Below are 72,089 nucleotides of genomic sequence, written 5' to 3'. Positions count from 1 at the left end.
TAAAGAGACTCTGTGAAAGCTCAGTGAGCTGAAATGACCAAGATTTGCAAGCTCTAATTGCAATCATTGCACTGCAGGTTGATGATTATTTTAGCCTTGATCGTGTGAAACATGCAGAAACACTGGATGTATTGAGACCCAATATTGAGAATAGAAAATCACATCTGCTTCAAGAATTATACTAATGAAATAATATCCCACTAGGATGGGAAGCAATGCAAAACCCTGCAAACATATGGAAAATGAAGTTTCTGAAAGGCTAACAAAATCTGCATGATGATATTTCTTCTATTCTGTCTTATTTCAGACATCAGGGGAGCAGTGAACCATCTTCTGTGCTTGAGACTTCCTCTACGTGATCCATGGCAGAACCAGAAATATGTCAGTTGAAAGGGGAGGAAATGTTTTATAGGAAATCAGAACTACGAATCTTCCCACCGGGCTTCCCAGCATGCACTGCTGACTCCCTTGCTTGCAATGGAAGCAATAACCTTCTTTGCATCTTTATAAAGTATTGATCCTTTAAACTTTGCATCAGTCTATATGTCTTGGGAGCAGTGCAACATATAACTTTTCAATATTCTTAGGTGTAGATTCTAGCAACACTTATACACTGTGATGATGGGGTCTCAACAAATACCCAAGTTAGCTACTAGCTGGTCCTACATGGGTGCACAAGAGAAGGGCATGCAAGAAGGCACAAGGAGCCTTCCATGTTTCCCTGTGGTCAACCACTATCATAGTTCTCATGTAATTCTGGGGAATGGGCTTGGGGTTTTCTATAGGACACCTACAGGAAAACTGAAAAGCCATTTAACAACAAACCATGTACACTGTGACAAAGTTCCTCCTCTGCCTTGGTGGGTCCTGCGCTTATTGGCGGATTTTCTCAGAGGCCTCAGAGGTTCACAGCAGCCCTCAGTTTGGCCACTTTTGTGGCTCAAATCTGCTGTTCACTCAGTTAGCCTCATCACTGGCTAGCGTGGGGAAAGGAAGAAGAACAATCCCCGCAGTCTCTGCTGATCCACCTAGTGAATCGGGGAACAGGCCAGAGACCTTCCCCTCTGGTGGAACCCACAGTCTAGTTCAACTCCTCCAGTATCAAGTAGGGAGTCGGAGGGATGGGGGGAACCTGGGCCCGCCCCCTACTCCAGGTTCCAGCCCAGGACTCTGTGGATTGCAGCTGTCTACAGTGGCTCCTGTAACAGCTGTGTGACAGCTACAACTCCCTGGGTTACTTCCCCATGGCCTCCTCCCAACACCTTCTTTATTCTCACCACAAGACCTTCCTCCCAATGTCTGATAACACTCGTACTTCTCAGTCTTCCAGTCATACGTCTTCTCACTCTCAGCTTCTGGCGCCTCTTGCTCCCAGCTCCTTGCACGCATCACAAACTGAAGTGAGCTCCTTTTTAAACCCAGGTGCCCTGATTAGCCTGCCTTAATTGATTCTAGCAGCTTCTTGATTGGCTGCAGGTGTTCTAATCAGCCTGTCTGCCTTAATTCTTTCCAGAAAGTTCGTGATTGTTCTGGAGCCTTCCCTGTTACCTTGCCCCAGGGAAAAGGGACCTACTTAACCTGGGGCTAATATATCTGCCTTCGATCACTCTCCTGTAGCCATCTGGACCGACCCTGTCACAACACTCATTAAGTTTCACTCATCTGGAGGGATAATCATTTAAGATTAATTTTAGGCAGTTTTTAAAGAATTTAGCCTAGTGGTTTCACAATATGTTCCAATGAGATATTTAAAATTTCAGTAATAACTTTTAGAAATCTCACTCTTTTAAACTCTGGCAACTTGAGAAGCCTGGATCACATCTATGTTGAACTCCATTTAAGATTTTCCCCTCTCAAGCCATTATAGCATTTACATGTCCCCTATACTGGCCAGATCTATGCCAGGCGTGGATTACTCTAGGTGGGATCTTCAACTTCCCGGTTAATGTAGCTTTCTAGCTACTTTGTGCTGCTGGAGTAGAGAAAACAGGTCACTGGCCATAAAAAACTATTATAGTATAGATTCATGTATTGCAAGCTGAGTTTCTCGTGATAAAATAGTTGGCGTTTTCAAGGAATTTGTCATTTTGATGTCTGACCAACACAAACAGGAATTTTGGTTCTGTGTCAGCTTCAGCAACAGATGGAGCCTTTTCCAGATGTGCTTTGGATGAGGCAGACGGTTTTGCTAGATTTACGCTTTTTATTCTTTCAGTCTTGCAAGAATAGCTTGTTAAATGATGTCACCAAGAAATTCAATCCCAAATTTAAACAAAATCTGGATTTTGATCTGCATGAGAATACCTCTTTCTCTGTCAGCTAGGTAAAAGTGTAATCCATTCCTTCTGATCTGGGGATTGCGTTAATTTTCCAGATTTTTACAGTATTTAATATGTTAAAGCTAGTCAGAGTTTGTGGGCATAACTCTACTCTTTCAAGAGTTTGCTTTTTCATATTTCTACTGGAATTGAGTTAGTATTATGTTATCAGGTTCTTTAATCCAGACATAAATATCCTACAAACATGCTTAATTCTTGTATACCCACACTGCTGCAATTTTATGTCTAGAAACCAGACATTGCCCAAAGTACCTCTGGTTCCTCCATACGTACAGGTACCCAAATGTGCATGCTTTTCTACTCTAGCTTTGTATGTATTCCCATAGTGTTGCTGCCCTACCAGTCTTTTTGTTACCCATCCTCTGATTTGTATAGAGTTATTCTATAGAATATCTAGGATATTGCAAGCTTTTTTTAAAGGCATGGAACAAACTCAGGGTGTGATCCTGTCATTTTTATAAGTCAATGAAAATTTTACCATTGATTTCAGTGGCATCAGGATTAGAACCTGAGGGGTTCAAGTCTTGTTCCTAGACATTAAGATGTAAATCAGAATTGTATAGTAATTTCAATGAGATTCCTAGTGTAGCTTTCTTTATATGACTATAAATTGAGACTGCTTTTAAAATGCAGATAAACTGTCATGCAAATAAAGAGGACGAATAATGAATTCTTTTGAAATAATGTCTGGTCAAAGGGTAAAATTTCATTTTGTCTCTCTTAGCCTTAGTGTAGCTCTTCTAATTGGAGGTATAGAACTTTGTGGGTCATATTCTGCTCTCAAAGTTGCACCAAAGCAAAATTTGGCCATTTAAGTATAAATCATGAGTAGCAAAATCATAAAATATTAACTGAATTGTTTAAAATAGACTTTCCAGCCCTCCTTCAAGTGATAAAAGAAACGCATGAGGTCAGCAGGCTTTCTCACTAGAAAATTGCTTTCAAAACATTCTTAAATGGTCTCTGGGCTTCTATCCAAAAAACCTTTAAAAACACCTTCTATTTGTCCTCCCCTAGTAATCAATCAGGCCTGTGAGTTGTCATCATGTCTAAACATTTGCAACTTATCTCACATTTTGCACTGAGCAATAAGTCTTCACAAAAGACTTCAAGGGCTCTATATCTTGAACAAGCATATTTGTAAGCTACAAGGCTTGATTTGATTACAGTTGGTGACAAATAAAAGAAGGTAAGATTTTAATGTGCACTGGGGCAAGCAGGGGTTCAAATTCTGATAACTGAATAGTAATTTGGTTCATTTATCAGGGGTTATAATGGCACCAGATCTCTTAAAAATCTTTTAAGGATGGTTTTATTGAGCTGAAAAGCCAGAATGTCTAATGTGAGTTTGACTGTGAGCTTCCTTTTGGGCAACAAGCTACACAAGCTGTAAGTTGCCCAAAAAAGCAGTGTTCGTAACTACCCACATCTAATTCATACTGCTGTATGCTGCCCTAAGGTGACAATTATTTCTGAATTCCACAACAAATGGAGGCCTGATAGATGGCTAAAGTAGAATAGTTGTTTTTTTTTTCCTTGTTACAGCCTGTAGAAGGCCTCATGGCTAGTAACAATATGTGACCTCCAATCTTATTTCGTATTCCTAGACTGCATTTTCATTAACCCGCTTTTTATTTTGCATCTTATAAAATGACACAGCACCCACTTTGTTTCCAGAATAATTGTGAGTAACTATCAGGGATTGAAGTGGTGGGATAGATTATTCTGCCATTCTGCAAAAAGGAGAAATTTTAAGTTTCTGGACAACTTGGGGTGGAGGGAGAGAATGGATTTTACTTAAATTTCAATACATTTTCTGAAAAAAAATTGAAAAATTACAGGATACTTAGGAATTCTTCTATAGCAGGTGTGGCCAAACTTACTGGCCCTCCGAGCTGCGTACACTTCAGAAGTTTGAGAGCCAGGGCTCACCTGATGGGGCGCGGGGCTTCAGCCCCGCTCCTCCTGAAGCCTTGAGTCCTGGCAGGTACACCCCACAGGACTGAAATGCTGAGACCTCCCTCCCTGCTGGGAAGAAGACCCTAGCCTGCCACCCTGCTGCAAGCCAGAGGTCCTGAGCTCCCCTCCCCAATCTGGTAGGTGGAGAATGGGGTTGTGTGGGGGGCTCCACGAGCTGCACTTTAACAGTAAAAAAGCCTCATACAGCTCACAAGCCACAGTTTGGCCACCCCTGTTCTATTGCATCCATTGACAGAAGTACCCAAGGGTTCAGGAACAATTTGTACAGTGGGGGTGCTGAGAGCCATTGAACCAAACTGTAAACCTTGTATATAATAGAAACCAGTTCAAGCCAGGGGGTATGGCAGCACCCATAGCACCCCTACTTCCAGCACCTATGGTAGTATCCAAACAAATCCAACAGATCAATCTATTTCATTCTTGGGGATTAGTGCATATTGGGCTCTTGTAAAATTCTTTTCCAAAGCTAAACAAAAATAAAAATAGACTACATGAATATCAAATGTAATGAATTAATGATATGCTTGTATATAGCAATGCTGTTAAGAAAAAGCCCACTGGACTGAAAAGGGTTAAGGAAGGAGATCTGCAAAAAAGGCCTATTAGAGAGATACAGTGGGTGAGGTAATATCTTTTATTGGACCAGCTTCTGCTGGTGAATAAGCCATAAATCCAGTGTCTTTAGCTTATTACAACAATCTGTAACCCCTAAGCCCCCTTTTTGTCCTGTGAGTACAGGGGTGTTAACAGGCCACTTCACCTTGAATGATCCGTTAGAATATATGCTAACTACTTATGCTAAATTATCTGTTCCATCTTGTATTTCTGGTGACACCCTGAGCATAGGCGCTGACTCTGTGGGTTCTCTGGGGCTGGAGCACGTAAGGAAAAAAATTGCAGAGCACCCACCGGCAGCTCCCTGCCCCGCCCCAGCTCACCTCCACTCCGCCTCCTCTCATGAATGTGCCATGTCCCTGGTTCAGTGCTTCTTGCCATGAAACAGCTGGTTTGCAGCAGCAAGCACTGTGGGGGGGTAGGGAGAAGAGGGGGAATGCGGCACACTTGGGGAAGAGGCGGGGATTTGGGGAAGGAGTCCAATAGGTAGGGAGGGGACAGAGTTGGGGCAGGAACTTTGGGGAAGGGGTTGGAGTGGAGGTGGAGCAGGAGGGGGTGGGGTGGAGTGGAGTTGGGGCACGGCCCGGCGGGGTCGAGCACCCACCTGCGCCAGGAAAGGGCACCTATGACCCTGAGTACCTTTTCCAGAGCTGAACAAAAGCTCTGTGTAGCTCAAAAGCTTGTCTCTCTCACCAACAGAAGCTGGTCCAATAAAAGGTATCTCAGCCACCTTGTCTCTCTAATATCTTGTGACTGACATGGCTGCAACAACACTGCATACAAAAACCCTCCTGCAATCTGGGTAGTCAGCAAACAGGAGGTTTGTCAATTTACAGTTGTATATTTTATTGTCTCTGAAAGTGTAAAAGTCTAGTTTTCTTACCAGTTTTCAATATGTCACTGCAGTGTATAGCTTGACATAATATGATCCTTTATAACAGTCAGTTAGAGCAGTGGTTCTCAAAGCAGGTCCGCTGCTTGTTCAGGGAAAGCCACTGGTGGGCTGGACCGGTTTGTTTACCTGCTGCATCTGCAGGTTCAGCCAATCATGGCTCCCACTGGCTGCAGTTCGCAGCTCCCACTGGCCGCAGTTCGCAGCTCCAGGCCAATGGGGGCTGCGGGAAGGGCGACCAGCACATCCCTCAGCCCGTGCCACTTTCTGCAGCCTCCCTTGGCCTGGAATGGCGAACCACGGCCAGTGGGAGCTGCAATCGGCCAAGAGAACCACTGTGTTAGAGGACATGAATTTTCATTAACTCTCATGAGTAGAAGCAGGCCAAGGCAAGACAGGTTTTAAATACCTAATTTTGCCTAAGTAGTTTCATTATTATTTATCAAGCATTGGCAAAGTGCTCTGCAAGGCACAATATGAAAACACTTTCTGATCCAAAATTCTTATAATTTAAAAGGTGAGCGGAAGAAAATAGGGAAGCTCAGAAAAAGGATTAAATTCGAGTTTTTATATAGCTATAGATACAGATAGAGATAGAATACTCAAAATGAAGCATATATATGCTTTTTGATAAGTGGATACTGCAGAAGTGATTGACTGTGGAAACACAATGGCAGAAACCTATGAAATCTTTCCTGGTAACGGGGTAACCCTCTGGAAATGGGTCAGTTTTATCCTTATGCAGATCTTTGTGAAGTATCTAAACATACTGTTGGACCACATCTTTAGTGAGTCTAAATCAGCATAGCATTGAGTGATTACATCAGCAGAGGATCTGGCCCACTAACAACAACAACAAAACTTAAAAAATGAAAAAGTTAAAAATAAGCCAAAGGAGTAAATTTTAATGGTTAGAATAGAAAACTGGGAATCAGCACTGTTGCTCTGTGAAAGTTGCAGGGTTCAATTTACAATTATATTTGAGAATTGAACCCTGGAGTCCAGTTCTCAAAGGGTGGGCTAGAAACCATCCCTTTAATGTTAATTTGGAAGCATGAGTGCTGAGGGTTCTCTAGCTACCTCCCCTTTGGTGTTCTGGGGAGGTACCTTTGCATAATCAGCTACATTGGATGAGAAAGGGACTATCTCCAGTTTAATTTTTGCTTTACAATTTGCCTTTAATCAAACAGTATTTGTAAGGTTCCAACTACTATGAAGAATAAAGAATGCTAATTAGCAGGCTGTTTTAAAACATGGTTTAAGCATGGTTCCTGCTAACTAGATCAGGGAGAATACTACAAAGAAATGTCTAAGTGGTCACTTGAATTTTAAAACATTTATTTTAGCCATGCTTGAGCCCTTTTTGTGTTTGTGCTTTGTGAACATTCATATATTGTAGTTTATGCTCACAAATGTCCATGCACAGCCCCTTTCAAACTGGCCAATACAAATAATCATCCAACACATTTTAAGATCACCTGAATGCCTATTTGCATCCGAAGGGCTTGCATGCTCATCCAGAGCTAGTTGGTGACTTGAACTATAACTACACACCTGCACGCGGATGTAAAGGGGAGCAAGACGCTGTTACAGACATACCTGAGCTATCCACATTTGGCGACTGGAGGCACGTAAAAGAGGTGAATGGCAGAGAATGGCAGAGAATAGGTGGAGACTTGGATCTGCTTGCCAATGTGCTAGCCAGTGCAAATGGTCTGCAGCAAATGATTTCCTTCTCCCCAGCCCTCAGAGCAAGAAGGAAATTATGCCTCATAGAAGTGCCCCTGAGGTACCTTGCCTCCTGGGGCACACTCTTGGGATACTACAATGTAAAGCTTCTCAGGTAGAGGCACAATTTAGCCCCAGAAAACTATGCAGTTTATCTGACCAATTACAATTAACCCACACAAGTCAAATAGCAAATATTCAGGGAGAACACAGTTAGTCACAACAATCCACAAGTTAATCCACGAGTTAAGGACTTCTCAAAAAATGTATTAAATAATTTCATGTGGTGCATACATATGAGGAAATTGCAGTCTCCTCATGGAAATGAATCTTTGTCATTGTAGGTTTTTAAGAACAGATTAGACAAACGTCTGTCAGGGTAGTCTAGTAATACTTAGTCCTGCCTCAGTCCAGGGGTCTGGACTAGGTGGGTTATCAAGGTCCCTTCCAGTCCTACATTTCTATAATGGGGACAGAAAAGGAGGTTGAATTTGTCTGATACATTACTGATTACTTTAAAAAAAACATTATAATTAGCTTAAATTACTAAACAGTAATTTTGAACCAGAAAACCAGAATTTTTCCTTTTGAAAATATCAAAATGAAACATTGACAATTTAATAATTTTATTTTTCAAACTGTTTTCGAACTGAAAAATTTGTCAAAACCAATCCTTTCCTATGAACAATTTCAGTTTTGACATATCAGCGTTTTCCAACAAAACCGTTTAGTCAGAAAATCCCCAGCCAGATAGATACAGCAGATAAATAGATAGATAGACTACAAAAGTGTATAATTACTACTCCACAGACTTCCTTGTATTGAGTTCCATTGATTAACCTTATCTAGAGCTATTTTGCTTCAAATCAACACCAGCACGTCAATGTCCCATTCAGCCTCTGCTGAAGGGAGCTCTGGAATTCCCAATTTGACCTTAAGCACCATCCCCCCTAGTTACCAGTGGATTGTACTTCACTGAATGGTTTTTATTCCTGAAGGCAGTTGAACAACTAAGCAATACCCTAGGCTGTATACCAGCCGGCATTCATTGTCTATCAAAGGAATTCATGGTAACGTTTTACAGGAAGTGGGCATTATTTACTGCTAAATTACAATGGAATTCCTGTGGTATCACATATTATATTCACATTAAAATCAAATGAGCTCATCATGATTAATGTTACTACAATGAATGCTGAAGGAATTAAAAACAATTATCCACTCATTGTAAAGGGTTGCTGATAATTAGGGCTATTACACAAAAAGGTACATTTTAAGCAATCACTGTCGTTAATTCATCCAGCATTATATTATGCTGTGCTGATAACAATGAGTTCTTCTGGCCCTCCTGTGTCTGTCACTTGTGTCCATCAATAATCTATTGTACTGTATCTTCACTAGTTGAACATCAAGTCATGAACACTTCAATAAAATGCTACCTGTTGGGAACCTTTATTATCTTTCTGTTAAATGTTCTTTTCAAACCATTAGTAAAATATAATTATACTGATTCTTTTTCAAGGTAGGACCATGATACAAAACTAATATTGATAGTTTGTTGCTGCTTCTATCTATCTATCTAGGTTTCTTTAAACTGTGCAGATGATGTACTTATATAAGGGCCCAATCCAACTCCCAGTGATTTAAATAAGAGCTAAATTAGAGTTTAACCAAATAATCCTACATTACATCGCCCTGTTTTCTTCCCTCTATTCCATCTCAATCAATGCCCCCACCTCCTGGATGAGATTGGCCAGGCTTCTGCACCAGTCCCAAGCGGCTCAGCTCCAGGGAGACAGGTGGGGCCCCACAGGTGGTGAGAAGCAGAGACTGCCCCAAGCTGGAGGTGCACTGGGGTGGGGCCAGGGGGTGGAGAGGAGCCCTCAGCCAGCCGGCGGTAGGGTGACCAGATGTCCTTATTTTATAGGGACAGTCCCGATTTTGGGGGCTTTTTCTTATATAGGAACCTATTGCCCCTTACCCCCGTCCTGATTTTTTACACTTGCTATCTGGTCACTCTAGCCAGTGGGCAGGCTGACAGAAGCCAGTGGTGGGGGGGGGGGCAGCCAAAGGGGTCTTGGGGTGCAGTACAAGTGGAGCAGGCCGGGCCCCTTCTGGGCATGGGCCCTGCTCCATGGAGCCATCGGCGCCATTGTAAATCTGACACCACTGTCCAGTAATGGATGCCAAAGTGGCTTCTTCTCTCACCTCAGAGCTTCCCAAACTAAGTGTTTTGTCCGCATGCCTTAGATGACCTCATGCTGTTCTTTCCTTTCTATGGACTTCCCATCCCCCTCCTGAGTGATATGTAAATAGAGTTTCCATTGGTTTTGGTCACTCCTAATTTCATGGGAGACATAATTCTAGCACATACCCATAACTCTTTGTACACACTCAGTGATATATTTCTTGCCACCTTTGGGGTATATCTCCTGATGACAACATGGTAGGTGTGGTGAGCATGTCAGGCCTGACAAGAGTTGTTGACATACAGCAGTGAACCACTAATGGACTACCGTGTCACAATGTGTGCTTAATTTTAAGCACATGAATAGTTCTAGTGAAATCAATGAGTCTATTGCTATGCTTAAAGTTAGATGCATGCTTAAGTTTCTTGCTGAATTGGGGCTTCAGGAGTTGCTCAGACAAAACTTCTAATAAATTCAAATACTTTTTTCCCCCTAAGGACTGCAGGCTTTGCCCTTTAGGTAGAACACCTTTGTTATATAGTAGTAGTATAAATCACTTTTACAAATGCCCCTTCACTTGCATAACTGTCATACATTTCTCTCTTCCTTTGTGTTTGACAGTTTTAATATGCATAAAACATCTAAAAAACATGTTTTCAACAAAAGTATTCACTTGTAAATGATAAGATGAAAGACTGGAGGCTAATAGTACTGAATTATAGGGTGGTGTTTAAAAGCTAAAGAAAGATAAAGTTTCAAGGTCTGCAGAGTGCAGTATCCATTAAAATGTCTCTTTGCAAGAAAGTAACAGAATGTGGAATGCAGCCATTCCATTTTGCTCTTGTCCAGAATAGTGTTGACAAAAGCAACACCTTGTTGACATTGACCATGCTGCACCTAGTTATGCTCACTAGTTCTTATATAGTGCGGCTTGATATTATTCTCTGTAAGTAACATGACCTCCACTGCATCAATTCACAGGCATTAATGTCTTTTTAGAAATGACTACTCTATTCCTAAGAGTATTGCTTTGTGATGAAATGCTATATTTATTCTCATTTCAAATGATGTATCTGTTGTCCCTCAGCAAAGAAAAAAGATTAACAGTTTATTTCTCAGCGCTTGAAGTCATCCGATGATTATAAAACAAAATGCTGAAAAATCCCATGTAAATATTGTGGCGAAGTCCTCAGCTGGTGTAAATCAGCAGGACTCCATCCACTGGTGGATATGTGCCAATTTGTACCAGGTGAGGATCTGGCACTATGCTTTCTTTGTCTATGCAGTCTGTTTGGAATTCAATCAGAGCCAACATACTGAAATTTCTGTTTTGCTTATAATTTCACATTTAAAAATAGATTTGCAACTTAAAATTCATTGGTCAAATCTTGCTTTCCTTATTCAGTCAAAACTCCCACTGAAGTCACTAACAGTAGTGCATGAGTGATGACTGAGATAATAAGCTCAGGGATTGTTAGAAAGGATAGTCCATTTCATGGTGTCTTCAAAGCCTTTAAAAGGTCTTCAAAGTCTTTAAAAACAAAGAGTCTTAAGAATTACTCTCATCTGTGAAACTGCATACCCCATACATCTTTAAAAAACACCACAAGAGGACCAGAGCACCTGGCAACCTTGCATTCATGGCTAGCAATATCCGACTACCCAAGCTGTCTATTTCTAATTTTGCTAAATGTTTAGGGCATGTCTACACTTGGAGCTAGGGGTGCAATTCCCACCTGGAGCAGACACCCTCAGGATAGCTCTTACTGCGATAGGGCATTAAAAACAGTCATGCTATACTACAGGGTAGCACTGGCAGCATGGGTTAGCTGACAGTCACCCTGAGTACAAACCTGTCTGGAAACCCATGAGTATGTACTTGGGGCAGCTAACCCATGGTGCTACTACCCATGCTACCAGAGACCCAGTACTATTTTTCTAGCTAGCGTGATTATGTCTGCTCCAGATGGGAATCGCACCCCTAGCTCAAAGGTTAGACATAGCCTCAGTGGCTGATCCAAAGCCCATTGGGGTGAGTGGACTTTGGATGGCATTTCAGAAGGCAATAAATTTGGGGTGGTAGAGCTCTCCAACAGGCAATATTTGAACTGGATGTGAGATATAATGAACACAGATTTGAAGAGAACCTGAATGTTGTTCAGGAGGAAGGGATCCTCACCAGGTTCCTGAATATGAAGAGATATATAGGCCTAATTCTCAATTATGCTAAGGCCCATTTACCCCACTCAGCCAAGGTGGGTGGTGTAAAGGGGGCTTAGCTACAGGAGAAAATTGTGTGGGTTTTATTAAATGTTACTAGTACCATATTCTTGTGCAGACAAAGTCTTAGGAAAAGGCCCATACATGTTTCTAAACCTGTAGCTGGGGTGTGCCTACACGGGAAGAAATTAAGTTCCACATCACATGTATTATGTTGCGTTAAAGTATTCATAACTTCATTGTTTCTCAACACATTTTGAAAGCTACATTTGTGCCAGACTTATAGATTTAAAGTGAAGACATCGGAGGGTGGGGGGCATCTCGGTGCTAATAAAATATCTGAAAAATAACAGAATGAGAAATACTTCATCATGCTTTGATAAATTGAAAAATGCAAAATAAAATTTTCACACATACTCTCTCTCTCTCTCTCTCTCTCTCTCCAGGCTGAGTGTTTTTATGAGCAATTTCAATCTCAAAGGTAATTTATTCTCAGAAAAGATAAATACTAAAAAGGAGGGGCTTGGAATGAAAGTGCTCCCCCCTCAACCTGTGAGAGCCCAGTCCTGGAAACGCTTACTCACTATGCTTACTGGCATGAGTCAGACCTTCGTCTTACTGGTATAAAGGTTGCAGGAATGAACATTAAAAGAGTGCACTGCTGTAATATTCTGATGTTCTGTGTACGCTTTGAATAGAATCCCTCACTTCATGGAAAACTGAAAAATAATAACTTTGGAAACAAATCTCTTTGAATAGAATGTATTTCTTCTTTAGTCAAGACATTTGCATGAGAACAAGATCTTTGTTTTAAGAATTCATCTACTCCCACTTCTTATTCACCACTTGAAGTCATAATCACCTCTTTTGACATCCTGGTTGGTTACAGTGAAAATGACTGTTATTGAGACAACAGGAGGTTTAGCGGCAGCCCTGCTGACTTTGGCAGGTGGGAGGAAAGAAGATGCAACACCTACTACAGATGCTGTTTCACTTGCTAACATTTCTGCCTTTGTTACTACTTTTGGCAGGATTGCATCATAACCCCCTGCATTTTATTCAGCCTCCTCTAAATATAAAGGATTTTTTTCTTTAACAAGTAGATGGGAAGGGAGCTTTTAGATTTTAGTGCCAGGGGTGCCTAAATGTTCTAAACCCCTACTTCATTGTCTGTCTCACTCCAAAATAAATAGGAAAAATGTGTTAATTTCTCATCCAAGTTAAAAGGATTATATGAGAAAATGAAGAGTTAAACACAGATGATGCATTTTCTCTTAAGTTTGGATGAGTCACCTATGTATTAGTGATGTGCGATTCTCTAAAAATAGAGCCTAGTCAATATTTTCAGGGCAGATAAGTTATCTGATTAATTTACTTCCCACCCCACTTTTTTTTTCTGTTCACAATTCCATCAGACAATCTTTTACACATTTTTCACTACTCAAAAATGCTAGGACTAATTATTCAAACAAATTTCATGCAATGGGTTGTTTACCTGCCATTTACATTAATTGATGGGATGTGATTGGCCATGTAAGTCACAATGTATTTTTGCTGGGTGATTTTTTTAAAAGATGATAATGGATGACAAACAATGAAGACTCTTGCTTGTGTACAAATATCCTTGTTCACATAAAAATACAAGTACAAAGAACAGCCAGTTGTATGCACAAAAGTTCATTCATATAAATATAAGCAAATAAGGAGCAATGCACCTGACATTTTAAAGACTTCTTGCCAGCAGCCAGCACAAGGCCTATATGCCCATGAATTCCACCGTAAGCCGTATTTGAGGGTTCAGGTGACACACAGACTTTGTGCTTGTCCTCTGCATGGGGTGAATTCCCCCCATCACACACTGGGATAAAGACAATGTGACCTTGTGGTCAGAACAGGAATCTGGCCTAGTGGTCAGAGCAGAATCAGAGGCATGGTTGGGGAGAAGCCAATGGTCAGAGCCAAAAGCCAGGAGCCAGAACAGAATCAAATGGCAGAATCAGAGTTGTGGTCAAGACACAAGCCAATGCTCAGAGCCAAAAATTCTCAGGAAGGTAGGTATTAGGGCTGGAACAGGAATTGGAACAGAAATTGGAGCAAGGGCCAATACAGGAAGAAGGACTGAGACAACTGCAGACATGAAACTCATTGAGGGGCCACTATGCTGCTGTTGTTACAAGGCTTAAATGGTGATCTGTTGGCCCTTCTGTTTAATTAGGGAACACAGTCACTTAGAGATGGTTTACTGGGTCCAGTTAAGCTCATTTGGTTACTAAGCAAGCATGCCCTGAGCCAACTGAGTTCCTGACACACCCATAGTGAATAAAATGGGCCATGAACATGCTCAAACTAGACAACTATTCAGAATTCAAATGACTGTTCATGGACACTGATTTATATTTGACCAGCTTTGCTCAAGAGCTTTAAGGATTTGCTTTGGTTCAGATAAGCACCTAAAAGTTCTAAATCTCTTAGGATAACACTACTGGGCTGGAAATCTCCTGTCATCAGGCTTTCTGACTATGCTATTATGTTATTTCCAGCTTTAACATATGCTTTCCCTAAGGAGGAATGAGACTCTGATTATAAATTAGTAACTTACAAGATGCTTTACTTTAAGAATGAAACATTCAGTTGTGGACATACAGTGCCTTCATGAAGATACCTCAGAGCATTGCACAATAATATAAAACTATTTTTTTCTTAAAGGCTGCAAGGTAAGACTTTAATATTCAGTCTTCAACGCAGATACTTTTTTTCCAGAACTAATTTGGGAAGCCAAAGAATCCCATGTGGAAGGGGAATAATATGCAAATAATAGACTACACAATTTGGTTCATCTCCAAGACATTACTAACAATGCAACTGAAGCTGAATATAAACAATCAGCTTTGCATATAAGAAACCAGAAAATATCTACACTGTCAGCAGTGAGCTAACCTGGCATGCAGTAACTTACCATCCTGATTAGGTAAAAGTACAGAGACTGGGCCTAGAAGGGAAAGTAGTCATGGCACTTAAAGACTGCTGATATAGTTGACAGGAAAATATTGTACTTTACCAGATTCACTGCTGCTTACTGAGATCATTAGACATGGGTGCCTTTCTGAGGGAGACCTGTGGTACATGCCAGTCCCACATCGTCAATCAGGGACAAATTTCTCATGAATCCTTAATTTAGGTCTCCCAGGTTTATTCTAATAATTTTACAAGGAGCTGCCAAAAATTACTTATTGTTCTGTTAATCATTGCTAATAGGAACAGAGGACTGTTTTGAGTTGCCCCATGAAAATCATACTAATTAGAAATGTCTGAATTCGTACAAGTCCTGAGAGATTAATTTATTCATCATAATCAGTTAATCACTTTTCCCTTACATAATTAGACAGCTCCTGGTGGAAAGGAAGGTTCTTTAGGATAGGAGAAGACTACTGTAAGCTGATATTAGCAGAACTAGAAGCTTAGGGCTAGGCCTGCCTATTGTTATGTGTTCCCTCCCTGTGCATACTGATTAGTGCAGGTGGCTTTGTTGCCCCCTCACAATAAATTGAGTCTCAAACCAGAAACATTTAAGAAATTGTTTGTCTGAAGATGTATCGGAAGAGGGTTTCTTTCAGTTTTGCATTCAGCTGTCCACTAAGACAATGAGATGGAAGACCCAAACATTGATGAAGGCAATTGGTTGTACTAACAATTAACATCTTAATAGAGATTGCTAATTGGAAAATGCTCACTCTACTTACAGAGTAGTACAGAGAAATCCCAAACTAGAAACTCACATCTAAACCCTTTGAATTTCTGTGTGGCTGAAATGTTAATCCCAACCTGAACCTGCCCCCCCAGTATTGTGACAGAAGTGCCATAATGACATATATGCAAGGGTAATTTTAAAGACTTCCTGAAAGGACCAGGCCTGTTTATGGGCATTCTTGTATCATGCATGTCCGGTCCTTGCACTTTTGCCATTGTGGGGCAGTTTCCATTCCAGAAAAAACCCTACCTTTTAGTTGTGACCCCTGATGTAACAGAGAGGAGAATTTATTCCACCATGTAGATTTCTAAATATGCTCATCAGTTTAAATGTTCTGTCACTTTTTGTTGGAAATATGGCATAGGGAATCAAAATCATCACTTTAAATACATCTTTTCATGCACACTCATGTTATGTGTCTGGAAGAGAGCTTAGCTGTTGTAGTGGAAGCCACTTGTTGCGTCTTGTGCCTCAGAGGTCACGATCAGGGATCAGTCTTTACTCTTTGTAGTTTGCAGGGAATGCAATTACCATAGGCATGTTATGTGAAGTGTCCTTCCTTCCCACTGCCTTCGGCACCTCTCTGGGGACAAGCACAATCTTCTCTTTTAGTTGATGTATTGAAAGATAACTAATGGGTATCATCTTAGGGCTCCACTCTGCCATCCGCTGAAGTAAACTGGATTATGCGCAAGGTAAGGAATTACCCAATGTGAGTGAGGGTGACAGATCCATGCTCTTGACTATTTGTGTAAGCTGAGCAGGATTTGGCCCTAAAACAAATTGACACAGTAGTCTTAACTAATATCTAACCTTTGCTAAATTTTTCTATGTTAATTAAAAGTTTTTAATGCTTAACTTTACCCAGAACACAAGAATGTTTATTTGCTGCAGGTATTGAAGGCTGGAAAACTAATGCAGTGAATGTTGCTCAGAGCCTCTCTTATCTCCATTTCTGTATTTGAGTTGAGAGGCTCAGGGGAAGATGGGAGGACGTTTGGAGAAATTTCAAACATTGCTTTGGTGATTTTGCAAATGTCATTGCGTAATGGATCCCCATTTTCTAAACATTTCCAGCACTTGAGCATAAAAAGTAAAATAAAGTGATGTATGTGTGTATGCACATGAGGTCCTATATCTGCCTATCTAAACCTATCTAACCACACTGATGACAGAATTTCCTATTTACTGGCTGATGAAGAATGAAAAATATTTAAGGCCAGTGTTAAAAAACACCCGTCAATTTCCAGAGGTTTTGGCTGCTCTTCCATTTCTTAAGATTCGCGTTAATCAGATTGGCTGCTCTGAAGGAAAGTTATGCTAAAAATCTTCTGGGAACCACAAAATTCACTGTGTGTGATTCTGCATTTATTTTCCTATCAGCTCCATAAGGTAACATTAAGGAATTGTTTCTTGTTTCTGGTTGTATCAGTAGATTCAATATGGTGTCATTTTAAAATCATTATCATTACAAGAACTGCAGAGTCAGCTGGCCCCAATCCTGCAAAGACCCTGGCATGTACGTAGTAGTCTTTGTAGGATCAGGCCTTAAGAAGTCTCAGAACCCATTTGTAGCAGAAAAAAACTATTGAAGCGAAAGAATAAATAGTGATCTGCCTAAGCAGTGATATCTCCATACACACAAAGCTTTCATAGGTACTTCAGAATCAGCCAGCTTTCAAAAACATCTGATTTCAAAAGCAACAGATAACATTTCAGATCAGATAGGTACTCACTACTGAAATGATAGCAAATATGAAACTGGGGGGAAATAATCATCTTTATAATCTTTAACAGCAATCCTCCTATACTGTGCTTCATTTATGGCATGTTGCGTTACATCTCTTTAACTTTCACTTGGATCTCCACAATGATCAGATAATGCAGCAATAGGCACAGATGAAAAGGAAAAATGTATGTGCACTAGTCAGCTGGCAAACTGATAGGCATATAAACCATTAAACAATTTCAGAAGAGTTTAATAACCCTCTAAAGCTAAACTGAAATCATCGTAATTCTTTTGCTTCTTTTTTATTATTTTAGCTTTTTGACACTGATTTTCAAACATTTTAGTGCAATAGAAGCAAAATGTCTCATAAGGATAGGTGAACTGGTTCAGTTAAAAGCACTGATGAGAATTGAACCCTTTTTGAACCTCAAAGAAAGTTTGTCTAATTTTTCCCTGTTCTTTTTTCTTTTCTGTGCACTTCTACTTTCTTGGTTCTCATGGAAGCAGATATGCTGAAACCCTGCTAGAAAAGCTGTTCTTGTCATCCACTATTTCCATTTGCAGACTCTTGCGGTTCAGATAATTCAGATAAGGTCAGATAAGTATCCAAACAACTGGGTGCTCATCCAAACCAAACAAAAAGCTCAGAACATTGGGAGGTTTGTGGTTTTGAGGTTTTTCAAGAAAGCAAGAGCTTTGTGTGACTGTGAAAGCTGATTTTTGGCTTTAAATGCCATTCAAGCCTATAGTTTTTCTGGGGGATATACAATATTTGATCCACTTTTACTCTCTTTCTGGATATGAACTCACAAGGCAATGGCACAGGGTTATCATAATATTCCTGAGGGGAAACTAAACATAAGTATAAGTTAAAGATTTTTTCCTTAATTGAAAACAAGCAGAATTAAAACTTTTAATTTACAGTGAGTCTCCACTACTATTCTATTGGGATGCAGGAAGTGGGTGGGCGAAAGCCCTCCCACTGCTAAAGGGCCCCCTCCCCCCCCAACCTAAGGGGGGGAATCCACAGGACCTGGAAGCCAAGTGATTTTGGGGGACAACTAATAAAATAACAGGAACAGGAGCGTGGTCAAAGGGTCAAACAAAGGGAACCTGATGGGGACACAGAGCAGAGAACCCTGGACAGCACCCACTGCTCCTCAAAGACGTCAAGGGAGTCAGTGGACGACTCACAGAGGAACTCTGCCCAGGTGCGTGAATGGACAGAGGATCGGAAATAGGCCCCACAGTCACAGGAGTCTCCATCAGCCAACCTCCTCTCCCTGGTTTTATAGATGGCCATTTTAGCCAGGGCCAGGAGGAGGTTTACCAGGAGGTCCTGTGGCTTTGTGGGACCACAGATAGGGAGTGCATAGATAAGGAGGTGAGGGGAAAAGTGTAGCCAGAAACGTAACAAAATATTTGTGAGGAGCCAGAATAGGGGCTGCAACCTGGCGCACTCCAAGTAAATGTGCACCAGGGTCTCCCTCGCACTGCAGAAGGGGCAGGTGTCCAGGACAGGGGTAAACCATGCCAAATACACACCCGTGCTCATGGCACTGTGAAGGAGCAGCCAACTGATATCCCCGGTGGGCCTCGGGACCAGGGTAAAGTATTGGCTGGCCTACCGGGGTTCCTCACCGTCTAAAGGTGGCAGGAGGTCCGCACTTTGTGTCGGGGTGGGACGCTACTATCATCAGGAATGTTAAAATAAAATGAAACAGTTTGTGATGCATGGCTAGAGAGAAATATCTAACTAACACTGATATAAATATTCAGTTATTAATCTAAGTTATACTGCATACATTTTGCTGATACTTGTTCTGTAAATTGCATAAATAATTATTTTAGTTTTGTTGTTATTAAGTAATTTGTCTAACACACAAGTAAAATTCTAGGTAAATGGTCAGGATTTGGATAATTGAAAGTAGATGCAAGGAGCTGTTTAAAAATTGGCTCGGGGAATTAAAAATGCTTTTTATTCTGTAGGATACTTCCCATCTAGTCTAGGGATCCCATCTCAAACATTGCCAGATAGCCACAATCAAAGGCTATTTCTGCAGTCATGAGGTTGACACTAATGGTGCTCTGAAGCAGTGTTAAAGGAACTATTGGAGAAGCAGGCAAGCTAAATTCACCATTGACTGGAGCTGACTCACAAAATAGTTCTCATGCCTTCCATCATGGGGAATGAGAGATATGAGCTCTCCAGCATTACAGCACACAGCACTGTTTTCCTGTCTTAATGCAGTTGGATGAAAAACTTCCCCTTCATCTGAAGCACATATTTTGCATCATTCTAATGGAATATTTGAACTTTTCGCTTTTTTAAAAAGTTGTGATCTTCTACGTCCCTGCCAGAGCCTTGAGAATCTATTTGTATTTCTGCACCTCTGCTATCATAAGCATTATTCTTTTGATTTTCTTCAGAGCCCTCATGTTAGAGTCAATCCTTATATCACATGCAGGGGAGGTGCACTGTAGCATAAGGATTAGAAGACCAACACTGGAAATAGAAATCTTGTTATATTGTGTATATTTTAATTGGAACTATGTGGCAACTGACACAGTAACTGGAATCAGTGATATGTTTGTTTGCAGTGCTTTGTAACAATTCTTCTTCTTCTTTGTATTATGGTAGTATCAAGAAGTCTCAACCCAGTTCAGGCCCCATTGTGGTAGGTGCTGTTCAAACACATAATAAGAGACAGCACTTGCCCCTCTTGTGAGAAAACCCACTGGAGGAGGCTAAAGGGGAAGACATCTTGCATCGGTTTGTCACTGATAATTCTGGCTGAGGGGAGGCTGTGTGGACATCAGAATAAGGACAGGGCTACCTGCATATGGGACTTGTGCTTCCCCACTGATTCTGTGTCATCTTCTTTCTAATGGACTTAGACTAATAGGCTGCCATGAATGGTGTCTGGACTGGTGCACATGAACTCACACATGCATACGCACCCAGACACATGCACACAGTTAAAGATGAGTTCTCACTGTGGAAGGGGTCCTGGCAGAAAGATGACATATCCTAGGGCTGTCTTATATTCTAGTATGGAACTTCGTGCCTGGATCACCCATTGTCCCCATCCTTTTGTGTCAATCACCTTGAATAAGTCATTTCACCACTCCATGCCTCTGTTTCCTTTTGACTTGTCCATTTAGACTGTAAGCTCTTTAGGGCAGGGACAGTCTCTTAGTATGTGTATGAACAGCAACTAGCATAATGAACTCGGTTGAGGCCTCTCAACTAATAATAATTGTTACAATGCACTGGAAACAAACATGTCACTGATTCCAATTATTGTGACAGTTGCCCCATAGTTCCAATTAAAATATGCACAAGATTCCACTATGATTGCACTATGTAGTTCATTGCTGTATGAAAGAACATATCTTTTCTGAGATGTTATAAGCAATATCTATGTAGTTATATTATATATTAGTGTCCATTTTTGAGATGTCTGTGTTTTCATGCATTTGCATGCTTTTATGTATCTGCATCTGTGCATGTGCACAAATGTGTGTGTACGCGCACAGAGAGAGAGAGAGAGAGCATGGTGTGTGATCTTTGTTATGACATCCATCTTCATGAATGAAGAGAGGAGAAATAACGCAGACCAGCATGGAGCCAGAGCATGTTATTTCTTGTCTCCCTGAAGGAGCAGACCAGGAAGAGGCAAATCAATTTAAAATATTTAGATTTAAACAATAAACAGGAGCTTATGCTGGAGAAACAGAAGACTGCACGGTGAAATAGAATAGATCTGGTCCATTGTTTAACTGCTTACTCTACAAATTCCCATGTAGCAATGCTGCCAGTAAAATAATAATAATCTGATATAATCTGTTGAGTTAGGCATTATCCTCACTCTTTACATTTATTTTGTCTATATATTTTAACAATAAAATCACAATTTGGTATAGCTGTCTTGTTACCATAAGATTCCTGGTCAGCACCGTGGAACCCCTAATACAAATACTATCATTAAAAATATGAAGGGCACATATTGAAAATAGTCATATACAAGCTTCATAAACATTACACCTTGATAATTCAGTTGAATATTAGCACTCCTAAATCTCCCCTAAGTAGAAAGTGCCAATGAGGCTAAGCAACTGGAACTATATATGATGGCTTTGTTGACTCATTGTCCTCTGTGGACCAATCTGACAAGAAAATCAGTTTCACTTCAGACTTCATTTGACTAGAACCTTAGACTCATTTGGGAAAGCCCAACAGTAAAACATCGTAAACTCATCAACCATTTCTGAGATAATTATATTTACAGTAAGGCTGATGGTTTTTGTTTTAATGTTGCCCATATATGGACTGATCCAAACCCTAGTGAAATCAATTGAAAAATTCTTATTGACTTAACAGAATTTGGGTCAGGCCCATAATGTTGTTGTTCTTAGTTGGGTTACTGTAGTGCCTAGGAGCCATAGCCATGGACCAGGACCCCATTGTGCTAGGCACTGTACAAATGCAGAATAAAGAGATGGTTCTCCCCCTAGGATCTTACAATTTAAGTATAAGGCAAGAGACAACAGACGGAGATAGACAGATGGGGGAATACAAGAAAGCAGTGAAACTATATTAGTCAAGTGAATTGTTTTATATGATTCACTGAACCACCTGCCACAAAAGTTGGCGACATCTCTCCACGCTCCATTAATGTGGGGGATTGAGGGACCAATTCTGCAAGGTGTTCAGCCCCCTCATATGAGTTGCTGAATGCTTCCAAATTCCACTGGGTCTCTGGGCATTTAACACTTTGCAAGAGGTGCTCAGCACCTCACAAGAGAAGTCCCGATCCAATCCTATATGCAGATTCATGGGTACCACTTCTAATGAAGTGGAAATAACAGTGACAACAATTAAATAGGCCAAACACAAAATAACAAGTACTTTGTGCTTGTATGGAATTTCTTTTGTAAAATAGACACAAATTCCTTTAAAAACATACATTAGGGGCTGTCCATAATTACATAACATATTTTTTGGTGATTTTCAAGACCCACCCACATTTTGTAAAACTTTGTAACCTTAAACAAACATGCAAAATTAAGGACCTGCTCATCCCCTACTGCATTACATAATTTATGGACCATCCCTTACACTTTATAACTGGGTATAAATACTTTGGCCCAGTGTGCTTAAGGCAAACTTTTTTAAAAGAAGCCTTTCATTTTGTGGGCCTCAATATTGTGGCCTGATTTTCAGAGGTGCTGAGCCCGTGCAGCACCTCTGAAATTCCAGCCCTCACAATCTCAGGCTGAGCACCCAAAAAGTGAAGCACTCAAAATCAGAGACCACTTTAGAAAATGGTATCCTTAGTTACACCACTGAGATTAAACAAACAAAACAGTGACAGAACTCAGGAGCTGCGGTCCCATCACCTACTCTAGCTATTAGTCTACATGCTCATATTAGGAAGATGGCATTGTAAACAGGTTTGTGTTTTAACTAGAATGACACTGAGAATGCTTCTTGTTCACTTCTGTTAATGTTCATTACAGAAATACAGATTTAACAATTGTTGTTCTTTTTGGAATAATATTATACACTGTCACTTTCCCTCTTTGCACATTAAGATAGGTCTAGCTCTTCTAATTTGACACTAAATCTTACATTTGTCTCAGCCTGTTAGATTCTAGCAGTCTTAATGTTAGTTTAGATTTCAATTAACATTCTTAAAAAAGAAATAAAATAGCCTCTGTCCCGTTAGATTGTTTTCCACTGGGAACACTCCACTGTCTTTTAACCATAGTTCCTAGGATAAATCTCACATACCTTGCTTCTCACTCAAAGAGAAGATAGTGCTTTGCTTTTTAATCTGTTCTCTAAATAGCACGAGTGTTTATTTGCAGCCAATAAAAAATAAATATTTTATATTATATTGTGTGATTGATATGATAATAATACACTGAACTTCTATAGTGAGTTCCATCCTAGGATCTCAAAGCACTTTAGAGTTATATTAATGTAATCATGAGCTGTCATCCCCAGAAAATCAAAAAGAAACTTTATAGGGACTGTTTTCTCTTTAGATATATTTATACCGTATTTTTATAAAAAAGAAAAATAAACCTAAAAGTCATGACAATTGTGTTGTTGTTGTCTAATCTGGCTGTGACCAGTGACCAAAGTTTTATAAACAATATTTCTAGCCTAGTTAAAACAGAAGTAACTTTTTAACATGATGATCAGAATTCATACAAGAGGGAAAGCTAAGAAGTTATTACCCTGGTTACGTAAGGAACATGAAATACTGCAATTTGTTTGAAATGAGAAACAGTGTTTTTAAAAGACATTTCATTCTACTTGTTGGATAACACAGTGACACTATCACTCACAGTATTAATTTCTTTGTGTCAAAAGTTTCTGAGGTTTAAATAGCTTTCTAAGGTTGCAAAAAGCTATATACCTCCCAGTCTACAAGAAGCACAATGAAACTTTCTGTTCTTTTGGTATAAATTCAAGACAGAAGTAAACATATTTACCTGAAATGTTCTACTTAGAGAGAGAAAGAGCAAACTTTAATTGCTTTCAAGAGGTCTTCATAATTTTTTCCCAACCACCTTTTTAAAAAGGTAAGGAACTTAATGGATTATTATTTGAATGGTTTGAAGATTATTTTATATGGTGCTTTAATCCTTCGGTTAAAATGCTCTATGGAAAAAAAAACAAAACATTAAGGCTTTGTAATGTTCTTTAAGCATTTGCAAATGTGAAATGCTAATATTCAGTCTAATTTTATTAGAGCTCTCTGAAAGGTGAGAACAGGTTAAAGGTTTATTGTAATGACATGTTTGAGTGATTTTAGTAACATTTAAATCCAGATTGATGACTTAAAAAGCTTTAAATAGCTGCAGTATTTTGAATTAAAAAAGACCCCTGGCTTTGAAGAAAGGTTCTGTAAATTTTTTATGAATATATAAAGAAGAAATAGCTTAAACTGTGAACTTATAATGATAGTGAATGTGCCTGGATTGACAGCCCTGAAAAATGAAATCCTCTTATTACCCACAGAACAAGTTGAGCAGTGGTGCCATTGTCTCCTGCCTACCCCACCCTGCCAATGTGCTCTGACCCGAATAGAATGAACTCCTCTGAGAGAACAGGTAATTAGTTATCCTCTATGTTCATTCAGTGCTTGGTCTCTCCTCTGAGACTGCAAACTACTGCCAAGCTGAGATGGTGGTAATAGCAGGGGGCCATACACTGGTGTTGGGTAGAGGTTTGAATATTCTGTATGGATCAGGCTCTCAAAGATGAACCTTAGCCAGAACATTTTCTATTTTACAATCATATGCAGAAACATGTGTGTTTGAATTGCTGAAGTCCTTGTTTTATATATTTGCAAACTCTGTTTGTAGCTCATTGGTTCAGTTCATAGCAACTGAACAACTCCCCATTAAAGAAAAGAGACCTGTGCTCACTGTATCTGTAGGATAAATTCTGTAGACACTATCAGTAATTGTTCGGATGAAGGTATCTAGTCAATAAACCTTGTATATAGGGGTCCTGATCCAAAGCCCAGTAAAATCAATAGAAAAGTTCCCATTGACTTCAATGTACTTTGGATCATACCTTGCAGAATATATGTTTATGTAAAGTGTTCATGTGATTAAGGTACTGTCTATGTATTAATGAATACAGTCTGCCAGAATATAAAGCTAACTCCTCTACAAAGGGACAAAATATATATCATCTCCAGTAACTCTAGTTCTTTCAAGGTGGAATGATCAGAGTTTGAGTCACATTTTAGAAGTGCAGAAAAACTTAGCAATATTTTCAGGCTGCTGTCTTTAGGGAGCAGCTGTGTACTCTTTCAGGACAGGAAATGCAGAGGTTTAGAACAGAGAGATAGGTGGCAACAGTTGAAGAAACCAATGAAAAAGAGAAAGAGAAAGAAGAGGAAGGAGGGGGGAAGGTAAATGGGAATCTGGTGACTTAAACACAATAATTTAACTGGAATTATACAATCAATAAAAATCAATCAATGTGAAAGGAGCATGACAAAGAAAAACAGATTTGCTTTGTCAAATATTTTGTACTGAATGAATAGTCACCACACAGGATGAAATAGACTAATAAGTGAGAATCAAAATTAGAATTATGTTACATTTTCTATTGGCCTATAGAAAAGTCACTCATTTGCAAAATGGTTTAAATGATACACTGGAATTTAGGACATTCCAAACACAGGCAGTAGACAGTGCCACAGCAATAGTAGCACTGTGATTCAACACTTCTCCTGTTTTAAGGGATTCAAGTCAGTTGAAAAATCCCATTGACTTGAATGGATGGTCCAGGATAAAGCCCCTGCATTCTAATGATAATCAGAAACAAAAAATAGACTAATAAAATCCTAATCCTACATAAAAACTGTGTGGATGGACCCTTATATCTTCACGGAGGCACATTAAAGTCAATAGGGATCCTTGGAGACAGAAGGTTTACCCACACAGATCCAAAGTAAGGGTGGGCAAGCACTTGTAATTTGTGTTCTGGCTTATGTGACCTATCCTATGCTGGTTTCTATATGAATTTAAAATGTGACGGATCAAAGACTGTATTTCAGAGAAAGCTATTGCCACTAGACAAAAGCATGACCTCACTGGCCTTCTCGCTTTCGGGAGCTTGTTTCACCACATTTACAGTATTAATCTTATGGAGAGAGACCATCTCCCTTCTCCTGAACATGGTAGATTAGGAGATATAATAAAATACTTTTTAAAATCCAAATAATTTTGGATATTTGCCTGATTCTTTCTTACCCCCCTCACTATGAAGTTATTACTGAGGAAATAAAATAGAAATATTTTGTGTAGTCCTTTTTTCTACCTTTTTTTTTACTGCATAAACAGTGTCATATTAATGTTCTGTGAGGCTTCACTGAAACTATATACTAATGAATAGATGTAATCTAGACAGAGGAGACTTTAGACCGGAAGGTTCTTTTATTAGCACAAAATAAACAAATATCTCAACCTGTGTATGTATTTGACTTCTGTTTTGCTTTGCCTGATTCCAGATTCCAAGATTCCAAGACCAGAAAAGACCATTATGGTCATCTGGTCTGACCTCCTCTATAACACAGGCTATAGAACTTCTACAAAATAATTCCTAGAGCAGACCTTTAGGAAAAACATCCAATCTTGTTTTAAAAATTGTCAGTGATGGAGAATCCATCATGACCCTTGATAAATTGTCCTTAATTACCCTCACTGTCAACAATGTCTCCCTTATTTCCAGTCTGAATTTGTCTAGCTTCAACTTTGTGGCATTGGACTGTGTTATACCTTTCTCAGTTAGACTGAAGACCCCTTTATTAAATATTTATTCCCTATGTCCCTTTATTAAATATTTATTCCCTATGTAGATACTTATCTTGTGTAATCAAGTAACCCCTTAACTTTTTCTTTGTTAAGCTAAATTGATTGATCTCTTTGAGTCTATCACAATAAGGCATGCTTACAACCATTTAATCATTCTCATGGCTCTTCTCTGAACTCTCTCCAATTTATCAACATCCTTCTTGAATTATGGACACCAGAAATGGACACAGTATTCCAGAAGCGGTCATGACAGTGCCAAATACAGAGGTAAAATAACCTCTTTACTCCTACTTGAGATTCCCCTGTTTTTACATCCCAGGATTGTATTCGCTCTTTTGGCCACAGCTTTGCACTAGGACCTCATGTTCAGCTGCTTATCCATCTCAACCCCCAAGAGCTCCCCAACTCTATCATTCTGGGGACAACTTTTCTAGCCAAATATAACTTAACTGTCCTTTCCCTGATAGACTACTACCATCTGTATTCATCTAGATAAGCAACCTTCTATGAGACCAAATTTTGCTCTATAATTCATTCACCCAGTAGGAATCCTGGAAACTGCCCTTTGAAGCCCTGCAACCAAAAATCTGAGTGTCACCTTCACAATTCATCTGAGATCTACCAGTTTGGGTAATCAAACTCCTGTAGCCCCCAGAGAAACATAGACCACAAGTTCAAGTCATACTTCCAAAAAAAAGCCCAAAGCAAAACAAAAAAAACCCTAAGATTCAAAACAAAACAAAAACAGTGTTTAACATGTAATTGATCTGGGGCTGATATAGTTGTCATGTGTAACTGTGGAATAAAAAGAAAGGGTCATTTTTTCTTGTAGAATCTGAAATGTCTCCTTCCCTGCACCCTCACCCAAAAATATAGCTGACCTCATCTGTGAAATGAGATTGGTCTGGAGCTGCCTTTATGTATATGAATGATTTACAGAGTGTTCTTTGTTAAGATGCAGCAGCTAATTGACTAACACGGCTGCTACTCTGAAACATGTCATTATGCAAGGCACTGAATTTAGCCGTATGGAATGGAAATCGATCAACTTCTACTCGTTCCATTCTATGCATCCGATGAAGTGAGCAGTAGCCCACGAAAGCTTATGCTCAAATAAATTTGTTAGTCTCTAAGGTGCCACAAGTACTCCTGTTCTTTTTGCGGATACAGACTAACCCGGCTGCCACTCTGAAACCTGTGTTTTATTGTTCACAGAGGAATATATGGCATGCACATGATGCAGAAAGGCAAGAAAACGAAGTAGTGCATGAAAAGTGCTGGTCTAGATACAGAATGATTGATGGGGTACTTTTGGGCTAAGTGAAATCTCTTGGAGGGTGCAAGAGAGATAAGAATGGGGTATGTAATATTTACATAGCTGCTCTTTTCTTTTTTTAAAGCAATCAATGTAACCTTAAATAGCACATCACTTCCTCCTACAAAACATAGCTGTTTCTTTCCTTTCTTTAAAACAATTTGAAAACATTAGTTTGTTTAAAAGACAACAAAAACAAAAACAACACAGGATTTGAAAAATTACATTATTTTCTGGTGGTTTTCAAAATAACTGTCTTCTATCTGCAAAAAGAAAAGGAGGACTTGTGGCACCTTTGTTAGTCTCTAAGGTGCCACAAGTCCTCCTTTTCTTTTTGCGGATACAGTCTAACATGGCTGCTACTCTGAAACCTGTCTTCTATCTGTGTTCAGAGGCGTTGCTTTTGAATAAGTTTATTTACAGCAGGTCCTGTTGCTTTCTTAGTTGACTTCTTCCCTCTCTGACTTGTACATTACCTTAGAGAGGTTAGTCCTGGTTCACTATGACATTGAGGTGTTTGTGAAGAAAGGCTCTAAATATGTAGCCAAATCAAAAGAAGCTGCTTGTTATGCGCAGAGCACTCTGTTAATCTGCATAGCCATGGGACAGTATGCAGTTAAAGTGAGGTGCATATTTCAGTAAAATCAGGTTGGCGCTAGCTCTGCTTTTCGACACTAGCCTCAAAAGTTGCTAGCTGATTTTCCTTGTTATCAAGATGCTTTGGAACCTCTGCATTCATCATTAAGCTTAGTGTTTTGAAAGCCCTTTTGCATTTTTCATGTGACGAGCTCATTTATTTTACGTTTCTATGGAGTGGACTATATTTTGCATGTTTACAGTTCAAGGTCCTGCTTCTAATATATTTTACACTGGTATAAAATCAGAAGTAAATAATGAAGTAAATGGAATGTCAGCAGTGTAAAAATGGTCCTAGTGAGATAAGAATCAGGTCTATAAAATGCAAAAAGCCTTGTTAGGCATTCCTCAGGTGAGTTTTTTGTACAGGGAAGAGTTCATATTAGCAAATTCCATTTTCCCCACAAGAACATTAAAATGAGCTTTAGCCAACACCATAAGCCATTGTCTGGAAATCCTGAAACAATTTGGGCTATTAAAGATAATGCAAAGATCTTTCATTGTAAATTTGTTTGTGGGATATGGTTCACAAAATTTGAGGCCTTGTGTGGGGAAGTCATACCATACGTCTGATAAGGAAACAAAATCCAGTACATGTTTCACAGGAAAATGTAGTCCATTAGTGATGGGAAGAAGGCTGTTTCTTCATTTCCATAAACAGTTTGCATAAATCTCCACAGCTTTAGGACCTTAAAATCTCCCCTAAGTTGTTAAGTTGTTCTCTTGCATGTCAAGTATTTATGGTGAATCTGAAATTAAATAAATACGGTTTCTACCACAAAATGAAAACACATGTATTTTCAACTGAATGCATAAGTAAGCTTTTATTTTGTAACACAGACTGCTCATGCTCATAGACAGTAATGCACACATTTTCTCTGCAGCACACTGATTTCTGATCAATAGTACACTACTTGTTCTTACCCACAGAATGCATATATATATATTGGTGTGGAGAATGAGGGAGATAGCTGTATTATTTTGAATGAGAATTATATGTACTTCTGTTTACCTGCTTGATATTATTCCAGGCATTGCATTAAGGAAGCTGCTACTGGCGGGGGGTGGGGGATGTGGCGGGGGGGACGGTGGGGACGACAAGCAGAAAACAAGCAAGAGAGAAAGAGAAGTGAATCTCCAGGGAGAATAACAAGAATCCTTAAGAGAAATAATCCTTAAGAGAAATAATCTAGTCACCAGAAATCTCTACCTATCTGTTGCCAGACCAACAGCCCTCTTTTTCCAAGCCCAGAGCATAAGATCAGAAGAACATTAAACCATTAAAAATCCTAGCCTAGTTAGAAAAAGCAGGAAGAGCAGGCAGCAGCTGCTTGGAGAAAGAAAGAAAGAAAGAAAGAAAGAAAGAAAGAAAGAAAGAAAGAAAGAAAGAAAGAAAGAAAGAAAGAAAGAAAGAAACTTCAGGAGGAGAGTGCCACTCCATGCCCAGGTACAGGCAGAGCTTGCAGCAGGAACTAAGGCCAGGGCTTTGTGGGAAGTGTATGAGGTAGATGGGCTTGCCTAAGCTTTGAGAGAGGTGATGAGCTGTAGGCAAGACAGTGGGTCGTTTTAACCCTTCCCTCTGCTTGTTACTTACTTTTGGGTGCATGGACAATATGTCTGTTTGAAAGGAGCTTTATTGAGTCACTTTAATCAGACACTGCTCATAGGCACTTGAAGAGAAGCGTCTTGCAGACATCACTTGAAGTTGGGCCTCTCTCATTAACATGGTTGTAAACTGGGGGCCGCGTAGCATGCGGGGATCCTGTCTAAGAGTGGCAAAACTGCAGGGTTCCACCAAGAGAGAGGTGAAGGTAGCAGAACCTGTTACCTAGTGGACCTTTGTGAGGAACTGCAAGGGGATATAAGGCACCGCTCGCCACAGCAGAATGGTGGGAACTGGGCATGTTGTATCCTGGTCCGTTGATCTGAAGTGGGATGAACCATGGAGTTCTACTCTAGGAAGAGTGTAGGTAGTGTGCCCAGGGGAAAGCCTGGATTAGAGATTACAGGTGCAGCTTACCCCTGAGCTGTCACAACTGATATTTAGACTTAAGGAAAATTGTACTTTGCAAGTTAAGAATAGAGTGTATCTTTAAAAGAATAACCCTGGACAATTATATGGGGGTTGGGATGTTGGGAGAAAATGGCAAATCTGAGAGCAGCTGAACATAGACTCAACTGTTCTTGGGACTGCTTTGATTGGGCTAAGGGGAAAAGTACTGGGCAGAGCTCATACCATGTGAGTACCAACTGGACTTTCTTGTCTCTGCAGGTAGCTGGAAGCTGAGGGGCTCACTAAGTGTTTGATAATGGTGAGATCTGTTAGACTATGGAATAGTATCCAAAATAATGAGATGGAACTCCTATGGGCCAGATTCTTGGTTCTCAATCTTTGGGCGTAGCAGCACAAATGGACTATAAATCTGTCCTAATCAAGGACCTGGGATTCTTCCAGCACGGAAGGATTCCTGGTTTGTGTTAAATTGCCTCCCAGCATAGGTCATATACTGGGGTAAAGTTGTGCATGGCTATAGCTTTTCTCACTCTGGCTACTCCCAGAGGATCATGACTACCAAGCAAAATTAGAGTAGCCCAGATGTGACCTTTGCTCACATGTATCCATGGGTCCTGCCTGAGTATACCCTGGACAGAACCAAGAATTGGGACCTCTGTTTTAAATTATTTGAAACTGGACTGGTTATCAGAAGTGTAATGTAGGGAGCAATCCTGCACTATCATGGGGCTAAATTAGATAACCTAATAGGTCTTTTCCAGTTCTCATTTCTTTGATTCTATGATTTACATTTCCAAAAGTTTTCAGACCTTTGAGGGAGAACACAGTGAAAAAATGTTGGCATGATCAAATAGTTAGGAACACTGTCTGTTTACTTTTAACAGAATAATGAGATTTTACAGTGACTTTTTGCCAAATATGTAAAACATGCCTGTGTATATTGCATTGTAAACGCTGGCTGGAATTGCAAAGCTGGTGTTGCTTCTGAGTCAGAAGCTGTGCATTTGATTGTGCCAGTAAAAGCCAAGATGACAGGTTTTATTTTAATTTAATAAAACCTGAAGGTAGTACCGTGAAAATCTGGCTCAAGCTGCCTGGCAGACTGCCTGAAAGGGAATCTTCGATAGCCCTCTTCTCTTTAACTTTATTGGTTCACCATTTCCCCCTCTCTTAGCATTAAAAAATACCCAAAAAACAGTTCCAAATAATATGAACTAATAGGATTCTTCAGTAGTTTCATCCTGCCCATCTATACACACAATTTATAAAACAGTTCATTGAAATCAAGATCTCTAAAATTCACAGTGTGAACAATCTTCATTTTGCTTAGTAGTTTCCTTCCTGAATTCAATATGACATTGTCAGCCAGAACTTGGAAGCACCATTTAATTACATGCCCCTGTGGAGAAGTGAATGGAGAGTGGCAAGTACTCTAGCGACCTAGAGGGGACATTTATAAAAATGTGCTTTTTAAGCCTTGCTTGCTTTACTTTTTTCCCCCTTTCCTCCTGTAAGGTTGTAGGAATGGGGGACTATTCATCAAACTGAAAGGTGGATTAAGAATCATTTGTACTAAATCAGTGTTCTAATCTACTGCTGAAGAAAACAGTGTGTTTTATACCTGCATTTAGATATATAAATCACATTACAGACCCTCCAAAGATCTGAAGGTTCAAAGTTAAGCACAGTAAGATTATGGTATTCACTGAAATCTGAGCCAAACCTTTTAATTTTACTTCACCTTCTGTCTTCACATCTTTGCCAACAGACCCCTGGCTATATCACAGACCCCAATCCCATCCTACCTCACAGACTTCTGACATCCCACATAACCTCCCTCACCAATCTTTCTTTCTACTGCATTGTACTCTGAACATATACGAGCCCACAAGAGCTGCTTAACAGCCATTTTGCACCCTGGAACTCAGACAGGTTCCACACAGGAGTCTGTTTCCCCTTAAGTAGGGGTGTGCATACTAATGTGGATGATAAGGCCTGACCTCATCCCTCCCCTCCCCCCCCAAGACCTTCATACCATCCTACTATCTTCTCTCAGGCACAACTCTTAGGTCCAACCAGTTGGCACTACCCAAAGGAGCTGTACTAGAGCATAGCCACAGGTTGCTAACGTTTTTGATCTTTTCCCCTCCCCTTCACCACTCCCAGCAAATCTGGTAGTATGTGATAAGAGCTGGTGTATGTAAGTGGAAAACAAGCTGTATCTAGAGGTTCATCCCTTACTTCTAACCACCTGAGGGGAGGTCTGACATCATGACATCTCCCTCCACTTCAGAAACTCCCCCTGCAAGTCCATACCTCCCTAATATTCAGTTGGATTCTTCTGGGAGTGGCTGGCTGCATGATCTAAACACTCTATGATTGGGACCAACTGGCTGACCTGTTGAAGTTTCTGGGTGTTCCAGGGCAGAGGAGCAGGCTCAGAAGATTCCATGTGTCAGTTAAAGAGAAGTGGGTCCATCAGCTGCACTCCTGGATCCCATGCAGAATGGGAAGAGAGTGAGCAGTCCTGGTTATTCCCCGAAGAACTTGTGCTCGACCACAGCAGCAGACTCTTAACCTTCTTGATCTTTTTCTCTCTCCCTCCCCTCTCCCAGAACTCTGCTAGCTTGTCATAACACCTGAGCCTGTTCTGAGAAATGAGCTGTAGGGACAGAGGAGGGAGGTTCATGCAGCACAAAATATTTGGTGTTTATCTATCCCAACATCCAAACCTTTGAATGTTTGCCCAGCATTTTGCTCAATTTCAGGTGAGTTTTGTTGCTCACACACACACAGAAACACACATACACTTACAATTTTGCACTGAGACAGGACTGAGAAATGTAAAGGTATTTGGAAAGGTCTCTTTTTAGGAGATGAGGAGGAAACAAATGCATTGAATACCACAGCATATTGTTCCATTCATTTATTTTTCAACTGTTGAAAATTAAGTTCCTGGGGTGGCTGCATCAATATGCTCTGATTTGATGAGCTCTTAGAAATTAGCACCCATGGACTGTCTCCTGAGCCTGTGCAATGTCTGATTTGGCTACTGAAGTTGCTGGGCTCACCTTTATTCATTCCAGCACTTCTTTGAAATCATTTGCTTTCTCAAACCATCACTTTGTTTCAGTTCACTAGAAAGCGTGTATTTAATAACCAAATTGATTCCAATCTGGACAAAAATCCCTAAAATCAAAATTGAGCCATTGTGTAGTATTCTCCCTGGGAATGTCTACACTATGAAATTAGGTCGAATTTATAGAAGTTGGTTTTGTAGAAAGCATTTTTATACAGTTGATTGTGGGTGTCCCCACACAAATGCTCTAAGTGCATGTAGTCGGCGGAGTGTGTCCACAGTACCGAGGCAACCGTCAACTTCCGGAGCGTTGCACTGTGGGTAGCTATCCCACAGTTCCCGCAGTCTCTGCTGCCCATTTGAATTCTGGGTAGAAATCCCAGTGCCTGATGGGGCTAAAACATTGTCGCGGATGGTTCTGGGTACATATCGTCAGGCCCCCCTTCCCTCCCACCTTCCGTGAAAGCAAGGGCAGACAATAGTTTTGCGCCTTTTTTCTTGAGTTACCTGTGCAGACACCACACCATGGCTAGCATGGAGCCTGCTCACCTAACCATCACCGTATGTCTCCTGGGTGCTGGCAGACGCGGTACTGCATTGCTACACAGCAGCAGTTAATTGCCTTTTGGCAGCAGACAGTGCAGTATGACTGGTAGCCATCGTCGATGTAGTCCTGGGTGCTCTTTTAACCGACCTCGATGAGGTCAGGGGCACCTAGGCAAACATGGGAGTGACTCAGCCAGGTCATTTCCCTTTTAAGTTTCGTCTCATGGCGATTGAGTCCTACCGGCAGTGCACTGTCTTTTAATCAGCAGCCAGCAGAAGACGATGCCCAGTAGTCATACTGCACTGTCTTCTGCCGAGCACCCAGGAGATGATGACGGCTAGCGGTCACACTGCACAGTTTGCTGCCAGCAAGATGTATAAAGATAGATGAAGTGGCTCAAAACAAGAAATAGACCAAATTTGTTTTGAATTCATTTTCTTCTCCCTCCCTCCGTGAAATCAACGGCCTGCTAAACCCAGTTTTGAGTTCTATCCTTGAGGGGGCCATTCAGTCTCTCACAAAGCCACCTCCTTTGTTAATTTTAATTCCCTGTAAGCCAACCCTGTAAGCCATGTCATCAGTCGCCCCCCCTCCATCAGGGCAATGGCAGACAATCGTTCCGCGCCTTTTTTCTGTGCAGATGCCATACCATGGCAAGCATGGAGCCCGCTCAGATCACTTTGGCAAATAGGAGCACATTAAACACCACGCGCATTATCCAGCAGTATATGCAGCACCAGAACCTGGCAAAGCGAAACCGGGCGAGAAGGCGACGTCAGCGTGGTGACGAGAGTGATGAGGACATGGACACAGACTTCTCTCAAAGCACGGGCTCTGGCAATGTAGGCATCATGGTGCTAATGGGGCAGGTTCATGCGGTGGAACACCGATTCTGGGCTCGGGAAACAAGCACAGATTGGTGGGACTGCATAGTGTTGCAGGTCTGGGACAATTCCCAGTGGCTGCAAAACTTTTGCATGCGTAAGGGCACTTTCATGGAACTTTGTGACTTGCTTTCCCCTGCCCTGAGGGGCAAGAATACCAAGATGAGAGCAGCCCTCACAGTTGAGAAGCGAGTGGCGATAGCCCTGTGGAAGCTTGCAATGCCAGACAGCGACCGGTCAGTCGGGAATCAATTTGGAGTGAGCAAATCTACTGTGGGGGCTGCTGTGATGCAAGTAGCCTACGCAATCAAAGATCTGCTGATATCAAGCATAGTGACCCTGGGAAATGTGCAGGTCACAGTGGATGGCTTTGCTGCAATGGGATTCCCTAACTGTGGTGGGGCCATAGACAGGACTCATATCCCTATCTTGGCACCAGAGCACGAAGCTGGCGAGTATATAAACCACAAGGGGTACTTTTCAATAGTGCTGCAAGCACTGGTGGATCACAAGGGACGTTTCACCAACATCAATGTGGGATGGCCGGGAAAGGTACATGACGCTCACATCTTCAGGAACTCTGGTCTGTTTCAAAAGCTGCAGGAAGGGACTTTATTCCCAGACCAGAAAATAACTGTTGGGGATGTTGAAATGCCTATATGTATCCTTGGGGACCCAGCCTGCCCCTTATTGCCATGGCTCATGAAGCTGTACACAGGCAGCCTGGACAGTAGTCAGGAGCTGTTCAGCTACAGGCTAACCAAGTGCAGAATGGTGGTAGAATGAGCATTTGGACGTTTAAAGGCGAACTGGCGCAGTTTACTGACTCGGTTAGACCTCAGCGAAACCAATATTCTCACTGTTAGTACTGCTTGCTGTGCACTCCACAATATCTGTGAGAGTAAGGGGGAGACTTTTATGGCGGGGTGAGAGGTTGAGGCAAATCGCCTGGCTGCTGGTTACACACAGCCAGACACCAGGGCGGTTAGAAGAGCACAGGAGGGCGTGGTGCGCATCAGAGAAGCTTTGAAAACCAGTTTCATGACTGGACAGGCTACAGTGTGAAAGTTCTGTTTGTTTCTCCTTGATGAAACCCTGCCCCGCTTGGTTCACTCTACTTCCCTGTAAGCTAACCACCCGCCCCTCCTCCCTTCGATCACCACTTGCAGAGGCAATAAAGTCATTGTTGCTTCACATTCATGCATTCTTTATTAATTCATCACACAAATAGGGGGATAACTACCAAGGTAGTCCAGGAGGCATGGTGGAGGAGAGAAACACCAGGAGAAGTGGTGGAGGAGGGAAGGACAAGGCCACACAGCACTTTAAAAGTTTAAAACTTTAAAACTTATTGAATGCCAGCATTCTGTTGCTTGGGCAATCATCTGGGGTGAAGTGGCTGGGTGGCCAGAGGCCCCTCCACTGGTTCTTGGGTGTCTGGGTGAGGAGGCTATGGAACTTGGGGAGGAGGGTGTTGGTTACACAGGTGCTGTAGCAGCGGTCTGTGCTCCTGCTGCCTTTCCTGCAGCTCAACCATATGCTGGAGCATATTAGTTTGATCCTTCAGCAGCTTCAGCATTGAGTCCTGCCTCCTCTCATCACGCTGCCGCCACCTTTCAGCTTCAGCCCTCTCTTCAGCCCACCACTTACTCTCTTCAGCCCGCCACCTCTCCTCCTGGTCATTTTGTACTTTCCTGCACTCTGACATTGTCTGCCTCCACGCATTCGTCTGTGCTCTGTCAGTGTGGGAGGACAGCATGAGCTCAGAGAACATTTCATCGCGAGTGCGTTTTTTTCACCTTCTGATCTTCGCTAGCCTCTGGGAAGGAGAAGATCCTGTGATCTTTGAAACACATACAGCTGGTAGAGAAAAAAAAAGGGACAGTGGTATTTAAAAAGACACAGTTTATAGAACAATGCGTACACTCTTTCACAATAAACCTTGCTGTTAACATTACATACATAACACATGTGTTTTCGTTCCAAGGTCGCATTTTGCTTCCCCCCAGCATGTGACTAGCCCCTCTCCCCTCCCCCCTCCCCATGGCTAACAGCGGGGAACATTTCTGTTCAGTCACAGGCAAACAGCCCAGCAGGAACGGGCACCTCTGAGTGTCCCCTGAAGAAAAGCACCCTATTTCAACCAGGTAACCATGAATGATATCACTCTTCTGAGGATAACACAGAGAGATAAAGAACGGATGCTGTTTGAACGCCAGCAAACATACACTGCAAACATACATTTGTTCTACAATGATTCCCAAGTACGTGCTACTGGCCTGGAATGGTAAAGTGTCCTACTATCGTGGATGGAATAAGGCTGCCCTCCCCAGAAACCTTTTGCAAAGGCTTTGGGAGTACATCCAGGAGATCCGCGAATGCCAGGGCAAAGTAATCCTTTCACATGCTTGCTTTTAAACCATGTATAGTATTTTAAAAGGTAAACTCACCAGAGGTCCCTTTTCTGCCTGGCGGGTCCAGGAGGCAGCCTTGGGTGGGTTCAGGGGGTACTGGCTCCAGGTCCAGGGTGAGAAACAGTTCCTGGCTGTCAGGAAAATGGTTTCTCTGCTTGCTTGCTGTGAGCTATCTACAACCTCATCATCATCATCGTCTTCCTCATCCCCAAACCTGCTTCCGTGTTGCCTCCATCTCCATTGAAGGAATCAAACAACATGGCTGGAGTAGTGGTGGCTGAACCCCCTAAAATGGCATGCAGCTCCTCATTGAAGCGGCATGTTTTGGGCTCTGACCCGGAGTGGCTGTTCACCTCTCTGGTTTTCTGGTAGGCTTGCCTCAGCTTCTTAAGTTTCACGTGGCACTGCTTCAGGTCCCTGTTATGGCCTCTGTCCTTCATGCCCTGGGAGATTTTGACAAAAGTTTTGGCATTTCAAAAGCTGGAATGTAGTTCTGATAGCATGGATTCCTCTCCCCATACAGCGATCAGATCCCATACCTCCCGTTCGGTCCATGCTGGAGCTCTTTTGCGATTCTGGGACTCCATCATGGTCACCTCTGCTGATGAGCTCTGCATGGTCACCTCTGCTGATGAGCTCTATATGGTCACCTGCAGCTTGCCACCCTGGCCAAACAGGAAATTGAAATTCAAAAGTTCGCGGGCCTTTTCCTGTCTACCTGGCCAGTGCATCTGAGTTGAGAGTGCTGTCCAGAGCAGTCACAATGGAGCACTCTGGGATAGCTCTCAGAGGCCAGTACAGTCGAATTGCATCCATACTACCCCATATTCGACCCAGAGATGTCGATTTTAGCACTGCTGTTCTCGCCGGGGAGGAGTACAGAAATCAATTTTAGGAGCCCTTTATGTCGACAAAACAGGCTTGGTCGCGTGGATGGGTGCAGGGTTAAATCGATTTAACGCTACTAAATTCGACCTCAACTCCTAGTGTAGACCAGGGCCCTGACATCCTGATGTATGCTTTATTGAACCCTATAATGCTTCACAGCCAATGCAATGGGATGACACAGGTGAAATTGTATAGGGAACAGGCTTATTGTAATTAAATTGCAGCTATCGGTGTGAATACAATCTATCTAATACACTGCTCACAAAGAGAATGGAAGCGTGCAAACATGACTGTAGTGTTTACAACAAACTAATCAAGACTTCAGGTTCCCTGTTAGCAGAAATACAGCTCCTCTGTACAAGTCATCAGCAATTTCCTTCAGTGTTTCGTATTCTGACTGCACACATCGGGGAGGCCTGTCTTTATCTGCCCATATCAACTAGCTTCAAATAATTCAGTGGGTAATTTAGACTCATTATATTATTTTAGGTATCGTAACTTACTTTACAATAATTTTATGAGAGCAGATCCTCAACTGGAGTAAACTGTCATAGTTCCTTTGACTTCAGTGACAGTTTACACCAGCTGAGGTCTTAGCCTAATGTGCTTTAGAAAGGCCAGAAGTTTAAGTCAAATGTAACTTACTGAATTGGGGATTTGCATTGCAATATAGACCCTGTCCCCTCCACTGTTGAAATCTGGCCCAGGAAGGTAGAAATCAAAAGTTTTCCACCAGAGTCTCAATTTACAGCAACTGCCTTCTCTGATCTCCCCCACCCCTCCCAAAATACAAAAAACTAACAAGACAACTCTGACAAAACCCAAGCCGAGCACCTTGCACCCAAGAAGGCAGAAGAACTCAAGGTTCCATAAAGAAAAGAAGTACTTGTGGCACCTTAGAGACTAACCAATTTATTTGAGCATAAGCTTTCGTGAGGCACGAGCTGTAGCTCACGAAAGCTTATGCTCAAATAAATTGGTTAGTCTCTAAGGTGCCACAAGTCCTCCTTTTCTTTTTGTGAATACAGACTAACACGGCTGTTACTCTGAAACCTGTCAAGATTCCATGAAATCCACTAGGGACTTTGCTTGATGCCAATTAATTTATGTGGAAAGTGGTCAGGCAATATGGTGGTGGATGCTAATGCAAAATGGTTAGATAAGTGTTTGGTATCAACACCACTAAACCCGTCATCTCAGTCAGCACTCATATTTCTGGCAGTGTCAAGTGAACTTGGAGGCTGCACTGCCTTCTGACCTTCCACGTGACAGATAAGGCATATTAATGCAGCATTGCAGCAAAGTGTAAGATACTGCCCAGACTATATTTGTTCTGAGAAGATATTCAGTTTCCAGTGCTGACCGTCTCACATCTTTCATGACCAATAATTTCCCTTTGGGATCTAAATTAGTATAATTATGTTCATGCTTATTTAAAAAGTTATTTTAAAATAAAACCCAGTAACATGCAGCTGAATCCAAACGGCTCTTCATAATTGAGGCACAAGGGAAACCAGAAGGTGCCAACATCAGCCATAGCATATGGACCAGAAGGCAAGATCCTCAACATGCAAATTCAAAAAACATACTTACATAAATCAATAGAATTTACGTATGGGAAAAACTGGATTTAGTTTTTAGTTTATACTGCACAATGTTAGGGGGCTTATTCCTTCACTCACTTACTTACCTGGTCCTTCTCGCATGAACAGAGAGCAACAATACCCGAAGTCCAAAGGTGCAAACAATTTGATGTTTATTGGGGTGAACTTTCAGCAAGCATGATTCCAGTTTCCTTCCTTAGTGTCCCCCTTCCCAGCTCTGACACCACAGAGGCTTACCTGTGTCCCTGTTCCAATTTTCCCCTTTAGCAAAACATGATTCCAATTTCCCCACCCCCATCCCCTGTTCCCATTTCCCCCCGCCACCCACTCACTCACTTCCTGATTGACTGCAGACTATATAGTAAAACTTGAGTTCTGCTTAGCTATACCTTAACCAATCATTTTACAGAAATTTAACTAACCAATCCTAACATATTGTAACATGATTATTTAACCAAATATATCCCACCACCTTAATTAGTTTACACCCAGCAAAATTAATTATACAGCCAACAGAAATAATCACAGAACCAGACAGAGATTATACAGACAAACAATAGCAAAGTGGGAACTATAATGACAAAACAATACAGAAGTGAGGATTTCACATCCCAGCTATTGATAAGTGAGTTCTTGACAGACAGGATGCTATCAAACTAAGTTTCCTTTTACATCTTCTAGGCACTTCCCTTTCTCTGGAGGTGACAGGCATTATCAGGACAGGACTGTATTCCTAACAGCCCAACAGCACCTTATTTCAATGTGACTAGTTTGGAATATGAGGATGTGACCGGTCACTTCCCAGTTTATGGCTTACCCTAAGAACAGGGCCTCAGACTGTCACGGTAAGAGAAGGCTCTTACACCAGCAGACAGGGATTTTGATTCTTTCTTTTATATCTCTACAACTAGTTAAGTGACAAGAATACACCTAAATTCTTAGAGTATAGGTCTTTAGAGACAGGCCTGAATATCTATATCCTAACACACAAGTGAGTGATAAGTATATATTGTGTATAATCTCACCTATTAACTTTTCCAATTATTTATGCAGACAGACACTGAGGGAATGAAAAACATTATTATGTTACCTTTTCTCTTTAAACTGAAATGAATCATATTTCAGATTATCCTTTAATAAATGGAAGATACATGTTTCAGTCCTATTCCTTGCCATATGATCTCCCAACAGCTTATTTCAGAACATGTAAGAAAAACCCAGCAATTATCCAAGAGAAAATATTTTCTTTCAACATCTTTAATAGATTTGAATCAAATAAAATAGCTAATAGATCTTTGCAGATATATTATATTAATGTAAGTTCTAGCTAGTGGATTTATTGACAGGGGTTTTTTTGTTCTTTCAAAGTAAGCCAGTTTAATTCTGTTGTACCCTTGGATAAGTGAACATGAACATACTGAACCAGTGAATGTAGGCACTTGGACACCACAGTGATGAAGGCCCAGGTAGATAGATTCTATAAAAAAGTATTGTTTGTCATGTACTTCACAGTGATTTTGTGCTGTTCTAATATTAATCTGAGTAAGGGCAAACCAGTTTGGATAACAGGTTTCATTTGCTCAGTGCATGAATCACCACCAAGTAACGAGACAGCAACGTTCTGCACTGACTGAAATTTTTGAGTGGTCTTCATGGATAAACCCAGTCAGAGCACATTACAGCAATCAAAACTAGAAGTTCCATAGGGATGGATAACTGCAGCGAGGTCCCGTCTTAGCCAGTTCTACTATGTGGATACACAGAAGAAGCAGAGGAGCCAATAGGATTCCTTGATTATGAATGTTATAAAATTGAGGGATAATCAATGGGACAGGAGAAACCTGTGCTCTTTTCATACCTTAGCAGACCAGCACCACTTCTGTTATGTGGACTGAGGTACATCTCTCTCACACGCACACTTGCACTCTCTCTCTCCCACCTCCTGAAATGGCAGCATTCCCCTATATGCATGTGCTGAAGAACCTTCTGGATGAGAAAATGAAAGATGCTATAAAACAGAAGTTATTTTAATGTTTATTATTCTTTTTAGATTATAAAAATACTGTAGTGTTTCACATTAAAATATGCTGTTTTAATAAACTAATACAAATGCCAGAGTTATAGATAGAACATAAGAAATATGGCATGGATACAGTAATTATTACTATTGTGGCCTGTTCCAAAATGTTCTCTGCACAATTTAAGACTTGCGTTGTAAACTCTTTTGCCTGAGGAGGTTGTTAAATTCAAATAATACAATTACATTTGTAGAATGTTGTGTAGGCTGTGTATTTTTGACAAAAAAAAAAAACACAACCAAACATCAGAGGCTAAAGTGCTAAAGTGGACTTTTGTTAGTTCATATTAATGTGATGGCTCGAGTTGTGAGAGCTTAGTTAAATCCTCCTTGTGGGAAGTGCTCTTCTGGAAGAAAAACAAAAACAAAACAAACAAAAAACAAAACCACATATCTCCAGGCTAAGAAGAGCTTCATTGCAGTGGCCAGTTCTTCCAAAATATGCTCATTCCGAGCCTGATTTCACTTGCACTGGTGGAAATCAGAGTAACTCTGCCCTTACACCAGGGTAGAGCACAATCAAATGCTCTTGTTCTAGTGTTGCCCAAGCAAATTCTAGGCCAGATCCACAGGTGTTGTGAATTGGTGTAGCTGCATTTACTTCAATAGATGTAGAGTGATTTACAGCAGCTGAGGTTATGTCCCTCCATCACTAACAATGCAAAGCACATAGCCAGTACAGTTTTTAAAGGAACAGATTTGAAACTGTTTTCCACACACTCTCCATCCCACCCATTGCCTCCCATCTGACCATTGATTAAGTAAATGATTTCTTTCTATTTTTGAGAAAAAAACCCCAAAACACAAAAAAGATCACCTCCTTTTGCCCTCCACACCCCACAGCTGCAGAATCCCATCTAGGTTAAGAAATTGATTTATTTAAAATAAACACATTGATCTTCTTTGCCCTTCCCTGAGCTGCACATTTTCACTTCTTATCCCCAATGTTTTCCTCCAGTTCTCAAAAATATTTCATATTAATCCCCCCTCCCCCATCTCTGGGTGCTCTCTTCAAAGCTGTATCTGCTGTTCCTCTGTGTCAGTTTCTTTCAGTTGGCTTTTCAGAATGGGACCAGACATAAGCGCTTATGATGTTAGCAGCAGTCTCTCTGCTGGCTGAAGCAATAAGATAAACAGGGTCAATGCAAAAGAGATTTAGATACAAACCACCAGTGGGGTTTTTTGAAGGGCTTTGCTGGTCACAAATGAAATCTCGGGTGAACAGCTCCAGGCAGCTTTGTTGTGTAAGAGTGGCTTCCATGATTGAAACAGGCTATGTCACACACTGCTAATAGCATGAAACTGACTAATAGTAATAATGAGGAAGAAATTACCTATGGGTCACTGTGACACGAAGAAGACTGGGAAATGAAGTTTCAAGACAAAGAAGGAAATTCAGATATTATAAAGACAGGATATATCCTTTCACAGAACATCCAATATTTCAAAAGAATTATCATTTAAATGATGATGAAATATTTATATTGCTGTAGCACCTAAAGGTCAAGGACCCATTATTCTAAGTGCTGTACAAATATAAAGTTAATGACAGTCCCTGGTCCATAGTGTTTAAAATAAAATACAAAAGGAATGAAGAAGCTATAAAGTGCAGACATGTTATTAAGGAGCATGCAGTGAATGAAAGGATCAAAACTACATTGGCTGGCTTTATACTCAAGAACACTAAACATTTAAATCTGTGAAATTTACTGTTTAATTGATTCATATGACAAGCTAAAAGTCCATTTCATGGGTTTTCCAATGCTTCCAATAGTTCAGCTATAATAATATACAGACAGACTTACTATTCAGTAACAGCTTTCAAGGCCCCACATACAGCTAGTGAAGTCTCTCAACACCCCTTTTGTTTATTATCCATATTTTTCATTATTAGCTAAAGATGAACAAACGGGAGATTGATAATTGTGCACATGTGCAATACCATATTTCATGAATTTGATCTAGGCTGAAATATTTCCACCAGTGAAGACAGCTTTTTACAGTAAAATTGGCAATCTTCGCGTTCTGTGTAAAATTTAAACAATTCAGTATTATGATTATGCCTAATATAGACATCTGACTTTTTTTTCTATGAAATATTTCCCCGTGCTACAAATGTAAACAGCATCAGGGTGTCTCTGTGTGTGTGTATCTCATTTATCATTTTCCAGGCCCCAGTTCAGGAAAGAACTTGAATAGATATCTAAGGCTATGTCTACACTATAAGCTAGGGGTGTGATTCCTCTGCTTGCATATGCATAGTTGCGCTTGCATTGAGCTAACATGAATACGAACAGGAGCGTAGCAACGGTAGGACTAGTAGCAACAGCGGAGGCATGCGTTAGCCATTCCAAATATGTACCCACCAGTTTTGGGGCATATTTGTACTTGATACGGCTACATCATGCCTCCTCTGTCACTGCACATGCTACCATGGCTACCCAACTGTTTAAACTAGTGCTAGCTCATTGCATGTCACTGTGAGTATGTGAAGGCAAACGGGGGCAGAGGGGAATCACATCCCTAGCTCATAGTATAGAAGACTGAAGTCAATGGGACTCTTCAGCATGTAAGAAAGTGCTTTTGTCAAATCGTGGAGTGTTTTCCTGAAGATGGAGAGTAAATTTCTGTACTGGGCAAAAAAAAAATTATCATGATATATCATTTAATTTTGTGTAGGAAAGGGAAGATTTCTAGTTCTACTTTGAAAAGATGTGCTCTGTGGATAGAATATAACATTTCAATGCTACTTAAGTACGCCCATAAAATTAAGCAACCGATTAAGTGCTCTTCAATATAGGGATTCTTTTCTGAATTAGGACATTTTTTATTTCCAGCTCAGATTTGCTCAGTTGACAGGAAAGACTTTGTTACTTATGAAGATATGTAAGAAGGCAAGAAGCCAACTTGACTTTCAGATCCCAGGTTTAGTTTGCAGGGCTGGTAATTAGGAGGGAAACATATTTTACTTATAAATAGAACAAATTTGGGTTGGAAGATTTGACAGACTGTGAAAATGGAACCCCATGATACCCCTTTTTTTCAGAGTAGAATCATCACAACAAATAATTATGGCCTTAGAGAGACTGACTAATAAAATTAGAAGAAAGCTAAATACATTAGCTTGGATGAGTGAGGCAAAAGTGAGTGACACTCTAACCTTCTTAAAGTACTTGAGATTTCTAACCATCAGAGAGGGAGATGAAGGAGTTTATATAATATGGTGGTAGGCACCAAAGGGACAGACAGATTGTCTAGTGCAGTATAACTAGGGATAATGAGATGAACTAAGCAACATAAAATTTCAGCTGAATATCTGGAAAAATTATTAGATTACCAGTGAAAGTGGTGGGAGACACAGCACTTGGGATATTTAAAATAGACTTAAAGTACTCACAAATGTACTGTGAGGATTACTCCTTCACAGGCAGTGAGGAGGGGCAGATGACTTAAAAGACCTTTTTCATCTCCAGTATCTATGATTCTATGATACAGTATCATGTAAAAATATGATTTTTTTCCCTGCTGGTTTTCCTGGATGTGAGATTTGTATCCCCTCTCAGCCCAATTAGCTGGAAATGAAGATTCATTGTATCTCTTAAAATAAATGTGATACGAATCACAGCATTATGCACAGCGTGCCACTTCATAGTTAACATGAAATGACACAAGGTGGTAAATATTCGGTGCACTCTTTGCGGATTTATCCTTGACAGTTTCCACTGACATTTATGGAAGTCACGCAGTTAAAGTCCTGTGTGTTGTGCCAAAAATGCACCCCAGTGTGGCAGGGCATGTATGATCCATTCAGTGTAATGTGGGACAGCTAAGAAATTACACAAAACATTACACTGTCATGTCTCTTACTGGCACACACACAAAGGCATTGTCCAGTGTGCATTCCTTGTGCCTTAGTGTGTGAGTGAGGTGAGGGAGGAAGGCAATTTCCATTTTGGGCAACGCCTGAGTCTCTGCAGACCTGAGGATAATTCTTGTTCTGTTCTTATTATAATGTTTCACTGGTTGTTTAGATGATACCAGAAATGTCAGAAATTTGCAAAATCTGGGAACGTACAGGGTAAACAGAAATTCGCTTTAGAAGAGCTGCTGTGATTGAGAATTGCATGTCTACCTGTTTAGCGTGTGGCTTTTCCTTTTCTAAAGCATCAAACAAGTGCTTCTCTGACGATTCTGTATCCTTCTGATATAGGAAAAGCCTTATGATTTATAAATCTACAAGACCAAATGAAAGTTATTAGGAGGCTTCTCTCTTCTGCAATGTGCCAGCAGAAATATCTTTGTCACTAGAGGGCAGCCACCATCTGCTAGAGAACCAAGGGAGATCTGCATGGAAATCAAGGTCTGATTGTAGATGCAGGGGTGTGATTCTGGATCAATGGGCTTTGTCTCAGCTGTGCTAATTTTCAACACAAGTAATAATCAACATTTTAAGTTTTTATCTAGGAATCAGCAGTATGGCCGCTAGTGACATTAGAGGCAGAATATTAAAACCTGTCAATGCAGATTGACCAGTGACATTGACAGTTGAAATTGGGGAAGAAGAGGCCACAGGCTCTGCAATTGCAGTTAATGTACTCACTCTTCTTCCCGATTTTTCCATTGAGCTAGTTCTCAAAGCTGCTGAGAGAAAAGATAGTTAAACAACCACTCAAGATAACCACAGTATTGTCACATCCATCTGGAAAATCATACATCTTATCATGAATCCAGCACGATGGACAAAACAAAACAATGCATTCTCATTGTCACCAAGCAGGTCTTTCTTGCTCCCTTCCTCTTTAGAATCTGGCACTGGCCACTGTTAGAAACAAGCTACTGGACAAGAAAGACCACTCATTTGATGTGGCAATGCCTGTGTACCCATATACAGAGCAGGTGCTGTGCTGCATTCTGCTGTCCCACGTCTTTCTCATTGTCAAGACAATTGTTGGATGATCCTAATAGGCTATGCACCCAAATAATCTGCCTCTCCTCTCACGCAAAGCTTTATTCTGACTGTGCTCAACTTTTTAGTTTCTGATCCATATAAAATGTTCAGAACTATTGGATATTCCACGTGTCTTTTTACTTCTTTTCACACTGCAAAACCCTGTAGTGCATTTGTGACAAAATAATCCCCAGTTTATCATTTACATGATGTGAACATATAAATGAGAATGAAAAATAATGGTTTTGTGGAAACATGTACTTACAATTCTCTTGTTTTGCACCACTGGCAATTTTGTATTTTACAACCATGTTGCAAGGTATAAAATGATTTTACTGCTATTTACTGTGCCAGATGACTGCTCATGCTCCATCCCACATACATGGGTACATATTGCTTCTTGTGCATGCACAGTAGATGACTTGACGAGATAGATGTTGATGCATGCCTCTACACCAGAGGTCAAAAATTTAGCCTGGATCAGATCAGAATGGAGCTTGCCTTTCTTGGAAATCTGCTTTAAGCTCTCTTTAAAATAAATTTCTAAACATCACATTTTATATTTAGTAATAAACAAAGCTTCAAATTTTCAGTGTTTGTGAGCTTAGGACAAGCCAATTAAAAATCAGTAAAGCAGACTGAAATGAAAGGAGAAAATTAGCATAGCATTACAAAAAAAACAAAAACAAAACAAAAACAAACGCACATACTCACAAAAGGCTTGATCCCATGCTTTATATTCAGACAAAACTCCCAATGGAGTACATTATATTGGAAGTGAATGCTAGAAGTTTTTGGACTAGGAATGGGTGGAAGTTAACACTCAGAGAGGTAGACATAGCATTTTTTTTTGTATTCTTGCCAGTGATATTTAATCAGCAAGTGATTAAATACATGTCATATCTGGGTATGAGAAGATGGATTCTGCACTCTGTTCACTTTGTATATTTTCAATCCTTGAAGTAGGCCATCCCATGACTCAGTGATAACTGATATTAATCCACCTCTGATTTCCTTGGTAATTTAACAGTTACTGGAATAGAGTGTCTACATGGGGAGTTCTATCAGCATAGCTATAGCCATTATTCTACTATTGCTATGCCAATCAATTTCTTTGTGTTGTCAAGCCCTAAACTTCATTACAGCATGTTGTAGGGGCATGCCCCTTGTGGCCGGTCATGGCCCTGTAGGCATACTGTGCTCAGCATCACTTGAATCTTTTCAGATAATTACCCAGACCAGATTAGTTTAATCCATTTGCTGGGTCTGGGTTAGTCACTCATTCTGCTGACGGTTAATCACGTATTTAGCTGCTCAAATACATACCCACAGAAAGAGTCCTGGTCACTTTTCTTCTATAAGTAGGGGCATAGCGAGCAGATCGAGGGACGTGATCGTTCCCCTCTATTCGACATTGGTGAGGCCTCATCTGGAGTACTGTGTCCAGTTTTGGGCCCCACACTTCAAGAAGGATGTGGATAAATTGGAGAGAGTCCAGCGAAGGGCAACAAAAATGATTAGGGGACTGGAACACATGACTTATGAGGAGAGGCTGAGGGAGCTGGGATTGTTTAGCCTGCAGAAGAGAAGAATGAGGGGGGATTTGATAGCTGCTTTCAACTACCTGAAAGGGGGTTCCAAAGAGGATGGCTCTAGACTGTTCTCAATGGTAGCAGATGACAGAACGAGGAGTAATGGTCTCAAGTTGCAGTGGGGGAGGTTTAGATTGGATATTAGGAAAAACTTTTTCACTAAGAGGGTGGTGAAACACTGGTTACCTAGGGAGGTGGTAGAATCTCCTTCCGTAGAGGTTTTTAAGGTCAGGCTTGACAAAGCCCTGGCTGGGATGATTTAACTGGGAATTGGTCCTGCTTTGAGCAGGGGGTTGGACTAGATGACCTTCTGGGGTCCCTTCCAACCCTGATATTCTATGATTCTATGATTCTGTGTTCAGGAGGTCCCAGACCTTCTCCCAGAACTGGGTTGTATTTTGGACAATTCCTTTTTCCTTCTCCTTAAGACAAGAGTCTCCTAAGCTCAGCTCCTTGGAGCTGGAGTTGTACTTTAGGCCAGTTGTAGAGGCTGTGTCAGCTTCTCCTCCAACAAGTCCTTCTCCCAATCAGTCCTTCCGCCCTCAGACTGGGAGTGTTCAGGAGGCAGCTGCTGCTGTCTGCTTCCTACAGTATCTGCCCTACTATGAAGGAGAAGGCAGCACTTATGGCAGTCCCTTTCTCCCAGGTCATCCCCAATTTAGTTGGAAGAGAGGGAAGCCTTGCCCTGCCCTCTCTGCAAGTCCCCATGTCTTTAAAGAAACTGTACCAGGGTTTTCCCTCAAACCCTACTTACCCCTGGCACTGCTTGCTCAATATTGCCCAGGTCCTTGGTAGATATTATTCAACCTTTCAACCTTAAAACCTTTCAACTCTTAAAAAGCCATGACAAGTGGAAAGGTGGACTAATCCCCTGCTACAGGGGACTTGATTCCCAAGTGGAGTTTTCACTCAGTGCCTCCAATTCCAAAGTTCTGATTCCAGTGCTGTTGCAGAAGGAGCGAGTGGAGTGAACCTCCTGCTCCTTCCACTATGGCTGCATGTAGCAGTAAATCTGTGCAGTGGCAGGATCAGAGGAACCTCTGCAGAGAGCACTGTATACAATCTGTCCAAAGGGGCTCTCCCTCCTTTGCATGTCAGGTTGTGAAAGGCTTGCATATGAGAGGGGCAGACCAAATGAGTCTGCAGCTATGCAGTCCCACAGCAGTTCGCCTCCCATTTCCTTTGTGTCACAAAGACACAGGAGTGTCTGGGGCTACTAATGGTTCAGGACTACAGGGATAGTCACGGTGGGGTTCCTGTCACTCATTTCCTGAGGGAAAGGGTACTTTCCCCTCTGTAACCCTAGTTGAACTCCTTTGCACCAAACTCAGGTTCTTCTCCCTGACACTGTTGACCGTCATGCAGGAGAACAGAACAAGACTAATGTCAGTCACTATTGAATTAAGAGATAAGCTAGTGCAAGGCCTGGGAATGTCTATGTGAGTGAAGTGTGAAGTCCAACACTCCAGACAGAAAAGCATAAGGTGTGTTTAATCAGTTGATAACTGATTGCACTGACAAGTATGCAAAATAAATTGCTCTATGTTCACATCCTCAAGTATTATGGAACCGAACTCCCACTCATTCTCAGTCTAACAGTAACTAAAACATTCTCTTCTGCTAAAAAATGTACTAACCTAAGGGTATAAACTGCAAAAACAAAGAAAAAATGTCTTTCTTTGGGGGGAGTGTGATGGTGCCCCCATAAGGCTTTATGGAAATATGCTTATGAATAGATATGACATAACTGGAATATGTTCTATGCTACATATGCCACATAACATAGCTATGTAAAGGTTATGATCTACTGAATCTATCACTCCTACTTGTATGCATGTATCATTTTTATATTCAAAGTTATGAATATTGGCCGTGTACTGGCTTGCTATCTAAATAACCTTAGTAGAGAATTTCGTCAGTTCCTGGAGAAAGGAATTCGCAAAGTTAAGTGCCCAATCAAGAAGCACTTAAGGAACAGTGCATCTTGGAATGCTCCAATCCACATAAGAAGTCTTCTCTGGAGACATTCAAGATACTATGTGGGCAATGGCTTCTGCCTGTAAAAACTGTGAGTCGTGCATGGACATGTGTCTTGCCCAGGTGACTCCAGAACTCCATTTGGAGCTGGACTTTGCATAGGAGAAAGGATGGGGTCTCCACTTACAAGAGAAAGTCTATTTAAGCCCATGGGAGACCCTTCCATTTGGTCTTCAGCTGGCTAAAGAGAGAGCCTCTCCACCTCCAAGAAAGAAACTGGAACAAAGGACAATAACCACAGGGGGTGTGAGTGATTGCTGGACCCGGACTAGAAGGAGATTAATCTGTAAAAGGAAGCTTACTGGAACTGGTGAAGTTTTGTCTGTATTCAGTTTTATTAGGCATAGACTTGCGGGTTTTATTTTATTTTGTTTGGTAATTCACTTTGTTCTGTGAGCTGTAGCTCACAAAAGCTTATGCTCAAATAAATTTGTTAATCTCTAAGGTGCCACAAGTACTCCTTTTCTTTTTGTTCTGTCTGTTACTACTTGGAAACACTTAAATCCTTATTTCTGTACTTAATAAAATCACTTTTTGCTTATTAATTAACCCATAGTATATATTAATACTGGGGGGGGACAGCTGTGCATATCTTTCTGTCAGTGTTATAGAGGGCAAACAATTGATGAGTTTACCTGTATAAGCTTTATACAGGGTAAAACGGATTTATTCAGGGTTGGGCCCCATTGGGAGTTGGGCATCTGAGTGTCAAGGACAGGAACACTTCTGTAAGCTGCTTTCAGTTAAGCCTACAGCTGTTAGGAGATGTGGTTCAGACCTGGGTCTGGGTTTGCAGCAGGCTAGTGGGTCTGGCTCAAACCAGGCAGGGCACTGAAGTCCTAAGCTGACTGGGCAGGAAAGCAGGGGCACAAATAGTCTTGGCACAACAGGTGGCAGCTCCCAGTGGGTTTCTGTGATCCAACCCATCACAGGTAGAAGCCTTTAAGTCAATTGTTCCCTCTGCAGGAAAATCAGTATTTTAGAGTTCCATAACATTTGTGATGCATGTTCAAAAGATTTCTAATGTTTTATTTGCTTCTTTATTATTATCAGATGTTCTGTGCATAATTTCTCATTCACTAAAAACTCGGGCCTTAACACACACTGCAAAGCTATGACAAAATGTGCTACGGTGGATTTTTTTATATGAATCAAGTCCTACTTTAGAGGAAAAAATAGAACTGTGTACTCGTTGCTCCTCCCCCATGCAACAAGTATGCTGTAATCATTTAAAAATATCTTTGTAAAAGTTTATAGCTCCTCTGTAGTACAAGGGTAAAGGAGCAATTTACGTATGCTAATCTCTGATTTTATGTATTCTAACATCTATGTAATATTTAATTATTTCTTCCTTCAATGTTGTATGGATTCAAAAGCAATGCAGAAGAAAACAAACAAACAAAAATCTGCACAGTTATCTTTATGTCCAGATGCTTAATGACATTTCATTCTGGCTCCTAACAGAAGAATGTGCTTAAGAAGCAGTTTTTAAAGTGAAGGAGCAACCAATGTGTGTTTTATTACATCATCATAATGACTTTTTAGTCTGTCTTTAATCCTTCCACTCAACCAATAAAGTAATACAAACAAAGAGAAACCCTGCAGTATGAGCCTCTGTTGGTCTGAGAATCACGTGATCCACTAGATTGGCCCCAACATATTACATGGAGGCTTATGATGAACTGAGAAGATCAGTAAAGGGCATTTCAAATACATTTCACAAAAAATAATGTATGCAGATGAGAGATGGGAAAAGCCTTTCCATAAAATATGTTGGAACATGGCAGTGTAGCTCTTTCAACATATTCTGACTGATGTACATTACATGTATGTGCCTGGGTATGTTTACTCGTTACATATCAGATGCAACCTTCTGTGTAACTTTTCCCATTTCCAGCCCAAAAAAAAACCCAGTGATTTTTTTCCCCCCTTTCTCTGGTCATGGGGTTTTGAAAGAGAATGCTATAAAATACAGGAACTCCTGTGTTAAATATTCTTAAGATGATTCACTGAAAAACTTAGTATGCAATACTAATTTCCCTTTAAAATGCCCATATATTAAAGTGATGAGGTCTACTGGCCACACATTTATGTTGCAGAGTGAAGTATGGAAGAGCACTGGTTCCAGAACTCCTACAGGACTTTTAAAAAAAAAAATATTGTCCACAACTAATGGATCCCAGTGTTTCCAGTTACACCAACGTAGTTTTCTTTGATTTTTGCATTTACTCTTAAATAGGTTTAAAGGTGCTACTGATATTGCTATAATAGAACACAGATTCCAAGTACCAAATGGAAGAAACATTTTGCATCGGGGAACAAAGAGAACTTGATGCCAGCTAGGCCCAGTGAGCAATTTAACAGTACTCATGTGCAAAGTGATTCAATTTTTGTCCAGGTTTAGGAAAAATATATTTTGCTGTTTATAGCTAAATGATTAAACTGAATTATTTTAAGCAATTAAAAAAAGTTCTTCGTCAACAAAGCCTTTGAAATGCACATTTATCATATAAATCCATTTTTTTTATTCTAAAAGAGATTATATAGGTACGATCTTTATAAAGTGGAATGCACGCTTTACTGTCACATAGCACATGTACTCACAAAGCAAAATAAACTTCACATTACATTATTTTATGGATTTCTGTGTCTTTTAAAATGGTCAGCATTTTGGTGGTAACATTAATAGTTATTACAGATTTAAATGGTCATTCTGTATCTTTAACTGATCGACAAGATCAATCATTTTAAGATCAAATACTAACAGCGGTCTGGTTTTTTTTCTTAATCAGTGTCTTTTTGTTTTATACCCACGCCTACAGCAAGATCCTGCTTTCTGTATGTAGACAGAGCTTCCTGCTGTGTGCTGTCGAAAGAATGAAAGGACAAGATGGAGAATCAATTTAAGAAAAAAGCCTTAGTTGACAAAGCTTTACTGTCGATCAGTAGAATCTAGCTAGTTAAAATATCTTTAGTAGCAGAGATTTTATAATCAAATGCTTGGACATAATTAGTTCAGTTTTCCCGGTTTCATTCATACAGTATTTTTGCTGGATGAAAAATTGTTTTCTTTTTATGCAAAGAAAATAACATTATTAAAAAGAAAAGGAGTACTTGTGGCACCTTAGAGACTAACCAATTTATTTGAGCATAAGCTTTTGTGAGCTACAGCTCACTTCATCGGATGCATAAATTTTTGTAATATGAGAGACTTTTTTGACTTATGAGAGACTTCCCTGCAGGGAAGCATCAGGTCAGAAAACTCCTTCTCCTATAAACCATCCTAAAAGTCTCTCATATTACAAAAATTTATGCATCCGATGAAGCGAGCTGTAGCTCACGAAAGCTTATGCTCAAATAAATTGGTTAGTCTCTAAGGTGCCACAAGTCCTCCTTTTCTTTTTGCGAACACAGACTAACACGGCTGTTCCTCTGAAACCTGACATTATTAAATTGACTGTATTTTGACTTTGTAGTGAAACACCGCAAAAGACGATGAAATACATTTGCCTTGATATGCTGAAAATCTATTCCTTTAACATGTTTATTCTTTTAAAAGACAGTATTTGTTTAAGAGGGAGTTTGTCCTCTAGAGCAATGCAGCCGAGCGCATTTACCCATTGAAAGATCTAATAACTGTTACACTTGGGACCGAGGGGATTTTTTTCATTGACTCATTTACTCTTTTATCACTTATTTGTTTAAACAGGTTTCACTACAAGCATGGGATATGTACAGACTGATATAAAGTTCATGGCTTTGCTAACAGGTTTATCCATATATCTGATATTTATTTAATTGGGTTTCACTATATTTGCATACCAGCAGTAATTAGTTGTTTAAAAATTCTTAATAGCATGGAGTGAAAATATTATTGACTGTTTTTTTTGAGCACACCCTCTATTTTATTTTTAAAAAATCAAACCCACTAGTAAGCATCCTGTTAACTCATTCCTGGTTACAAGAGAAAAAAATCAAAACATTTCAGCACCATCGCCTAAGCATGAAATGTACAAATAAATAATTTAGAAACTGATCTTAGGCCTGCAGCTAGTTTAGAAAATGAATAATATGATCCATATTGTGAACTGAACTTTGACTTAATTGCACAGCAGGCTTCAAGACCTTTGCTTTGAAAACTTTTTTCTTCCATTTAGACATCATTTCTGAATGGATTAAAATATTGCCTTTTGGTTTTATCTTTTCAGATGTATGGAGAATTTTGTGACTCAAGAAGTAACAGCTTCAAAAACCAGTGGGAACCAAGATAACTGGACTCAAGAAAACTTCAAATGAAAAACATGTTTGACTGATAACAATACAAGATGCTAATTAGGCCAAGATTTTCAAAAGTGACCAGTGATTTTGGATGCCTTGGTTTTTGGATATCCAAGTGGAGATACCTTAAAGGGGTCTGGTTCATAGGAATATTGCCATGAGAAATGCTGCACTGCGCATTCCCCTTATGAAAATCATAACCCTTTCAGCTGTCTCAAAATGAGTACTCACAAACAGAATCACCCAAACTCTCATGTCACTTTTGAAAATCTAGGCCTTAAGTCTTAATTGCTAATGGCCAAATTCTGCATCCTTTAGTCAATTCTAACTCAGGCAGAATATGTACTATTGTTTATTGCCCACATCCTTCCCATGAATTTTAATAAAAATCCCTGTGCCAAAATCTTAACCTTAACTATCATTTAGAGGAGTTCTGCCTTCTGACTGAGATAAGGCTGAGAGAGAACTAAAGTATAAGACCCAGTATATATAATATTGCTTCAGGGCTGCTTCTGTTGATTCTGGAGGTCAGGCTTAATAGTATACCAGGGTTTTGTTAATTTATAAAGGGAAGGCTCTCTGCAAAGGAAAGAGTGGGTCACTGTTTTTCCTTTAAAATAAAAGCTCTAGAACACAGCTCAGATTGTAGAAAGACCCCTAATCAAGAGCTTCATAATAGCTTTTCACCCACTATTTTCCTCTACTCAATGTCATGCAATAATGTTATCACTCAAAATTAGAATCGTAAAACTATATCACAGTGGTTAAACAAATCAACGTATATGTGTGTGTGCACATTCATATACTAAAGAGATGCCTGTATAGGGATTTCAGTTTTATGTATGTGCCTGTGTTGGAATTGTCGTGGCTCATCTGTGGGTTGTCTGTACTTATTTTGCCTAGGACCTGTGTGGTTTCTAGTAGTAAAATGCATGACTGTGATTCTGCTTCTAGGTGGGCTTTAGATCCTTACTCATTTTAATACTGAATACAAATGTGGCCATGGGGGAAACATCTGTTTTTCCCTTATATGGTCAGGGTGTAAGTCCCACTGAGATTTTTACATGAGGCCTTCTTCTAAACCTGTCTGAAATAGAGGAGATTCTTTTACCTTTTCTTTCTAAAGTACAGATGTGGGGTCCCGCATGAAAGACCCCCTAAGCTTATTCTTACCAGCTTAGGTTAAAAACTTCCCCAAGGTACAAACTTTGCCTTGTCCTTGAACAGTATGCTGCCACCACCAAGCGATTTAAACAAAGAACAGGGAAAGAATCCACTTGGAGACGTCTTACCCCATAATACCCCCCCCTCGAGCCCTACACACCCCCTTTCCTGGGGAGGCTTGAGAATAATATCCTAACCAATTTGTTACAAAATTATCAAAGACCCAAACCCCTGGATCTTGGAACAATGGAAAAAATCAGTCAGGTTCTTAAAAGAAGGATTTTAATTAAAGAAAAGGTAAAAGAATCACTTCTGTAAAATCAGGATGGAAAATACTTTACAGGGTATTCAGATTCAAAACACAGAGGATCGCCCTCTGTGCAAAACCTTAGAGTTACAGAACAGGAATAAACCTCCCTCTTAACACAGAGAAAATTCACATAAAACAAAAGATAAACTAATTTGCCTTGCCTGGCTTACCTATACTGGTTGCAATATTAGAGACTTAGATTAGGATGGGTTGGAGAAGATGGATTTCTGTCTGTCCTCTCTCAGTCCCAACAGAGAACAAACACATAAACAAAGAGCACAAACAAAAGCCTTCCCCTCCTCCCCCCCAAGATTTGAAAGTATCTTGTTCCCTTATTGGTCCTTCGGGTCAGGTGCCAGCCAGGTTAGCTGAGCTTCTTAACCCGTTCCAGGTAACAGGATGTTGTCTCTGGCCAGGAGGGATTTTATAGCACTGTATACAGAAAGGTGGTTACCCTTCCCTTTATATTTAAGACATATGACATGACACCAAGGGTATGTCTACACTACGAAATTAGGTCGAATTTATAGAAGTCGGTTTTTTAGAAATCGTTTTTATATATTCAAGTGTGTGTGTCCCCACAGAAAATGCTCTAAGTGCATTAAGTGCATTAACTCGGCGGAGCGCTTCCACAGTACCGAGGCAAGTGTCGACTTCCGGAGTGCTGCACTGTGGGTAGCTATCCCACAGTTACCGCAGTCTCCGCTGCCCATTGGAATTCTGGGTTGAGATCCCAATGCCTGAGTGGTTCTGGGCACATATCGTCAGGCCCCCATTCCCTCCCTCGCTCCGTGAAAGCAGCAGCAGACAATCATTTCGCGCTTTTTTTCTTGAGTTACCTGTGCAGATGCCATACCACGGCAAGCATGGAGCCCGCTCAGGTAACCGTCACCGTATGTCTCCTGGGTGCTGGCAGATGTGATACTGCATTGCTACACAGCAGCATCAACCCATTGCCTTGTGGCAGCAGACGGTACAGTAGGACTGGTAGCCATCATCGTCATGTCCGAGGTGCTCCTGGTTGCCTCTGTGAGGTTGATCAGGAGTGCCTGAGCAGACATGGGCGCAGGGACTAAATTTGGAGTGACTTGACCAGGTCATTCTCTTTAGTCCTGCAGTCAGTCCTATTGAACCATCTTATGGTGAGCAGGCAGGCGATACAGATTGCTAGCAGTCCTACTGTACCATCTTCTGCCAGGCAGGCAAGAGATGATGATGGCTAGCAGTCCTACTGCACCGTCTGCTGCCAGCCAAAGATGTAAAAGGTAGATGGAGTGGATCAAAACAAGAAATAGACCAGATTTGTTTTGCACTCATTTGCTTCCCCCTTCTCCCCCGTCTAGGGGACTCATTCCTCTAGGTCACACTGCAGTCACTCACAGAGAAGGTGCAGCAAGGTAAATCTAGCCATGTATCAATCAGAGGCCAGACCAACCTGCTTGTTCCAATAAGAACAATAACTTAGGTGCACCATTTCTTATTGGAACCCTCCATGAAGTCCTGCCTGAAATACTCATTGATGTAAAGCCACCCCTTTTGTTGATTTTAATTCCCTGTAAGCCAACCCTGTAAGCCATGTCGTCAGTCGCCTATCCCTCCGTCAGAGCAACGGCAGACAATTGTTCCGCACCTTTTTTCTGTGCGGACGCCATACCAAGGCAAGCATGGAGGCCGCTCAGCTCACTTTGGCAATTAGGAGCACATTAAACACCACACGCATTATCCAGCAGTATATGCAGCACCAGAACCTGGCAGAGCGATACCGGGCGGGGAGGCGACGTCAGCGCAGTCACGTGAGTGATCAGGACATGGACACAGATTTCTCTGAAAGCATGGGCCCTGCCAATGCATGCATCATGGTGCTAATGGGGCAGGTTCATGCTGTGGAACGCTGATTCTGGGCTCGGGAAACAAGCACAGACTGGTGGGACCACATAGTGTTGCAGGTCTGGGACAATTCCCAGTGGCTGCAAAACTTTCGCATGCATAAGGACACTTTCATGGAACTTTGTAACTTCCTTTCCCTTGCCCTGAGGCACAAGAATACCAAGATGAGAGCAGCCCTCACAGTTGAGAAGTGAGTGGTGATAGCCCTGTGGAAGCTTGCAACGCCAGACAGCTACCGGTCAGTTGGGAATCAATTTGGAGTGGGCAAATCTACTGTGGGGGCTGCTGTGATGCAAGTAGCCCACGCAATCAAAGATCTGCTGATATCAAGGGTAGTGACCCTGGGAAATGTGCAGGTCATAGTGGATGGCTTTGCTGCAATGGGATTCCCTAACTATGGTGGGACCATAGACGGAACCCATATCCCTATCTTGGCACCGGAGCACCAAGCCGCCGAGTACATAAACCACAAGGGGTACTTTTCAATAGTGCTGCAAGCACTGGTGGATCACAAGGGACGTTTCACCAACATCAACGTGGGATGGCCGGGAAAGGTACAGGACGCTCGCATCTTCAGGAACTCTGGTCTGTTTCAAAAGCTGCAGGAAGGGACTTTATTCCCAGACCAGAAAATAACTGTTGGGGATGTTGAAATGCCTATATGTATCCTTGGGGACCCAGCCTACCCCTTAATGCCATGGCTCATGAAGCCGTACACAGGCAGCCTGGACAGTAGTTAGGAGCTGTTCAACTACAGGCTGAGCAAGTGCAGAATGGTGGTAGAATGTGCATTTGGACGTTTAAAGGCGCGCTGGCGCAGTTTACTGACTCAGTTAGACCGCAGCGAAACCAATATTCCCACTGTTAGTACTGCTTGCTGTGCGCTCCACAATATCTGTGAGAGTAAGGGGGAGACGTTTATGGTGGGGTGGGAGGTTGAGGCAAATCGCCTGGCTGCTGGTTACACACAGCCAGACACCAGGGTGGTTAGAAGAGCACAGGAAGGCACGGTACGCATCAGAGAAGCTTTAAAAACCAGTTTTGTGACTGGCCAGGCTACGGTGTGAAAGTTCTGTTTGTTTCTCCTTGATGAAACCCCCCGCCCCTTGGTATACTCTACTTCCCTGTAAGCTAACCACCCTCCTCTCCTCCCTTTGATCACTGCTTGCAGAGGCAATAAAGTCATTGTTGCTTCACATTCATGCATTCTTTATTCATTCATCACACAAATAGGGGGATAACTACCACGGTAGTCCAGGAGGCATGGTGGAGGAGGGAAGGAAAATGCCACACAGCACTTTAAAAGTTTACAACTTTAAAAATTATTGAATTGCAGCCTTCTGTTTTTTGTGCAATCCTCTGTGGCGGAGTGGCTGGTTGGCCGGAGGCCCCCACACCGCGTTCTTGGGTGTCTGGGTGTGGAGGCTATGGAACTTGGGGAGGAGGGCGGTTGGTTACACAGGGGCTGTAGTGGCAGTCTGTGCTCCAGCTGCCTTTGCTGCAGCTCAGCCATACACTGGAGCATACTGGTTTGAACCTCCAGCAGCCTCAGCATTGAATCCTGCCTCCTCTCATCACGCTGCCACCATATTTGAGCTTAAGCCCTGTCTTCAGCCCGCCACTTACTCTCTTCAGCCCGCCACCTCTCCTCCTGGTCATTTTGTGCTTTCCTGCACTCTGACATTATTTGCCTCCACGCATTCATCTGTGCTCTGTCAGTGTGGGAGGACAGCATGAGCTCAGAGAACATTTCATCATGAGTGCATTTTTTTTTCTTTCTAATCTTCACTAGCCTCTGGGAAGGAGAAGGTCCTGTGATCATTGAAACACATGCAGCTGGTGGAGAAAAAAAAAAGGGACAGCGGTATTTAAAAAGACACATTTTATAAAACAGTGGCTACACTCTTCCAGGGTAAACCTTGCCGTTAACATTACATACATAGCACATGTGCTTTTGTTACAACATCGCATTTTGCCTCCACCGCGTGGCTACCCCCTCAACCCTCCCCACTCCCCGTGGCTAACAGCAGGGAACATTTCTGTTCAGCCACAGGCAAACAGCCCAGCAGGAACGGGCACCTCTGAGTGTCCCCTGAAGAAAAGCACCCTATTTCAACCAGGTGACCATGAATGATATCTCACTCTCCTGAGGATAACACAGAGAGATAAAGAACGGATGTTGTTTGAACGCCAGCAAACATACACTGCAATGCTTTGTTGTACAATGATTCCCGAGTACGTGTTACTGGCCTGGAATGGTAAAGTGTCCTACTGTGGTGGATGGAATAAGGCTGCCCTCCCCAGAAACCTTTTGCAAAGGCTTTGGGAGTATATCCAGGAGAGCCGCGAATGCCAGGGCAAAGTAATCCTTTCACATGCTTGCTTTTAAACCATGTATAGTATTTTAAAAGGTACACTCACCGGAGGTCCCTTCTCTGCCTGCTGGGTCCAGGAGGCAGCCTTGGGTGGGTTCGGGGGGCACTGGCTCCAGGTTCAGGGTGAGAAACAGTTCCTGGCTGTCGGGAAAACCGGTTTCTCCGCTTGCTTGCTGTGAGCTATCTACAACCTCATCATCATCATCATCTTCTTCATCCCCAAAACCTGCTTCCATGTTGCCTCCATCTCCATTGAAGGAATCAAACAACATGGCTGGAGTAGTGGTGGCTGAACCCCCTAAAATGGCATGCAGCTCATCATAGAAGCGGTATGTTTTGGGCTCTGACCCGGAGCGGCCATTCTCCTCTCTGGTTTTCTGGTAGGCTTGCCTCAGCTCCTTAAGTTTCATGTGGCACTGCTTCAGGTCCCTGTTATGGCCTCTGTCCTTCATGCTCTGGGAGATTTTGACAAAGGTTTTGGCATTTTGAAAACTGGAACGGAGTTCTGATAGCACGGATTCCTCTCCCCATACAGTGATCAGATCCCGTACCTCCCATTCAGTCCATGCTGGAGCTCTTTTGTGATTCTGGGACTCCATCATGGTCACCTCTGCTGATGAGCTCTGCATGGTCACCTGCAGCTTGCTGGCCAAAGAGGAAATGAGATTCAAAAGTTTGCGGTTCTTTTCCTGGCCCGTGCATCTGAGTTGAGAGTGCTGTCCAGAGCAGTCACAATGGAGCACTCTGGGATAGCTCCCGGAGGCCAATACCATCCAATTGTGTCCACAGTACCCCAAATTCAACCTGGCAAGGCTGATTTAAGCGCTAATCCACTTGTCAGGGGTGGAGTAAGGCAATCGATTTTAAGAGCCCTTTAAGTCGAAAAAAAGGGCTTCATTGTGTGGACAGGTGCAGGTTTACATCGATTTAATGTTGCTAAATTCGACCTAAAGTCATAGTGTAGACCAAGGCAAAGCAATGGACAAGAGTGGGTGAACAAAGATCCTGAATCTCTTGATGTTCAGATTCTTTCTATGAGACAAGAGGTTTTCTACAGACTCATTTTTATTTTAAAAATACAGTCACTACTCATCTCTTTTGCAAAAAGCCTTCCCTCCAGAAACAATAGAAGCCGTCTCCAAGCCACGCAATATAGAAGCAATAGCAAAGGTGCAAACTGTATCCCCCATTCACGTTAATGAGGTGTTAACATCTAATTCTAGTTGGGAACATTAAAACACCAGTTCCATTTAGTAGGGCAGTCAGAGACACTTCTTAACCCCTGTATTACCTGTGCCTTGGCGGAAAGATCTCAATGAAATACCTGCTCAAATAAATGCAAAGCTCTGAGAAAAGAAAAGAAAAACAGGCTATTAGGGGAAAGAAAAAAAACCCCAAACCAGAAAAAGCCTATACGTTTAATAAAATGTGGAATAGCCACCTAAGTGAAAGAAAGGATGAGTTGAGGCAATGAAGTCGGATTTGGGAGATCTGGGTTCAGTTCTTGGCTCTACCACAGGCTTTCTGTCTGTTAGCCTAAGTGACTTGTCAATGGTATGTCTACACTTATGGTGGCTGACAGAGTACAGGAGCTACATGTGTAGCTACATGCTGCAGTGAAAAGCAGACTGTATCCACACTTGTCTCTGTGGTGCAACAGCACTGTGGCAGTGGGGAAAGGCTCTGGCATCATGGAGCCTTTCCCCCACTGTTGGAGCCTTTCACTCTGGCAGGGAAAGACTCCTGCAGTGGAGGGGCACACATGGAAGGCTTTGCTTCATCGTGTAGAGAGCTATGTAAGGTATATACCCTGGGGGGTTCAGGTGTGTAGTGTATTCTACTCTCCTAAGCAACACCTCACTGTCTACACTGCTATGGATACCCTTGCTAGCTGGGTGTGCAGTGTCTGTACCCTATATCCTGCCATAAGTGTAGATGTAGCCGTAAGCTCCTTTGCCCTCAGTTTACCCTCTATAAAATTAGGTTATTGATATTTCCCTGTCTCATAAAAGCATTGTGAGGAAAAGTGAGGCTCTTTGATATCACATTGATAAGCACCCAAGGAAAGCCAATAAATAAGATCAATATAGAAGACTCATTGTTAGTTAAAGCTAGAATTAACAAAACAATAGACAATATATTGAACTGTCAGAGAGATGGACCAGACTAGATTAAAAAGCTATTTCTACTTCACATATCTCTGGGTTTAATCTGAGATCCTTACTAAGGCCTAGTGTGTGCCTGGTCACAGGCAGTGGGGAGCAGCACTATAACAGGATAAATTTATGAGCCTCCTGGTGTCCAAGGAATATATGAAGGTTGTACTATCTTTTAGGTGTATTGTGACTGGCCCTTCTGCATGGTGCATTAGGAAAGAGACTCCTTGCACCTATATGCCTGTCCTCACTTCCTATGCACCAGTGCAAAGACCAGCCCCCATATCTGTGCGCCTGCACAAGGACCAGTCAGTATCTGGCCCTCAGTGTTAACTCAGCCCATATTCAGGCACATGCCTAGTAAAATCAGCAGGATTAAGGGCTGAGTAAAGACTGAAGTCTAAATTGTCCAAACCCCTCTGCTGTTGTACTTACTCATACAAGTAGAAGCCACTGAAGTCCCAGTTGAAATGAATGGAATAACCTGTCTGAGTAAGTGCTCACCAGCATAAGTAATCATTGCATGATCTAGTGCTGAGTAAATAACTCAGGATTTGTCTCTTTGATTCTGTACTTCCATGTCTCACCAGGTCTTATGTCTGGCCACATGTAATTAGGCAATTTCCCTGACATACATTGCTTCATATGTGCTCCAACATATCCCTCTGGTCTGTTCTCTGTTGTGCATGATCTGTTATTCCGCATAAAAGCAAGATGAAGCATTATCTTCATGTTCATCTTTAGGGAAGTCCTTACAATCCCAGCTTGCCAGAAGGTGGATGGAGAATGACAGAAGATTCAGGTTCCATGCAAATATAAGAGGAAAGAGATGCTGCACTATTTACATTATGTATACAAACCCCACACTGGACAGCCAGGGTTTAAGGAATTGCTCTTGACTCAGCCAGCCCCACCCCACTACACCTGTAGGAAATACTCCAATTGGAGGAGTTAAAAGGCCAGGTAGCAGCTCACTTGGTAGCAGACCAGGGAAGAAAGCAGATCTACAGCTCCAGCAGAGAAGATCTGAAGGAAAGGTAGCATCTCTCCCCATGACAACTGCCCAAAGAGCCCTCCCTTGAGCAAAGGGGGACCTGCTACAGAGACAACCTGACAGGGAAACATCCTCCTCTTCCTCTTACATGGACTTTAAGTGTTGTTAATTACCCTTTACTTTGTTTGGACTATCTTAGTAGGGGGAAAGCCCTATAACTGATCTGGCTCAGGTGGGTGGGCTGTACCACAGAAGGTGTCAGTTGCTGCCCAGGAAAGGAAGAGAGTATCCTGCTATAGCCACTGCCAGAAGGTGCCTTGTGGTGAGCAGACACCCTTCATGCTGCCTAGAACTAGATGGCAACTAGATGGATAATTGGAGAGAGATGATAGGAAGTGGCCCAGAGAGGGCAGCCTTAGATAGCTCCTGGCTGTCTGATCACTAGTAGCTCTCAAAGGGCAATGGGTCAGAGACCAGTGGAGCAGAACAGCTTGCACTCCCCTACCAACAATCCTCCTGCAAGGCCTAGGCCTAAGCACGGACCACTAGCTGTTGCTACCTACCAACCAATCCCTTGAGCAAGGACTGTCACAGAGTCCCCAAAATCATGAAGCCTTAAACAACTCTCTGTTTTGCTTGTACTTATAGTCAAGCCTACCCACCTCTATCTTATAGACAATGGCCAGTCTTGGGCTGGTTCTCCTCTCACTCACTCTGGTGTAAAGGAAGTAGTAACTTCTGGCCCACTTATATCTGTTCCATTTGAATTTTGCTGAATTGGCTCCAAGAAGTTATTGCTATTTTTATATAAAGATATGGTGGCCTTTTGATGGATTTCTAACCTTAGAGTAATTGTGCTAATAAATAATATATTGCATTGTTTCCCCCTCCCTTTTATGTTGTTTGCTCATCCTGGCTATTGATTTTGTCCAAGTTAAAAGAAATCTACATTCATTTTGCACAGCCCAGCAATATGAAAGCTCACAGGAAAACACTTCTCACCATGAAGAAAGTATAAAATGTATTTTTAAAAGATATTAATGACATTTGCCATTTCTAAGTCTTGCGTTAGAGGTGGCTTTCTTAGTGAAAGTTGATATTGTTTCATTTATGACATCAGCAATGAAGGTGTCCAAAAGTTCAGTGGAAGATTTGAAGTACTAGAGTGTTAGCACACTATCTCCTTCTTGGTAGAATCAGACATCTTAAAGTGTTCTGGGGAGATTTTCAAAGACACAGAGAGGAGTTAGGTGCTTGACTCCCACTGACGTTCAATGGGAGCTGGTCATTGAAAAACTCCCTTTGAAAATCCTCCCCTCTTCCCCTTTGTGATTAATGTTGTAACACTCTCTGGGACTTTAATCCTTTCAGGTGCCAAATAATTTTTATGCTTAGGCATGATTACCAAACCAAGATCTCTACTTCAAGGCTAATTTACCACAAGGACAAAAAGGCTTGACCCACAAGTAATTTCTCTGACCTGAGACCAATTTTTCATTCTGTCACATGGCTGTGCTACAAGAACGGGTAGGCCACATTCCAATGCCTTATTATATATTACTTAACTGCAAGCTAATTATTTCTGCAAGATTATTAACGGAGGACTAAAAACTCTCAAAGGTTGAAGGAGCTACTCAAATTATTCATGTATTCTTTCCTCTAATTTTTATTTCTAGATTCACATGTTAAGAAAAATATTCCCCTTTTCAGTTCTTATATGATTTACACCTGATTCTGATATTTTTTTCCTCCAGTGTAACACCTTTTTACTTTATCAGAATTACATTAGTTGTTAATAAGATCAGAATCTAGCCCTTTATCTACCCTAAGAATAATTTGTCTCAAGGTTTTCAAAATTGTTTTTCTCAAAAGTCTTTTAACAGTCACTTTCAATATATAAAAGCTCATGTGTCCTTGGCTTCCAGTTATTGCCTCAGGTGTCTAGACAATCCCTCAGGGACCTTCACTGCTCTGTCTAGTACAACTCAGCTCAAATCAGGAGAACATTCAAACCAAACATGCTATAAAAATAGAACACATAAACATGCATATGATCAACTTAACATACAGTTAAAGATTTCCTTGTTCAATGGGAATTCCCTATGAGGAATTACTAGTCATTGTGAGCAAGGGTGGCAGAACTGGGCTCTGAGCAATGAACATCTATTCAACTAATTATTGGGTGTAATATTTTTAAAACATACTGTACACTGGAGCATGTCAAAAATGGAAAAGAAACTTCATGCAAAATTACAGTTGTTTCCATTTGTGAAGGGTAGAAACAGACTCCTTTTATTTGGTTGTTTTTCATTTTTCCACAATTTATTCAAATTGTTCTAAAATTAAAATAGACTTTAAGTATTTTATTTTTTTTTACCAAAAATCCACTTTTTGATAAATGAAGAATTTCTGTTTACTCATTTTCAAAAATATTTTATAACATTTTATATAATAACATTATGCACATATGCAAACATCATAAGATAAACAACATTTGTAAAACGTAAATATCAGTTTACCTGATTAAACACAATTGTGAATTTTAATAAAAAAAAGAGTAGGCAGGCATGTGATTTCTTCAAGCACGTCAAAGAATCTGAGAGTGGGATTTTCAAAACGTTCACTTTGAATGGAAGCAGAGGTAGACCAGCACTTTTGAAAGTCCAACCCAGCATATTCACTTTTGTTATTCATTGTGACTTCAATGGGAGCTTAGCAAAGGCTCTTCATTTTTTTCCAAAATGAACTTTTCAAACACCTGAAAACAGAAAGTTCTGCTCTTCTGCACCTTTACAGGTCAGCAGTCTGATGGGAAAAGTTTCCTAGCTTCTATGGTTTGATTTTGCATCCTAAGACTCTCATCTTCTCATTGCTACTTGGCTGTTTAATTTTAAAATAAGCAGGATGGGCAAGATCTGACGAGTAACAACTTTCTCAGGCCAGTTCTACAGTAAAAATTTAGGTCAGTTCAACTATGTTGGTCCGGGGTGTGAAAAATCCACACCCCTGAGTGAGGTTGTTAAGCCAGCCTAAGTCCCTGTGGAGACAGCTCTTGGTTGACAGAATTCTTCCATCAGCTAGCTCCTCCTGTTGGGGAGGTGGATTAACTACAAGTGCCGACTACATGGATGCTCTTGGTCTGGAGCACCCATAGGAAAAAAAAATTGTGGGTGCTCAGAACCCACTGGCAACCGCCCAACCAGCTCCTCTCCCTCCCCTTCCCGCCCCAGTGCCTCCTGCCCACCAGCAGCCCTATGGAGCAGCACCTCCCTCTTCTCCTCCCCCCGCCCCGGGCTCCTGTGTGCTGGTGATCAGCTGTTCAGCAGTGTGCAGGAGGTGCTGGGGGAAGGAGTGAGGGCAGGGCATGTTTGGGGGTGGGGGAAGAGGCGGGATGGGGTGGGGCCTTGAGGAAAGAAATGGAGTGGGAGCAGGGCCTTGGGCACAGCAGGGGTCAAGCATCCCCAGGCACATTAGAAAGTCAGCGCCTCTGGACAGGAGAGCCTCTCCTGTCAGTGTGGGTAGTGTCTACACTGAAGGGCTACACAGATGCAGCTGCAGCGGGTCAGCTGTGCCGCTGTAGCATTTTAATTGTAGAAAAGGCCCCAGACTTGAACTGACTTCCCATCTTCTATTAGTTCTGAAAGTGTGCCTACGACTTTGAATTTGAAGATACATTTTTGCTCTCATCTAATATTCTTGTTCAAGAAACTACATGCTTGGCAATAAATCGGATTCAAAATACAGTGTCCTATGTCAATATATACACACATCTTTCCCAACAAGGAAATAACTCACTCCAGAAGTTCAAACCCTTCTTGATTGCTTGGAAGCTGAGAAAATGCTAGTAACAATGACTGAAACCCAAGTACTAAAGGTCTGTGGTTTTGCCTTCAAAAGTCCTGAATTCTGTCCTGATTGCTGTATCTGTGTAGTTATATAAACACAGATTCAGGGCAAAGAGACCATAAAAATGTTTCCATCTTACTTTAATAATGATTCCAGTGTAATGAAAGAACCACAATATTTATACAAAATGTTTAATTTCTAATATTAAATAAAAGGTCTTATTTTGTCTACTAAACAACCATCGAAGCAGGTTGGATGCTGGTTTATAGTCTGCTCCACAGGCTCTCATGCTGCCAGCTTCACAGCTGACTCCACATTTTTTCAGTGAGAAGGTGACTTCCAGCACCAGGTTCAGAAAATGTGGATCTGTGCTGCCTTTGATTGGAAGCAATGTCAAATGGTTCTTGCTCTATCTATTTCACAAACAAGATCAATTGGATTCAGACCAGATTGGCTGACTTCCAGGTACCTCTTCCATGCTAAAAAGAGGCAAATATAAGATTTTTTCTCGTTGAAAGTCAGCACTTCCTTATTTTTTTTTTAATATTGGTTCTGGATGTACTGAGAAGGTTTCTACCAACCATCTGAATGATGCACCTCGACGACTTGTAAAACAAAGCAAGTTATGTTGAGTTTTCTGTTTGAAATCATTGATATTTCCTTTAGGAGGGCAAGGTGCCAGCATCCGTCAAAGGAGTCATTAACCCCATATTCAAGTAGTCATCTCTTGGACCAGCAGTATTAATAATTTCCCTATGTCTAACCATCTTTATGGGTAACATTATTGAGAACATTGGAGTGAAATAATTGAGATGTATCCTGGAGTCTGCGGTGTGCACTGATACCTTTAATCTTTCTATAGGCTGGATATAATACAGGCTGCACTGGCCTAGCAGTTGATGGTCTCTGACTAAGGCCTATAGAGATCGAGCTTGAATGGTTTCAATCGCTATGGAGGGTGTTTTGGGTAATGCTCTCCTTGTAGGGTTCTTCTTCAGAGTTCTGTTTTGTCAGCCCTCCTGTTTAATGTCTGAATGCCTATATAAGGCATTTGCAGGAGAAAATGAGGCTATTCAGGCTACAATGCCTTCAAGTCTGTGGACGACACAGCTTTGTCATTTTCTCACTGAACTTGGAGAGTGCAATATATCTATTTCTCCACTCCAAGGCCACTGTAAGGACTTGGATGACAGTGACTTTCCTGATGCTTGGTCTGGGTTAGACAGAGGTATTTGCTAATAGTCTGGAGGATGCTACCAGAGAGTCTGATAATGGAGATGGCTGCTTCCAGTACTGAGTGGGTTCACCCAACATTTGGTCAATGAGTCATAATTTGGGGATGCTTTTGAATTACTGATTGCCCCAAGATTCTCCGCTGGTGGTGACAGGAGGTAGTGTGACCTAGTGAATAGAGCACTGGACTGGAACTCAGAAGACTTGATTCATAGATTTATAAAGTTTAGGGCCAGAAAGAGTCTTGCCTCCTATATATCACAGGCAATTACACTTCACCCAGTTATCCCTTTTATTGAGCGCAATAACTTGTGTTTGGCAAAAGTGTATATTCTAGAAGTACATACAGTCTTGGTTTGAAGAAATCAAGAAATGGACAATCCACCACTTCCCTTCACAATTTGTTCCAGTGGTTAATTATCCTATTGTTAAAAGTATGTGCCTAATTTCCAGTTTGAATTCGCCTGGCTTCAGGTCCCTGCTATTGGTTCTTGTTATGTCTCTCACTGCTAGATTAAAAAGCCCTTTAGTACCTGGTATTTTCTCCCTGTGAAGGTACTTATACACTGTAATAAAGTCACCTCTCAGTCTTCTTTTTGATAAGCTAAACAGATAGAACTCTTTAAAGCACTTTCTCCAGCTCTTGAATAATTTTTATTATTTTTTTCTGCACCTTCTCCAATTTTTCAACATCCTTTTAAAAATGCAGACAGCAAAACTGTGCATGTATTCAGGATCTGTCTCATCAATGCCATATACGAGGTGAAATCTTCTCCCTACACTTACTCACTACTCCCCTATTTATACATCAGAGGATTGCATGAGGTCGTCTTGACCCAACATTGTACCGGGACCTGATGTTGAGCTCCTTGTCCACTCTGACCCTTAGAGCATTTTCAGTGTCACTGCTTTCCAGGATTCAACACCCAATTCTGTAGGTCTGGCTTGCATTCTTTGTTCCTAGATGTATAGCTTTGCGTTTGGCTGTTTTAAAATCCATTGTGTTTGAACGGGCCTAAGTTATCAAGCAATCAAGATCACTCTGTATGACTGCCTTGTCCTCATCATTATTTACCACTCTGCCAATCTGAACATTGCATTAGCAGCGATTTTATATTTATTTCCAGATCACTGACGAAAATGCTGAATAGCATCCAGTTTAGCACCAATACCTATGGAACTGTATCAGAACACCTCTGTTCAATGATGATTCCCCATTTACAGCTATTTGTTGAAATCTGTCATCTAACCAGCTCTTAATCTATTTAGCATGTGGTCTGTCTGTCTATTGATTGTTAAGGCTACGTTTTAGTCATGTGTATTTTTAGTAAAAGTCATGGACAGGTCCTGGGCAATAAACAAAAATTCATGGCCCATGACCTGTCCATGACTTGTACTATATACTCTTGACTAAAACTTGGGTGCTCTGGGGCAGTGGGCAGCTCAGGGGCACCACGGATGCTCTGGGAGGGAAGCAGCCCAGATCCACTGCTGGTGCTGGAGGCGTGGGGGTACTGGGGTGAGGGGGCTGGCAGGCTCCCTGCATGGCTTCCGAAAGTGGCCATCATGTCCCTGTGGTCTCTAGGCGGAGGTGCAGCCAGGGGACTCTGCACATTGCCCCCGCCCCGAGCACCTGCTCTGCAGCTCCCATTGGCTGGGAACCATGGCCAATAGGAGTTCCAGGGCTGGTGCCTGCAGGCAGAGGCAGTATGCAGAGCTGCTTGGCTGGCTGCGCCTCTGCCTAGGAGCCAAGGGAGAGACATGTCACTGCTTCTGAGGAGCCCCCCAAGGTAAGTTCCACCCTGAGCCCTCACCCCGTCCTGTGCCCCAGCCCTGAGCCCCCTCCCATACCCAAACTCCTGCTGCTACTGTGAGGTGGGGGTGGGCATGGTGGCACTAGGTCAATGGAAGAATTCTTCTGTCAGCCTACTACTGCCTCTTGGGGTGGTGGATTACATATGGCGATAGGAGAACCCTGCTCTTCGGGGTAGATAGTATACGCTGAAGTACTGCAGCTGGGCTGCTGTAGCATTTTAGGTGTAGACAAGCCCTTACATTCTGTTTTAACTCAGCTGTGCACATAAATACTGAAGACATTAGCAGGAATTCAGTCAGAGTAACACCATACAGAGTGGCAGGGCTCATTGTTTTTAACACTTTCCCTTGGCTGCCAGCTAGTGATGAAGACATCTTCCAGACTGTCTCACACGTATACACATAATTTCAGACCATGTAAATATAATATTTCTGAGCTGACACTTTTTGTAGTTGACACTTTTTGTAGCTACTCTTTGTAGTTGTGGACTACATATCAAAATGTATTCTAAGAATTGGAAGGTGTATTTATTTAGATTCTTCAATATGCTAAAAAGGCACCTATCAATATGCTCCATGTACCTTTTAACTTAAAAATGCATCCTAAATGGATCAGTACTGGCTTCCCATTGGTCTCCAGGAGTTTAAGATGCTGATTTTGATGGACATGGCCTGGGACTGGCCTACCTGAGGGATCGCCTCTCTCCTTGTGCCATACTGTCACAGTTGTGGTCAGCAGAGGCACTTGAGCTAAACCTCCCTCATTTAAAAAAAAAAAAAAAAAAGCAAGGGTTTGCTGGCACAGTGTTCTCTCGGAGGGCTCCCTATCATGGTCCAAAATAACTCTCTGTTTGGTGGGTGACCTTACAGTTATGGAAAGTGCTGGGAGTATGCATTCCACCGGAATGACGGAGTGAAAATGAGGGGCCTTTTATAGTTGGCTGGGTTCCTGAGTGAATGGCTCTTTTAATGCTGCTGGGATTTTACTATTATGAGTCATGTGTTAGGGGGCCTAGCGTTATAGACAAGTGTCATTTTATTGTTGAAATCTAAATAAATAAAGCAAAGCAAGTCATAATAAGAGTTCAAATTCCTGCACCCCAGGCCCAACCTTTATCCCCAAACAATTCTCTGCCATTATAATTGAATTATCCCTATTTTCAAATGCCTGGGGAAAAGATGAGCTTTGCAATATCAGTAATCTAAAG

At 41.4% G+C, this 72,089-nt stretch overlaps 1 long non-coding RNA gene across 1 annotated transcript; it reads left to right on the top strand.

Annotated features, from left to right (window-relative positions):
* Positions 1 to 23,956: 23,956 nt before the first annotated feature.
* Positions 23,957 to 55,646, top strand: LOC311525464. Its single transcript, XR_014712781.1, has 3 exons — positions 23,957 to 24,037; positions 24,477 to 24,568; positions 55,032 to 55,646. It is a non-coding gene; the product is annotated as an uncharacterized lncRNA (long non-coding RNA).
* Positions 55,647 to 72,089: the final 16,443 nt, after the last annotated feature.

Source organism: Lepidochelys olivacea, assembly GCF_965140295.1.
Source record: "Lepidochelys olivacea isolate rLepOli2 genome assembly, chromosome: 8".
Classification (NCBI taxonomy): domain Eukaryota; kingdom Metazoa; phylum Chordata; order Testudines; family Cheloniidae; genus Lepidochelys; species Lepidochelys olivacea.
The sequence above is the reverse complement of the archived record's forward strand: the minus strand, read 5'-3'. Positions and strand labels throughout refer to the sequence as shown.